Source organism: Camellia sinensis, chromosome 8 (genome assembly GCF_055761805.1).
Source record: "Camellia sinensis isolate YWXY chromosome 8, ASM5576180v1, whole genome shotgun sequence".
NCBI lineage: Eukaryota > Viridiplantae > Streptophyta > Magnoliopsida > Ericales > Theaceae > Camellia > Camellia sinensis.
Window position 1 is genome coordinate 25,933,601 of NC_138968.1, and position 72,089 is coordinate 26,005,689.

At 34.0% G+C, this 72,089-nt stretch overlaps 2 protein-coding genes across 6 annotated transcripts; one reads left to right on the plus strand and one right to left on the minus strand.

Annotated features, from left to right (window-relative positions):
* The first annotated feature begins 7,443 nt into the window (after positions 1-7,443).
* LOC114261753 (F-box protein At4g00755) lies at positions 7,444-14,602 on the plus strand. Of its 4 annotated transcripts, none has more exons than XM_082882363.1 (7): positions 7,455-7,733; positions 7,842-7,937; positions 8,841-9,028; positions 10,200-10,613; positions 10,713-10,891; positions 11,529-11,647; positions 14,183-14,602. In XM_082882363.1, exons 3-7 carry the CDS (start codon positions 8,902-8,904, stop codon positions 14,322-14,324), a joined length of 981 nt encoding a protein of 326 aa, XP_082738489.1. In that variant the 5' UTR covers positions 7,455-7,733; positions 7,842-7,937; positions 8,841-8,901; the 3' UTR covers positions 14,325-14,602. The 4 variants fall into 4 exon arrangements, with proteins under 4 accessions (XP_082738488.1, XP_082738489.1, XP_082738490.1 ...); XM_082882364.1 differs by having other exon boundaries at positions 7,491-7,733; positions 7,858-7,937; XM_082882365.1 differs by having other exon boundaries at positions 7,494-7,733; positions 7,913-7,937.
* Positions 14,603-17,721: 3,119 nt separating this feature from the next.
* On the minus strand, positions 17,722-25,692 carry SLK2 (SEUSS-like 2). Of its 2 annotated transcripts, XM_028202050.2 has the most exons (11): positions 25,582-25,665; positions 24,629-24,717; positions 23,710-24,512; positions 23,396-23,527; positions 22,469-22,517; positions 20,748-20,962; positions 20,590-20,658; positions 20,204-20,304; positions 19,675-19,768; positions 19,506-19,575; positions 17,722-18,926 (listed from the first exon to the last, which is right to left on the minus strand). In XM_028202050.2, the coding sequence occupies exons 3-11, from the start codon at positions 24,334-24,336 to the stop codon at positions 18,079-18,081; spliced, it is 2,205 nt and encodes a 734-aa protein (XP_028057851.1). In that variant the 5' UTR covers positions 24,337-24,512; positions 24,629-24,717; positions 25,582-25,665; the 3' UTR covers positions 17,722-18,078. The 2 variants fall into 2 exon arrangements, with proteins under 2 accessions (XP_028057851.1, XP_028057850.1); XM_028202049.2 differs by having other exon boundaries at positions 23,710-24,717; positions 25,582-25,692.
* Positions 25,693-72,089: the final 46,397 nt, after the last annotated feature.

Here is a 72,089-nt window from a genome sequence, read left to right on the forward strand (position 1 = left end):
ACTATCAAATAGGAAGGGCTCTGCTGGAGAGCTCTAATTAGAGCTGCTCAAAAGCAGCTCTAATGAGCTGTCACCCGTATAAAAAAAAAAAAAAAAAAAAGAAATAGAGAGAGAGATAAAAGACAATACAGGAGGGGGAAAAGAACAAATTAATGCCCTTTTAAAACTCTAATTTTAGAGGTCTCAATCGTTTCTGAATAGGAATTATCCTAACAAATGCTAATTGAGACAAGCTTTAGCATTTTTAAAACACAATTATGATTATAGGTGCAACCAACAGATATGATAGACAAAAAAAAAAAATAGTAATAATAGAAAAAGAGCTATAAAGTAGGAGTGCTTTTTTTATTAAAAAAAATAAAATAATTGACAGCTTTAATAAAATAGTTATAATGAGTTTTAATGAGAATAGATCCTCCTATAATGTGATGTTTTGATCTTATTTTTTTATTTTTATTCTCTGCAATATTATTAGAGTTCAATTAGAACTCCAAAATTAGAGAATGTATCATTACTTTTTTATATTTGAATATTTTTCTCACATTGATTTTTTAAGTTTATTTTATTCTATTTTATTTTTCTATTTTAACTTAAATTCACTACTAGAAAATTGACTTTTTGCGACTACTTTTTGGCGACTGCTTGTTTGGCTGTCGCAAAAGAAAAAAAAAAAAAACCTCCAATTTATATTTAACATATATTTCTCCTATTTCCTTTTATTTATTTGCTTTTGCCCTAGCTTGGCTCGCTCAACCTCTCTCTCGCTGTCGCTCTCGCTCACCGGTATGAATCTCCCTATCCCTCTTGATCTCAATCGATTGATCTCTCAATCTCAATCTCTCAATCTCTATACCTCTCTCGATCTCTCAATCTCTCTCAATCTCTCTTTGTATCTGCGTACACATTATTTACTCTCTCTGCAATTTGAGCGATTCGTCGCAGAGAAACCCTAACTCTGCCATGGAAAAGTTCTCTCGGAGCACTCAAATGCAACAGAGTAAGCTCACCTCTCATGCGTTTCATCTACCTCAAAATTCACCTACATTACGCGCGCGCGCACACACACAAAGACTATCTTTGAGCTTCATTGTGTACATAGTGTCCTTCTTTTGAAACTCACATTTGTGTCTATAAACATAGGAATATTAAATTTTATTGAAACTTTCATATAAACTTACATCTGTTGTCATTCTTTTGAACATTACCGAAATTGAGGAATAATTGAGGCTAAAACCCCTGTTCTCCAGCAAAGTCTCATGGCAACTCACATTCCTGTGAGTAATTACGAAAATTTCTGATTTTGTGTATCCCAGGGTGCACAGATGAGTGATAAACTCATCTGGCATGATATCATATACCAGTCCTGGATTGATGGCTCTCTCAGGGTTTACATGTCCAGCTCCAGTTGCGAAAACTCCTGCAGGTTTGTCTCCATCCATTATTGGCCTTCCTGAATGGTCTGTGATTTCCACTGCTGTCATGATTGCAGATTTAATAGCTGCCGAGTCGATGTTGGATGAGCTGAGTGGATCAGAGCAGCAATTCCACTGACATGTGGACAAGCCATGGAAGTTCCTGACATGACAGTGAAGTTCACCCTCCCAACCTGTGAGTTTTTCCTTTGATAACAATTTCATAGGGATTTTCAGATTTGTGGTTTGTGAACTTAAAATATTGGTTCCTGAAAATTACATCTTGTTTTGTACTGGTGTAGGTCTTTATGTTTACTCATCCAAAGTACTCAATTACAAGAAGCAATCAGCGGTAGATGAAGCTTCAGTTTGAGATGCCCAATGACACTGGATCAGCCTTGGTTCATGGTATGTGGTTGCCTAAGACTTGTCACTATTTTAAACACAAATAACTATGCCTAGCATGCTATATGGTTGAGAAAGTACAGGAGTCTACTCAAAATGAATGCCCAGGGTTAGCCATTCCACAGAAGGGACCTTGTCTTTATCGCTGCTGCTTGCAACTTCCAGAGTTTTCTCTTGTATCAGAAACCTTTAAGAGAAAGAAGGACGCAGAACAGTCTGCTGCAGAGATGGCGTTACTGAAGGTTTTGTTTTGTTTTATTCATGTTTTTGTTTTTTGTTTTTCTTGTGATTTTTTAATCATTTTTGTTTTTGTTTGCTTGATTTTTGACTTTGGCTGCATGTTGGCTGTGCACTGTTTAGGGCCATTGGGTTTCACTTATTTAACTTAAATTTTGAAATCATATGCTTAGTTGTACTCAAAATGAATGCCCAGGGTTAGCCTATTGTTGTTTGTCTCTCATGCCCATGGGAAATCACTAATTGACTAATCAAAAGAAAATTTTCTTATTTGTGTTTTTTTTTTTTTTCCTTCTTTTTCTTTTGTTGCAGCTAGGTATCAATGCTGCAACTGATGATACCACTGTACAGGATCCTTGGGATGAGTTGGTTCCGCGTCTCTCATATTTATTTTCAAATGAGGTAGGTTGCTTATATTGGAGTAAAGAATGACAAACTAGCTTCCATTTTACATAGTGAGAAGTTATCCTTCTTTGTTAATGTCTCGAAATCACTGTATTGTGTTATTTCATTTTATTTTTATAATTTATAAACACGTTGCCCTTCAGCTTTGTTACTATAATATAAACATTTTTTTTGTAGATAAACCTTATAAACATGTTTCCCTCCAAAAGAAGCCCTTATGTTTATGTTGTCGTTCTAATTTTTGTTTTGAATGATTCATGAAATCTAGTGTATTTGTTTTATCTTGTGGAAAGAGATCCACAAGCTTGATGTTATGGTGACATGTGGGGATAAAATAAGCAAATTATAGCTTATTTTAATTTGGGAGTTTGTGGCTGACTGTTTGGTGTAGCTTCTGCATATAACTTATCAGGCAGAGATATCTTAAATAAGCTGATTTTCCAAAAGCTGCGAGAGGAGTGCTTTTAGCTTATGCTTTCTGATTATCAGCTTTTAGCTTAAAATAATCTTCACCGAACACCCCCAATGTTCTTACAGACCCTCTTGTGGAATCTTAGCTTGATATTATAGTACATAGATAGCTATTCTGTTTTTTGAGATCTCATCTGGTATTAGTGGCTACATTTCTCTGCTAAATTTGAAGATGACATCATTGACTAGGCTAGGAGTCATTACAGTAACATCTTTCATCACATTTCCTATCCACCTGTCAATTTTGTTTTTGGTTGTTTGAGATGTGCAATGATTTTGCATCAAAAAAATCCTTATACTTATTTCTTGGTTGCTACACAGTTGATTATAGTTGGATTTTATGATACATGGATTGCTATTTTTGTCTCATCAAAGAGATATCCTCTTTTATAAGTGGCTGCACTGCTCTACTAAATTTGAGGATAACTTCATTGACTTAGGCTAGGAGTTACTACATTATTAATGGGTCAAATGAAGATAGGGATAATACAATGAAAGACATACTTGTTCTTTCTCGCTGACTACTAATTTTCATCACCCCATGTTTCTCAGAGAGTGTAATGTGTGATGGACATCTCTTTTTGAAAAAGTTAATCAATCAAATGTGCAACTCAGCCTTTCTTTTGTGTTCTTGCATGGGCGATGGACCATTTTTTACTGATGAAACAGTGCATTTCATTGTTTTGTTCTCCTGACTTCTTAGTTAACTTACGTGTTATGTGAATGGGAGAAGTTTTGAACAATTTATAATCCCCAAGCCCAATAATTCTCCATTGGTGCAACTTCTGCTTGTCAAAATTAGGTTTTATTACTTGACGACTTTGAGGAAAAGCTATTAGCTTGGCTTATGTGTAAGTCATCTAGTAGCTTAATCTTTTGTTTATATTCTTATGGAATCAGATTCTGTTGAAACTGAGCATATCATATAATGCATTTTTAGTTAATCTTGGTATATGTTAAGCACCTGTACTGCATCAATTTATTTGAACATTGAAAGATTGGATTGACAGTGCTTTTCTTTATTTTTGTGTCATTTGTGAAGTTCCTTAAATCTCTTCATCCCCTGAGTGGTCACTTTAGAGCAGCTTTGCAGAGAGAGGGTCAACTCAATGGTTTAGTTCCAATTTCTGTCCTTGCGTCTATGATACAAAGTTCAGTAGTTTATGTAAAAGCATAAATCCTAAGGTTGAGTCAAATCCACTGTTGATTATGTCACTTATGCTGAAGGCCGCTTCAAGATTATCTGGTTCTGTGTCTGCTTCTAAAGAACAGCTGTCGATGAAGAGGGAAAATCCATACCCTCCTGAGATTGTACAGTCTGTGGTTGACCAACAATCAAGCTTACTAGACTCTATTTTGATTAAAGTGGTGCAAATTTCGTACTCAGTTGAGAAGACTGTTGAACCCTTAACTCTTAATGTTGCTTCAAATGGCTATTACTTGGATATTATTGCTCAGGAGCTTGGTTTAACTGATGCTTCTAAGGTTTTGGTTTCTAGGTAATGTAAAGCATAAATTTTAGTATTATGTTTTATTGTGCAGATTCTCATTCTTGAATATCTTTTTATATGAATTTTCATGTTTCCTGAGTCTCATTCTTAATTCTTTTATTAGATGAATATCTAACTGCAGCACTCATTAAATGACAAAATGAAGTTGATCTAATATGGACTGTTCTATAGCAATTTTGATAGTATTTTAGAATACATTTAGACAAACTTGTGTTTACATAGTTACAAGTCATTGCCCACTTACACTTACCATAGGCAATTTACATCTTCATGACTCTTTGTGGAACCCATATTCTATGATTCTTATGCATGCTTTAGATTCTCCTATGATCAAATATGGTAGTTATCAATCCAAACTCTGCTATCCGAAAATGTGCTAGGGTTCAACTGATTAGAAATGGGAAGAAGATTGCAGCATTTGTCCCAATCGACAGTTGCTTAAACTACATTGAAGAGAATGTAAGTATTCTTCAAAAGCTTGGGATGATCATTTTGCAGTCATCCTTGGTGACTTAACCTTAAAACATTTCTTGTTGTAGGATGAGGTGTTGATTGCTGAATTTGGACGTAAGAGGCATGCTGTCGGAGATATTCCTGGTGTCAGATTCAAGGTCGTGAAGGTATCTGGTGTCTCCCTTCTGGCTCTCTTCAAGGAGAAGAAAGAGAAGCCAAGGTCTTAGTTTTGTGCGCGGAGATTGTCTATTTCGGTCTTTTGGTAGTTTTGTTGGAAGTATTGGAATGGTACTCTAGATTGTTTGAGCAGTGTTGTGGTATCTTGTAGTTGTGTTAGATCTAAGAAAGATTTCATCTGAAATTTAGATTGTTGTGTTAGGGTTTGTGTGGCCTCTTGTGTTTTCCTAATTTTGACATGCTAATAATGGTGTCTAAAAGAACTTTTTCTATTTCTAGTTGTAATAATTTTCACATATGACTTCAATTTTGAGACTCAAATGCAATGGCTTCAATAATTTACACACATTTTTTATTTTTTTATTTTTTATTATTTATTTATTTTTATTTTTTTGCGACGGTAACAAGATAGTCGCCAAAAAACATGTTAGCATTTTTTTTTGTTTTTTGCGACGGCAAAATTACAGTCGCCATAAGTAGTTTAGAAGGTCGCAAATCATTTGCGACCGTTGTTTGCCGTCGCAAAAAGTATTTGCCACCCCCACATTTGCGACCCCCATTTGCCGTCGCATGGGCCGTCGCAAAAGGTCTTTTGCGACTATATTTTTATTATTTGCGACGGCTTGTGACGGTCGCAAAAACCATTTTTTTTAGTAGTGAATGTTTTAAATTTTTTTCAATTTACTTTTAAAATTAAAAAAAAAAATCACATTAATCATTACATAACATTTAAAATATATTATTATATTGAAGTTAGAATTAATGTAAAATATATGTGAGTTATATACAAAATAAAATATTTTTTTTTGTTAATATATCATTTTCTATCTAATTTTATATACAAATTAGTTTTTAAAGTAAATTAAAAAAAAATTAAAACATAAAATGGTAAAGTAAGAAAAAAAGGTTAAAAATAATAATAAAAAATAAAAGAGTCAAACAGACAAAACATAATTTATCCAAAATAAAAATATGAAACAAAAATGCTTAAGACCCAGTGAAAGTCATGTGAGTCATGTACGGAGGCTTTTTATTGGTAAAAAAAAAATTATTATTATTATTATTATTATTATTTTTTTTATGATTTAAACGTATGGCACGCTGCCACCACTCCCAGTAGCAAAGTCCAATATGAAAACAAAACCCAACTCATTATGGAGGGACCACCCACCATTATCATTATTGATAAGCTTTACTCAATAAGAGAGGACACGTGTATGCTTCGCATGAACACAACACGATGGAAACTCACCATCCAGACGCAACCAATAAAAACTTGTTCTTGGAATTTCTTTGCTTCTTTTCTTTCACTTTCTTCAGGGGTCAATTTTTTTGTCTCTTTGCAGAGTAATTGAATTGGAGTGTACACAATCAAACAAATGAATACAATTATCCTCTTCTTTTCAATCAATAATACTCACAAATGTATTAAACAAATTTAATCTGCAAAACCCAAAACCAAAAAATCAAACAACTTTCAGATCTAATTTCTACTCAGAATTTGAAATTGCTTCACTGTCTTTCTCCTCGTTATCATCTCTGCTGTCTTCAGGTATTGCGTTAGATCTATCCATCTATATCTTGGTTTTGGTTGCCATGCTGATTTGTTTTTTCAATTAGGGGAAAAAATGTAATTTTTTTGAATTTAATTGTTTATAAGATGATTGGTATTAATTCATATGATTAAACGATTAGTTAGATCTCATATTTTTCTTGTGTGTACACTATACAACATAGATGAGAATGTTTTTAATACAATTGTTAAATTTTAAGGATGTAGAGCATCTCCAATGGTTGTTGTTATATTGAGGTTGTTATTGCTATAATTTGGCAATGAATAGTGTTATTTTGCCAAATTATAGCAATGGTGCTCCAATGGTCATTTGTTGTTTTTGGCAAATCTCAACCAACTTTCCCTCCAATTTTGTAAGTGTTGTTTGGATATAAGTTTTTTGTGATTTTATTTTTGTTTATTTTTTGTTTTTTGTGACATTTTTTACCTGTTTATTAAAAAAATTATATATTTATATTATTAACCACTAGACAAATATAAAAAATTAAAAAAAATGAAAAATTGGAAAAAAAAATTGAAACATATGTTTAAAAAAATAATTTCAATTGAAACATTCGACCGAATAAGAAATTGAAGCATCTGTTTAAAAAAAAAATATTATTCCCAACAGTTTTGCTTGAATCATCTGTTTAAAAAAAATCGAAACGTTATTTAATTACGTAATTTTTATACGATACCAGAATAAGAAATAATTTAATAATTTCAATTTTTTTATTACATTATTTAAAAAATAAACATTATTTAATTATATTATTTAATTTTTATACGTAAACATTATTTGTAAAAAATAATTTCAATTTTTTTTTTTTTAATGTTAAACAAACCAAACGAGCCCAGCGGCTCTTTATTACACCAAAAATAAACATTTATGTTTTGATCAAGACAGATTTTCATCTAGAACAGAGAGGAAACTTCAGAGACAGAGAGAGAGAGCTTCGGAGAGAGAGTCAGAGCTTCGGATCAGAGTGAAGATCTGGGTGAAGATCAGAGCTTCGGATAAACTTTGGCTTCGGATCAGATCGGATCAACTGCAGCTTCGGGTAAACTGTTTTCTCTCTTCAACCCTCTTCAGATCGACATCAAATCCAGGTATTTTTCTTTGGATTATTTCAGATTTTAATGGATTATTTGAGAAATTAATGGATTATTTGAGAAATTAATTTCAGATTATTTATGTTCATTCTTCTTCAATATTAGTTCATTCTTGTTCAAGATTATTTCAGAAATTAATGGATCATTCTTGTTCATTCTTGAGAAATTAATTTCAGATTATTAGCCCCCCATCAAATCCAGGTATTTTTGTTCATTCTTGTTCAATATTTTGAAAAATCTGAGAAAGAAAACAGTTTTGTTCATTCTTGTTCAATATTTGAGAAATCTGATTTGTTCATTCTTGTTCAATATTATTTGAGAAATCTGTTTTGTTCATTCTTGTTCAATTTTTGATGAATTATTTGAGAAATCTGTTTTGTTCATTTTTTGATGAATTATTATTTGAGAAATCTGTTTTGTTCATTCTTGTTCAATATTTTTATATAAAACTTCATGCATTCTGGAAAATCCCAACGGAAAGGGAAGGAGGGAAGGAGGGAAGGAGGGAAGAAAGAAAACAGTTTCATTTTTGGTGACTTGGCAGATTTGGCAGCTGCCAAAGTAGTTGCCAAGTTTGGCACTTGATTTGGCAGTTGCCAAATTTGGCAGCTACTATAGCATGCCATTGGAGAAGCAATTTTTGCTCAAGCTGCCATATTATGACTTTAGCAGCTGTTATAGCAATACATTGGAGATGCTCGCTTGGTTTTTTTTTTCCTTTCATTTTTTTGGAATTTTATATGTAATTTTCTTTAAATGTTTGATTTACTTATATTCATTTTATTGTGCTTTTGCAATGTTATTTGGTGTTTTTTTTATTTTTTTTATTTTAATCTTTTTGAAATTTTATGTTTGTCATTTTCTTTAGATGCTTAATTTAATATGGGTTATGCTAAAATGTGGAAATAATACCAGAAGAGTTAGAATTTCATTGTATTTTTCAGATATTTTCAAAATATTTTTAGCCATTTCTACATATTTTTTTACACACATCAATTGCTACTCATTGTCATTAGCATTTCCCGTTTAATATTCATTTTATTGTGCTTTTGCAGTATTAATAGTTTATTTATTTATATATATTTTTTGTTTTTGTTTTTTAAGGACGTAGAAGTCTTGGATCATCAACAATTTATTTGGTATAATTACAATAGTTTAGCTTGAAATGGAGGGTTGTGGAGATTTCCTACAGTGGCTTGGACCTGACACGTCTATGAATATTCTCATGTGTTTAAAGGACCCGTCAGATCTCATCCGTGTCTGTTCAGTTTCAAGTTCTTGGCGCCGGTTTGGTGAGCTCACATCTGCAAATTATAGGGCTTTGCTTCAATTTTCATTAAGCTAAAGCTTTGATTTCGCTATATATATTTTCCCCATATGTCATAGTTTTCTTTGGGCTTCATGCATTGTTGTATGAATTCTAATGTCAAAAATGTTTCCAATCCATACAATTGTGTGTTCCATTTCAAAATCTAGGTTTTAGGACACTTATGAATCCTGGTTTATAAGATTACTTTGGTCATGTGAACAATTACTCAATTGGATGGTTTTTTTTTTTTTTCATAATTTACTTGGGTGCTGTTCCTTTGAATGGATTGGCTTCTGTCCTATGCCTTATTTTTTTTGGTCTACAAATTTTTTTTTGAACTTCTTGTATTGTTAGTGATAAAAGTAAGTGGCCCTATTACAAATCACTTAGGTGGTGTTTGGTTCATTAGCATGATTTTCTGCAGAAGTGGAATAACTATTAATTGGCTTCCCAATAGAATGGTCATTCTCTTGAATTGTTGAATGGTGATTCTATTTGGAATGTACATTTCACAGGCCACCAAAACCGCCCATTCTACAGTGATCATTCCATTCCATTCCAGAATGGTTGCTTTGACGGAATGAGCATTCCATTCCAACCTTCATTCTACAGTGAACCAAACACTACCTCACTTTACATAACAAGTTCTTCCCTCTTTTACCTAGATAACTATTTTTTGATGATTGAGAAAGAGAGAAAATATAACAGAAGTTATTTTATCTGTTTTATTGATTGTTTCTGATATGGATTTAAATCTCAAGCATTGACTGCAACTTTGCAAGTAACCTCTTGAAGCAACTTTGTTTAAAGAATGTTTCCTGAAATATCACTGAGGTAGTGTTTCACTACAATGATTATGGGTAGGAATGGAATGGCTATTACTTGACTTCCCAATGGAATGGTGATTCTATTTGGAATGCATTTTTTATCTTTTCAACAAACCGACCATGGGAATCGGTTTTCCATTTCAGTCTTCATTCTCCTAAATCAAACACTACCTCACTTTTTAGTTACAGAACAAGTTCTTCCATTTTCTACCCAGATAACTGATTTTTTGTTGATTTGATAAAAAGAGAGAATACAACAGAAGTTTATTTTTTTATTTTTATCTGTTCTATTGATTGTTTCTGATTTGGGTTCAAAATCTCATGCAGTGATTGAAAATAGCCTCTCGAAGCAGCTTTGTCTAAGACTGTTTCCTGAAATATCAAGTTTTGCCCATGTTATTGAAGTGGAAAACACGATAGAACCCATAGTAGTCAAGCCTGACAAGTCTATGGAATGGGAATACTTGAAGAGGGATCATAGGGTCTATGCCTTTTTAGCTCGTGGTCTTACCTCTTTCGTGAGAAAAGATTGCCTTTCAGAGGCCATTTTTGCATCCAGCACTGATAATTATCCTGAAGAAAGCATTCAAAATACTCTGGAACCAAGTGATAGGGTTGAACAGAGAGCTTCATACTGGTCAAGCGAAGGTGAAAGTGATCCTACAGTTCCCGAGATATTAGACTATAAGTTGATTTCAAAGTTGTGTGTCATCACTGAAATCCATGTACAACCATTCCAAGGTTATTTTCGTAACTCCATTTACACTCGTGCTGTACTTGTTTTGTACACCGATTCATTTTATTTTATTTACTCACAAAAAAAGTATGTTTTCTTATCAGCATATTTTCAGTTCGGATTTCCTATATATTCAGCAAGGGCTGTGCGATTTCGAATGGGACGTCCCAGATCCTCAATGGAAATAGGAAGTGACTTCAGAGATGAGTTTGAAGCTGGTCGTGAGTCACCTGACTATGCATTCGAATGGACATATACCTCACCAGAATTTCCAATGGCTCAGGTAAGAGGGAGAGGTGGAGTCATTTTCTTTTCTTTGTAGGAAGGCAATGGTAGGAGGAAGGAAAAGTTGTGTGTAAATCTCTTGGGGTCAACAAAATTAATCACTAAAAAAATGGGCGAAAAGAAGGGGAAAAAATCTAGTGCATTTTTTACTTTCAAATCTTTGCTCTTCAATAACACCTGTATGTAAATACTTGGAATGATAATGATAAATGAACATAACTCCTCTCTGCTCAACACATCTAGCCGAGGAAAAGGTATGAATTTTTTTAGTCGGCGTGGCAAAAAAGATTTATCGTTATTTGTTTTTTGTCAAGCTGAGTAAAAACTATGAAGCTTCGAATATTTATCAATTTTTGTGGTATCGTATTCATTGCTGGATATGTTTTAAGTAAGGAAAAATTACAAAACATGTCTACCATTATGCAACTACGTCAAATTAAATGAATAGAAAAGATCACATGGAAAGCTTAAGATACAGTAACTGAAGCAAACTTAAATTACATCATCAAGATGCTATATTTGGAACAAGCTGAGGTCCTAATTAGGCCTCCTTTTTGATATTTCAAGCATTTTTGGTGAATTTTTGAATTATCTCAAAATCTAAAATGTTTAGATGATTTCTTCATGGATATTAGGAGAATTGCTTGCAAAAATTCAAGCTTCCAGAGCCTGTTCTTTGCATTGGTGGAATCCTGCAAGTAGAGCTTTTGGGCAGAGTACAGAGACAAGAATTGGATGGTTTATTTTATATATGGTTAGTTCCTTGCAGTTTTATCTACTATTTATTGGTACCGAGCGTGATTTCTTTTAATGGATTGAATTGTGATGCATTAGCATGCTAGATAAATTTTAGTGTTTGAATGTGTCCATACGATTGGAGCTACATCTAAAGAAGAGAGTCCAGGAACCTATAAAATTTATGATCTGAATGAACAGATCTGTGAGGGTACACCTTTAGGCTTGTCTAAAGAAGAATTTTTAGGTTAGACCGAAGTATGATGCATAGTAATTGTATACCCTTCAGATGAAACCCTTGTGTCACAGACCCATGCACCTCACAAGACGGTCATCCCAACACAAGGCTGCATGACCAAGATCGTTTCCACACAGTTGATAAGGTTGTGATGCACTTCAACTTGCTTTGATATTACTACAAGTCCAGACCTCTCAAAAGGGTCAACCCCTGAAAGACTACCCAACCCAGGGATCTTATCTGCAAGTGGCAACCCTTTCAAGAGACATGGGTCCATGACACTTGGCTACTAAAAGTTAATGGTTTGGACTATACTTCTTGGGTTCTAACATCATTGTTTTATTTGACTTCTTTCGCCTTCTTAAATTCTTTTTTTTTTTATATATATTTTATTTATTTTAGAGTCTTTGTTGCGTTATGGTTGCTGTAAGAGTAAGAAGGATAGTTGTTTGAACTCATTATCTTTATTTGTTCTCCTTATTCTTCGTAGGCTTATTGCCAAGAAGAATTGAAGACTGTTAAAGCAATTGGTTGCAAATTAGTTTCTCATATGAAGGAAAAAACTATCATGAGGTTGACCTCATATAACCATCTGAGCGCCCTATTTTTGGGCTCGATCTAGCATACAAATCTAGACATGTGCCATACCGTCATATTAGGCACTAACATGATCATCCTGTTGTCAAATTTTTTCATCAAAATTTGAACAAACAAGGTCAAATGGCATGATCACAGATTTTCATTGTTTTTCATTTGACCCATTTGTTTTATTTTATATTATATATATATGGACCGTTCGATCAGCTTGTGTTAGCCTAATCTTTTGGGTAGCGTTTGGTAACGTTTTCGTTTTTGGTTTATGTTTATAAAAATTTTATCAACTGGTTTTTGTTTATTTTTAAAAAATCATAAATTACAAACGCGTTTGGTTTGAATAAAATGTTTAAAAAAAATTAAAAACATAAACTAAAAAATATGTTTGTTTAGGCTTAAAATATTTATATTTATTTTTATTATTTATGACAATGAGATCACACACATTATAATTAAAAAAAAATTAATTAAAAAAATAATTGAAAAAAAAATTAATTGGAAAACAAATTAATTGAAAAAAAACTATTTGAGAAAAAATTATTTGAAAAAAAATGAAAAAAAAATAATTAAAAAAATATTTGAAAAAAAATTTAATTGGGAAAAAAAATATTTGAAAAAATAATTAATTGAAAAAAAATAACGAAAAAAAATTATTTGAAAAAAAAAATTAAAAATTGAAAACGTAAACTCAAAAATGAGTTTACGTTTTTTTCTCAAATTTATAAACTGAGACAATTATTTATAAATTAAAAAAATTATCAAATAAGTTTTTATGACAGTTTTTAAAATTTTTGTAAATATAAACTGAAAACGGAATGATTATCAAATACGCTTGTGTTTTGTTTTTATTTTTTGGTGGTAGAAAAATGCAACGTGTATAATTATTTTTGGCCTACGCAAACCAATTTAAAGTCAAGCTTGTAAAAAGCACTGTAAGGTTGACTTACTCTTATATGAGTTTTAGAAATTTATTGTTGTGCATAACTTCAATTTTTTGTGCATTTTATGTACTGTTAACTAACATATCTTCTCCTGTAGTTAGCTATAATCTAGACTAGGGAAAGGAAAGAATATGTGTAGGCTTCGCCCCTGCGTTTTCTGCCCTTTGAATCTAGGAATCTCAATGCACTCGTCTTCCACTCTCTCAAAACTTAAAAGGATCAAGTCTTGGCCCTCAGGTATATGGGTTTAGTGATTGCGTTTCAGTTGTGCTATGAACGCACAAGATTCACAAACTCAGGTGTGAGACAATGGGTCACATGTGGAGTCCATCATATGTGGGACTCACCCTTCGATTCATCTGTCAAAATCTTCTGTGCATTTAGGTTTACTCAATTTGATAGGTGACAACTTTTACTTCAAGTTCCTCTAAGGTTGTGAATTGTTGTTAAAGGGTGCTTGGGATTGGCTTTTTAAACAACTTTTTAACTTTTTTAAAAGCTAAAAATGCTAATGTATTTGGAAAATTGCTAAAAACATTACCTTTTTTGTATGTCAAACAATTGATGTGACATTTTACTTTTTTTAGCTGATGACAAATAAACTCTTTTTAGACGATGCCAATCGCCTTAGAATAAGCATAAATCAAAACAAAGGTCAAACTTTAGTATTTTTTGATCCCATGTAACTTGTCGGAATTATATTTTTTGATCCCATGTAACTTGTCGGAATTAGTAGTTAGATCAATTTATTGGTTATGTTGTTGATGTTGTGATTTTGCAGCATCTCACATGTTCAAGTTGTCGGACGACCACTCTCCTCGGGATTTGATGTCGATATTCATGGTCCCTCGGGAAGATGCACGTTGAAGTACTATCATGGGGCTGAGCATTGCCAGTCACCAACCAGAGCTCCTGAGGGGTAGGCAAGTGAACCCTCTAGTTTCCGGATGCCCGCTGCAAATGTGAGGCATTGGGAGCGAATGATTCTGAACACATTACTCGGGAGTGGAAGAGTGGTAATTGGCGATGATGACTATTCTGATGATGAGCTTTTTATTTGAACAGTTGGGTGGAACTCAATACTCTCTTTTTGGGGAACATTGGTCCCGTTTGGTGTAGCTGTTAAAACAGTTTATAGATTATAGCTTAACAAATTATAAATTATGACTTTAATCAGAAGTTGTTAATTTATTTGGTGTAACTGTTGGATTATAGATTTAAGTTGCTGAGTAGAGTTTGTTAAATAAGCTGTGAAATAATTTTTTTAATTAATTTTTATTTTTTATTTGTCTACATTTTTCATAAAAAAAAATAATAATAATTTATAGTCCATTTGAGTCTTTTTCTATTTTTAAAAAAATAAAAAATAAAAAAATTTAAGAGTATAACCATAAATTAACATGTTCACAGCAGAAGTTAATAATCAGAAGTAAGGGGTGAGTAGCTTTTCAGAATCAATTTTTTTGAGTTAAAGTAAGTTGTTTGAAATAAGTTTAACCAAACAGTCTAAAATGATTTTTTCAAAGCTAAAAGCCATAAGTTGGCTTTAAAAAGCTGAAACAAACACCCTCATTGCCTAGAGCGCTACTCATCTAGAAGTTTAACCTCTATGATTTGATTGACCCCCATTTCTTTATTTTTATTTTTTATTATTGGGGGTAATAATGTCTTACCAAACGTGCAAAAATTGAACTGTCTTGCAACCGGGAGCTTCTATTTGCACACTCCTTCCTCTTTGTGCACATCCTTCCTAGTTCACACACCTAAAAATAAAAAAATGAAATAAAATAAAACAAAAAAAAATTACTCAATACACACTTTAATTCCAGTTATATCCTCGTACACATAACTTTCCAACACTCCCAATCCACACACCTCACCAGCGTTGACGCAGCACCACCGTTATCACCTCACTTTCACTTCCAGTCGCCATACCCACCCCTTCCTTCACCCACCGACGACACTACCGTGACCCCACATCTCTCTCTTCCTCTCTCTCTCTCTCTCGCGAAAAGGGGGTTTCAGATGTTGATGGTCGAACCAATGTGTTTTGTTCAGATGTTGATGGTCGAACCAAATTCATTGGTTCGATGGTTGATTTCCGAATGGAGGCGATTCTTTCTATATTGGTAGTTCGAATGATAAAAAAATGAGTCTTCTTCTCAGATTTAGGATCCACGATACCTATTTCTCTCTCTCTCCACGGATTGAGGGTCGTGAAGGGGTGAGTTGCGGCGGCGGTGGTGTTGCATCATGAAGTAAGGGGTTATAGGAGTAGTGGGGGAGGGTGAGTGAGCGAAGAGCGACGAGATGTGGAGGGGTTTTGATTCAAGAAGAGGGGGGACTAAAGGGAGAGGTGACGGAGGGAGAGACTGTGTTAAGGAAGGGAACGACCGGTAGGGATGGCAATTTGAAACCGGCCCGACGGGGATCCCCGATCCCGACCCCGATTTAAGCGGTTTTTCGCCGAAAAATACCCCCAGCGGGGAGAAGACGGTATCTGAAAATCAATTCCCGATTTGTTTCAGGCCGGGGACGGTGATCAGTGTTTAAGCCCCGGCCCGGCCCGATCCCCAGCCCTATCCCCGAATTTTCCCGAAGTGAAATTACTTTTATACCCCATATATATATATATATATATACAAAACCAAACCGTATATTTAATAAACCAAATCTGTGTTTAACTCACTCTGATATATCTCTCACACTCACTCTCTATCTCTAACTCTAATATCTCTCTCTTTCTCACTCTCATCTCTCACTCTCTCATTTCAACTCTCTCTCTCTCTCTCGTTGTTCTCTCTGGCCCCGACCCCCCTCTCTCTCACCGACGGCGACGTCACCACCACCGCTGGCCCCGACCCCCCCTCTCTCTCACCGACGGCGACATCACCACCACCGCTGGTCTCTCTCACCGACGGCAACATCACCACCACCGCTGGTCTCTCTCACCGACGGCAACATCACCACCATCGCTGTCTCTCTGTTAGATATGTCTCTGTGTGTGTGTGTGTGTGTGATCTAATCTGTGATTACTATTTAGATCTGTAATTTTTTTTTGTAACTTTATATCTGTCTCTCGTTGTTCATTTAGATCTGTGATTATTATTTAGATCTGTAATTTTTTTTGTAAATTCAGATCTGTAAATTTAGATCTCTCTCGTTGTTCTCTCTGTAAATTTAGATTTGTAATTTTTTTTTAAAATTTAAATCTGTGATTTGTTGTTCTGGTGTTGAAGCTCGGGGAGTTTTTGGGGCCGGGGAAACCCGATCCCCGTTAGGGGGCGGGGGCGGGGGCGGTAGTGGGTTCCCCGTCGGGGATGGGGACAGGGGGAAGTTCTGCCATCGGGGATCGGGGACGAGGAGGGTGATCCCCGGCCCCGCCCCGCCCCGTTGCCATTCCTAACGACCGGAGGGAAAGGGACTGTGTTGGGTATTAGGATTAGGGTTAGGGTTAGTGTTTTGATTGAAGAAGAAAGGGATATTTTGGTAATTTTATTTTAAAATAAAAATATAATAAAAAAAATCATTATGTGTGTGAAAAGAAGCGAAGTGGTTTGTACAAATTGAAGCTTCCCTTGCAACCCCATATTTTTTTCCTTAATAAAAAATACTAAATAACATCCTCGTGAAGTGATTTCAGAAATATAACCAGCTTCCCCTCTAATTTGTTTGTCTGCAACAAATCGTCCAGATTCCCCTATCTGTTAGTTAATTGTCAATTGATCAAAACATAAATTGCAAATGTTATATGTAATAAAAAAAATTAGTAAAACCACTCATTATTTGGTGAGAAAAAAAGAAGGCGAAATTAAAACATTCATTATTTTAATCTCTCGTTCTATTTTTTTGAGAGGGACATAATATTTAAGTTTTTTAAAATATCTTTATTTTTGTTAGATTTATTTGTTGAAATTCAGAAGAAAAAAAAAAAAAAGAACAAAGAAAGAAAGAGCAAATTCTGAAAAACTAAACCAAACATAGCGCCACCTGATTTGTTCATTTGTAACAAATTCCCTAATCTGTCAGTCAATTGTTAGTTGACCAAAACAAAAATTGCAAATAGCAAGCATTTATTTGACTGCCCAAAAAATGAAACAACAAAGAAAACTAAAAGCGACCTCCAAGGTATATTACTTTTTCTCTGACAAAAAGCTGGCATTTCAAAAACTCTCGAAACTGTTGAACCACAGGAAGTTTACTTCCAGTTTTACCTTCCAGCAGAATCAATAAACGGTGCCCGAAACACAGCTTACCCAAAACAGAAACAGAAACATAAACAGAGTTTACAGCTTAATTGATTAGCTGAATCATAAGATCTGAACACCAAGGAATGAAAGATGTAAAATACCATACTTACGGCGAAACAGAAGTTGTTCGTAAGTTTTATATCCATTAGATTACACTTGCATGACTTTGGCGGCCGAAAACACCACAGGAAAAAAAAATAAAAAAGAAACGGAAAAAGAGAGAAAAACTGAACACCTACCGGAGTACAAGTGCTTGACATCACAACAAACTCCATAATTAAAAAAGATCAAATTGTAAAAGGGAAAAACAGAAAAAGATTTAAAAAAAAAAAACAAATGTTTGCTAATCCAGATAAACCCTGTACAAGAAGGATATATTCCGAGGCACTCACCAAATGAAAGTCGATTATCGGCCAATGCATGTGTCTCATGCCTTCCAGTCAAAACCCATATTATCATCGAGAACACTGTTAAAAAGCCCATTTACTGTGAACTCGTGGGCTATATCCTGCACCATTTCCTCTGACAAATGAAGATTTTGTGGCAAATCAGGAGGTTTCTGGTTGAACCCGTTGTTGCCACCGGCTGCAGAGGAGTCGCTGTTCGAAGCGGCTTTGAAACTGTTGCTTCTGCTCGGTGTAGGACCACCCATAGCACTTCCTGAGACTGCAGTGGCTGCTGAGGTGGCATTGCTTCCAAACCCTAATCCATTCCTCGTCACATTTCCATTACCATGCTGCCCTGAAAGAGACCCACTGTTGCTGTTCATATCATGAAGCAGTTGCTGGATCACGTGCTGCGGCTGGGGATGGCTCTGTTGCGGTAAGCCATTATTACCATTCAGTGACCGTTGCTGCTGAGAGAGTTGGGAATTTGAAAAGCCGCTAACTGGTAAATTCTGCATAGTTCCTGGAAGTAGAGAAGTGGCCCCTTGAAATGGTGAAGACGGGTTCTGGTTAGAGTTGTTTAAGGAAGATGAGGCTTCCTGTTGAAGTGAATTAGAGTTTGAATTCATCGAGTTCTGTCTCATCATGATGTTCTGGTAGTTAGTCAACGCCAAAGCAGCTTGTGCCGAGCCACTTAAAGCTCCCCGGCCAATTGTGTGATTGTTATTGCTCATCGGACTGTTTAGTCCAGGATGCAATGCTATTAACTTGTTCAGAGTGTTTCGATCAGTTGGCAGACCCTGAATAGTTGCTAGTTGCTCCATATCATGCATCTTTTGCATCTGGACCTTCGCAGCAGTAGCATGGCGAGGATAATTTTTCAAGCCCTCTGCAAATGAGTATTCATGTCAGATATCCAAGTAAAATGATGGTAACATAAATGAGGTAATTGGGTATTATGTTCACAAAAGAACTATCGGGTGTGCTTTGTGGCCATTATATTTGAATGCCAAAAAAAATTGAGGGGTAAAATGGAAATTTAACCCAGACATTATATAAATTGAGAATATCATTCCTAATTTCCCACAAATCTTTCCTCTTTTCTTCAAGAACAGGAATATTACAACCTTGGACCAATATTTAAAATTGTCATTTTCCATACAGATTTCCTAGTTGCTCCAAATACATGAATGACATTTAAAATTCCTATTCTTGGTCTTTCATCCCTGCAATTCAAATGGAGCCTAAGATAAAACAAATGAACTGTAGTATAATAAACTACACTTCAACACACGAGCCAGCACACATGCATGTGCACAGAAGAAGAAGAAGAAGAAGAAGAAGAAGAAGAAGAAGCTATGAGAATATAGATACCTAAAAAACATATAAATAAAAAATAAAAAATATATAAAAAAACCATTAAGAAATATAAATCTTCCAGCTAGCATAACAGCAATAAAGTAGTTACCAATTGGCCCAGCTTTGTGGTCTCGGCAGAAATCCATCAAATCCTTCATACTATTGACAACCTCAGATATCTGGTACAAGTCAGGGTGGACAAAAATAAAAAACCTAAAAACCAAACTAAAAAGAGGCCAATTTCCGATTGAAAAGCAGGTTGAGAAACAGAAACTTACCTGCAAGCACCGGACATATCTTTTTGAAAATCCCAAATCATTTAGTGACTGCAACTCCAATGTCCTCGCCAGCTGACGTCCAGCTGTCACAACCCTGATATAGGAAGCATTTCAATCACTCAAAATACAACCATCAAATGACATTTCATCCCTAACAAAGCCAATTATTCATTTTCCTTGCACTCTGAAGAAGAAGAAGAATTGGACTTTTACAGCATAAAGAACTAGTATTAATTTTAAAGTTGATAATTCATTCCCATGTAGCCAAAAAATACTTCTGTTTAGTGTCATTGGTAGTAAAAATACACTTACAATTAAAGCTAGCGACAGAACTTATTATGTCATACTTCTAGAGTTTCAATAAAACCACAGAAAAATAAATAATAACATGAAAGCTCCTAGAAGAATTCAAAGGCTTTGCTAATTATCAGTTCACAAGTTATCAGAACACAAGATTGAAAAATAGGAGTAGAGATTCTGAGGCGATAACATACAAAAAAACTACATGACATTTTGCTAATTAACTCACAGATTGCTGTTTGTCTGTAAATCCTGCTGAGAAATCCCATCAGGTCCACTTTCAGCAATTGTGCTTTGGCATTTCTGTGCAACCTGTAGCAGTTGATTCACCTGCAAAGTAAGTTTGTTTCATCAGTTGAAGTAAAAAATAAATAAATTACATCCCGTTATTTAGTCAATTAGCTAAAAAATCATTTGACTACAATTATTGAATCAATTTAATTAAATTAAATTATGGTTTGCACAAGAAAAGAAAAAAAAGAAAAAAGAGCTTCAAAAAGTGAACAATCGAGTAGAATGAAACTTTCAAGACAACTAAGTTCTGATAGATACACAACTAGTTTGAACCTGAAGGGCAACAAAATTTTAAGCAAGAGGTTGAATGCAAATTTGTACCTGTGGTGCGACCAACCTACGGGGAAGAAGTTCTTCATGGCGGCGTGCACAAAATTCCCAAGACAATATCTGAAAAGAGAGGGGTAGGGAAGTGCAAGCAGGTTATACATAGAATAAAAAGGCAACAATAGTTTCACATCACATAGTATTTTGTTAACCTTTAAATCGGGGGTGAATATAACACGAAGCTGACCCTCACGAACAACACGAAGTTGCTCATACACACTCTCTTGAACTGCTTTCCCATACTCCAACATCATTATTCCGGAAGGAAATCTACATTCACGTGGCAAGTCCAGGAATAGAAGCTCATCAATGACACCACTTCCAAATTTGATTTCATTAAGTCTAGGGAGTACTTCAAAAGTTGCCTCTGTCAACATCCACCGCCAAAAAAAGGAGGTAAAATGAGTTAGGTTCATATACTTAATATGATCAATAAAGGTTATAACAATTCAGTTACAAAACAAAATTAGTTATACCACAAAAAATGACATTAAATCAAAGCCCTAAGGCCTAAGCACCTCTTTTTGATTAATATGAAAACCTGACTCACATTCAGCTGATGTGTAACAACCCCACACAAATACATTATCTTACAATCTAAGCACACAATGGTTCATCATTACAAAAGGGAGATACATCAATGAAAAGCTCTTAATTTAAGTGGTTTTTATATACGTACAGGTATGTAATGATCGTAACATGTAATGATTGCAAGTAGTTTAAAGTATGAAATTAACTTAGTAACCAGATCATTAAGGTATTGTTCTTGAAGGCTGAAACCTTAACCAAGCACAACCAGGTGAAGAGCTGCTAAAAAATCAATACAACCAAACAAAGAAAATACTAATATAAACTTTTATAAAGATTTTAACATGATTATTAAGACACCAAGTAATTAGGCAACATCACCAAATCATAATTGAAATATGTGTTTCCTCTTCATAAGAAAATTTGGCAAGCAGTTGTTCATCATAAAATGAAAGGAGGTGTCATGACTAATGATCTCTTCCAAAGGAGAAGGCCTAATCACTTTCTTTGTCCTCAATGGTGCGTGATGTGCAAGAGGAATTTGGAATGGGCAGATCATTTATTTCTTCATTGTCCAGTGGCTCTTTTATTATGCCAGTGTCTATTTAGTCTGTGTGATAATCAGTGGGTTGCTCCAAGAGAGTGCACACACATGCTTCTTGTTAGGTTTGAAGGGTTTGGCGGCAATAAGAGAGCCAAAACATTGTTGTCTTGTATTGTTTTAAATATCTTTTGGTTTATTTGGCTGAAGAGAAATGCATGGATCTTTGATAGAAATGAGTCAGATTCAGAATCTTTATGGGATAAGGCGGATATTTGGCTTTGTTTTGGGCTTTTGTCTCCTCCTTTTAAAGTTACATTTTTCTTGATTTCTAGGGATTGGGCTGCTGCTTGCCATTTTTAGTGATCAGAATTTTCTCATTAAATCCTTTTTTTGTTTTGACTTCTTTCATCGTACGAGGACTCCTCGTCCCTCTCTTTTTTTCTTGCTTGTGCTTAATAAAATTCTTTGTTGCTGTCCAAAAAAAAATTTTTTTGGTGAGAGAGTAAAGAGTATCTACAACAAAAACATATACGGGCTTGTTCAGGTTGGTCCGAGTAACTCCAAGGTCTCAATGCAAGTAACGGTCATATATTAACTATTACTTATGCTCACAATTACTACTATTAAAATTCAAAATGAGCAAAACATCTTACTTTAGAAATGCAGCACAAGCAACTCAATATCTATGTCCAGATTTCCTTTAACAAAAACAACAATATGGAATCTAGAGTCGAAAGGAGATTTGAAAAACATCAAAACATACTATTCAACCCCCAACAAAAAAAAAAAAGATTCACTTACCGAATCCTCTTCCAGATTTTGAATTACAAATGTCACACTGCCAAGCATCCTGAACACGAAAGGACAAACACCTAAGAAATTTTGCTTGTGAGAAATGCCAACCTAGGTATGTGAAGAGAAAAATAAAGACTAACACTGAAGAATTGCACAATGACATGCATCATAAAATCAAAGCATAGGCATGTGCGTGCACAGGTATTATTTATGTGCAATTAGCAAATTTAATTAATAGCATTGAACCATATTGTTTTTAGCCACAATTACTAAGTAGGTATACTCAACTAGGCTCAACAAGCCTTTATCACAATTATTTGGGATCAGGCTGCATGGATCCATTTCCTTCAATTTATTCTAAGTCATATCCTCAGTTACATTGAAGTTAATCATGTCATTTCTCATCAACTTCATCACTTATTCTCCTTGGGCTTCCCATATTTCTTTTACCTCTCCACGTGAGTTAATTCACTTCTCCTTGCAAGTACATTATCTGCTCTATGATTCACATGTTCATACCATCTTAAATGATTTTCCATCATTTTATTTTCGATTGGTGTTACATCTAACTTCATCCTAATGTATTCATTTCTTATTTTATTTTTTCTTCTAACACTACTCATCCATCTCAATATTCTCATTTTAGTTACACTCATTTTCAAAGCAGGTCTTATAGCAATCCAAAAAAAAATTTCCCTTCAACTTAATAGGAATTCTACAATTAAGCAACACTCCTATTGCTCTCCTCCATTTTTTTCATCCCGTTCTAATTCTATAAAGCAAGAATGTGAAGCATAGATCCAAAGAAACTAACTATATAATGACAAGAATAACAATATTAATCAAATCATAAATGTGCATACATTTAGTCTTATCAACTGAAAGCCTAATTTATTATGCATGCAAATCATATATTGAAACAAAGAAACTAACCATGGTTGCCTGGGGGAAAACACCTAGTGAATGATGACCAACATTATCATATAATGACAAGCACCATCTTTTCTTTGCACGCGGGGAGTAGTACTCTGCGACAAACTTCCTCCAGTAGGCAATAGTATGGGTCTGTTAAATTAAATAGTGCCATGACAAAGTCATGCCAAAACATAGAGCTCAATCAAAATTATGTATCTAAATGAACAAAGATTGAGTATGTTTATAGCCAAACAAACAGGAAAATGTCTGAACAGATCCAAAGTGGAGAAAGAATAAATAAGCTAGATGTAGTCAACAAGAAATCAACTCACAGGGGGTCGTTGCCGCTGGTGATATAAATATTGCATTAGCCGACGAGAACATACACCATTATCATTGGGCCGCTTTATGGAAGACATAGGTTGCATACCCTGTTGTTGAAGTTGTTGTCTCAACTGCAGCTGCTGCTGCTGCTGTTGTTGTTGTTGCAGTATGTGGGCTCGCTGCACTGGTGGTATAGACTGCAGAAACTGTTGCTGCTGTTGCTGCTGTTGCCGCATTCTCTGCTGCTGAATTAAAGCTTGCAACTGAGGATTGTGGGTTTGTAATTGCATGGATTCCTGTCGCTGCAGTAGTTGTTGCAGAACCTGCTGTTGCATAATGTCTTCCTGCTTGATATCCAATCGGGGTTTTTTCTGCAGCTGGGCTATATTATTGGGATCCTGTATGCAAGAGCCAGGGACACGTGGGCCGGGGGGAAGTGAAACTTGGCCCATTCTTGACGTGGGCAACGATGTAGCACTGGAAGCCCCTTGCTGCTGCTGACTTTGTGGCACCTGTTGGGAGCTTGGGTCTTGATTGGAGCTCTGCTGCACTACAGAGGAGCCGTCCATAACTGAAGAGCCTGAAATGCTTATATTATTGGATGAAAACGACATGGGTGATGCAGGTAGGCGCATGTAAGATTCTGTATTAAAGCTGGCACTTCTCTGGAGATGGGGACCTCCTGAAAGCCCTGAGTTCGCATCAGTAACCAACGAACTTGCCCCCACACTTGGCCCTGAGCTCGCCACACTGTTCAAGACTGTATTACTCGCATCTCCAGAAACAGGCGCCAGATTTGAACGTCCAGCTCCTGGAATCGAATTTGATGAGTTTCCAAAAGATGAACTCAAGTGAGAATTTCCCACAGCCTGGGACTGCCCATCTCCTTGGAAAAATATGCCAGAACTAGAAGAAGAATGCACTAACCCTCCAGCCACCCGGGAAGGTGTCATAGATGGCACTGCAGCCTGGCGACCAAAATCTAAATAGCTCTCCAAGGTCGGCCCTTAGCAGCTCTATTACATTAAAATAAAAGGATTAAAAAATTATTCAATGGACACAGCAATTTAAGCTCAAGAAGACCCCTACAACTACACTTCAAATTCCTCAACATCGCAGTTCAATATAATAATTCACCCCTTCAAACCAGATAAAGAGTTACAACTACCAGAGGTAAGCCAATTATCTCAATAAAACAGAAATTTCAAAAGCTCTTCACTGAACTAAACATTTTTAAAAGTATTAATCCATTTAACTGTCGGAAATTTTGCAGGGATCTAAAATCAACTGGTAAGCATAGCAAACAGAAACTAATGAGTTAAAAACCAAACACGAAGAGCTCCAGATCAAAACACAACTCAAGCAATGCCAAAATCGGGAATAAAAACAAACCAGAAACCTTAAATCAGCGTATATTTATCAAAAACTATAAATCCCCAATTGTCTCTACAAAGCCCTAATTTTAGGATACATTAACACTCAGAAAAAGCAGAAGAAGCAAAATTTCTCTAAACTCAGGCGTCGTAATAGCTAACAAACGACTCAATCAACAAATAAATACCATGCAATTCTTCAATTAAACAAATCAAATTCCAAACTTTATCACCAAGATTGGGAATCTCGAAAGCGATCAAACTCAACAACTGTTCGAATCAAGTGCGTAATTACGAAAATCTACAACATACTCGTCATCAATTGAAGACTAAACAACAACTTAACTTCAAAGATCGAAGAATTATGAAATAGAAATTCAATACTCAAAAAAGTTGGGAGTTTCATAGTTCAAAAGCAATTGTACTGTATATATGTAACTATACACACTCATATATAAGCAAGAAAATTGAATCAATTAAAAAGAAAAGATAACAACTACTACGAACCTCTTAGAACTAGAAGCTGAAGAGAAATTTTTCTTGACGCGTTCTTCGGAGACGAATCACAGAGAGAGAGAGAAAGAGAAAAATAGAGAGAGTTGGATCGGCCTTTTATATATCTAGAGGGAATTGCAGAGGAGGTTCACCGGCTGAACCGGTGGCTAACCCTATTGGACCGACTATAGCCGGTGGCTTGAGGGACACGTCTCGCGAAATGATTGGAGTGAGAGATCGGTGCAAAGATCGCGCGGTGGCGACGCGATGTCGAGGGGTGAGGGGTTACGTGGCGAGTGTTTATTGGTGTGATTAGAAAAGGAAAGGTGGAGATGCGTACAGGGTAGGACTACATATGGAAAATTAGCTAATGACTATAGTCAACATTCGTATCCTTGCTCCATCCAATAAAATCTTCTACTTTCTCTTGTCTAGTTTATTTTTGTGTAAATTACACTAACCCCTTAAATATGGAGAAAATACATTTGATCCCTACAAGGTTGACATAATTATATGGATAAATTACACTGACCTCTCACAAATTTGACATAATTATATTAGATTTTCTTCAAGTTTTAATTTATAACACTTTTCTTCATTTTCATTATAAATTCGTCAGTTGTATGAATAAAAAAAATTATGTTATCATCTTTTTTTACATTGAAATAGATATTTTTATCTTATGTATTTGTATTTTTATATAATTTGTATTAGTTTTGGTTACTTTAACTTTTTAAGAAATGAAGTCAATGTAATTATATCAAAATTTTGAGACTTGCTATATTTTTTCTAAATTTTAAGGAAAGTCAGCGTAATTTACTTTTATTATATTGAATTATTTTTTAAGATTTCACACAACATTTTTCTACCAATATTTTGTTGTGTATGGACAGAAAAATTATATTATTATCTTTTATACATTGAATTATATATTTCACTTTGTTTATTTTTCTATTTACACATTTTTTGCATTAGTTTTTATCATTTTAATCTTATTAAAAGAGATATTAAAATAATTATGCTAATATTATGGGGTTTATTATATTTTTTATTGTTCTTATAATAGTTTAATTTACCCCCCCCCCACTAAATTAGACAAACAGTATGATATATATACTCACAAAAATATACAAACAGAATTAATCGAGATTTAACCAAGACATTTGGTCTGGTAGTTGTGTAACACTTTTTATGATGTAAGATCTTAAGTTCAACTTCTATAGAGAGGAATTTGATACTTTTTGTGGTAGTTTATCTCTCCCCTATTATGGAAGTTTATGTACTCAGGCTATGTTTGGCATAAGTGGTTTGGACTAAAATAGTTACACAAAAAAAAAAGGCTAAAAAGTAAATAAGAGAAAATATCAAATTCAAATCCTAATCATTTTATTTTTTCTCTTACAAAAATTAAAAAATTTAAAACATTTTAGAGCTTGTTAAGGTTAAACCAAGTTTGAACAACTAATTGTTCGTTCGACTCTGTTCAATAAGTCTAAAATTATATAAAATATTAAATTATTCGAGATCGGCTTGAAAAAAGCACGTTTGAGATCGGTTTGAAAGTAATGAACCAAACTTAAATAAATTTTAAAACCCATTAAAGTTATCAAACTAATTTTCGGCTCGCTCGATTCGTTTATCACCCCTATACCTGAATGGGTTAGGTTTTTCTCAAAAAATTAATTTCAAATTTTCAAAAAAATTAAAATAAAAAATGTGTTTTCATTTATTTCAAGACAAGTTTTCGCTTTCCCTTTTCTTCCCAATGACCCAACCACATTGTTAGGCCTTTGAGCTTGAAACTCTCAACTCAAATGTTTTAATTTTTTGAATTTATGAAATACATAAATACAAATGTCATTCAATCATTGGTTATTATATTTTAAATGTAATTAATAATTAATTATTTTATTCATATGGTAATAGTTATCAAATCACTTCAATTTCAAAAGAAATAAAGTTATATGCACCAATTGGTATAGCAATTAATGTACTAACAGATGATGTGACATAATTTTATTTACTTTAAATTTTTATAGTTTGTATAATAAGTGGGGTCTATAATTTTAAAATTGTAATATAGCATGTGTTGATATATTAGTTAATATAATAATTGGTGTGTAGCACCACTCTTTGGAAAATAAATTTTGAATTGTTATTAATTTCAAAACACATTTATTTTTTCTGATTTATTATCAATGTGGTAATGTTTGTATACACATGGATATACTACATTATGATATTTTTTGAATTCTTTATATTAAAAATATTTAGTTTTAATTTTTTTAGAAATAAATTCTTATCCAAAAGGCAACTTAAGAGGGAGGTGAATTAGGTTTTTACAAATAAAAATAATAATATTCTAATAAAAATTATGACTAGTACAATAGATAAATATAGTTAATGAAATAAAAATAATTAAAACAAGTGTTCTAACAACTATGTCAATTAATGATTTTAGCACAATAAAAATATAAAATATAGTTATGGCAATTTAAATAAAATAAAGAGATAAGGGAGAGAGAGGCAAACAAATTTATAGTAGTTCGGTTTCAACTCGGCCTACGTCCACTCCTCAAGTTTCACTTGAGATTTTCCACTATTCTCTACCTTCGTAGAGTGCTAGCAACTCTTTCACAGATGAAGCAATCATCCACGAATTTTACACAGACTTTATAAGTTCAAAAAAAAAACACTGAGAGTTCTACACTCTTACAGAATTGAAAAGAAAATGTTTTTGTTTTCACAAAAAGTTACAAGAATTATCTCTCAAAGATATATATAAAAATAAGACTTTGATTTTTCTGTAATCCTCACACAGGAAAGGTGGGTTTAAAGCTATACGACTTAATGTATAATTTCTGAGAGAGGATGTAAACAAAAATTGAAGAACACTTCTCAGAAAATTTTTCAGAAAATAGATGAGAGTGATTTTAGATCAAAGAATATTTTCTAGTTTTTGTAACTTGTTTGTAGTTGATGTCTCTTGTTCACATCGGAGGTTTTGGTATATATAATGAAACTTATAGCCGTTTATACCCGTTGTATTCATTTGAATATCTTCCACTTCATCATTACTAATTTGAATATCTTCCATTTGAATCTTTTGGCCTGCTGCTGTGCTGGGTTGTTTGAACTTTTGTTTTGGGCTGTCTGAACCTCTGGTTTGGGCATTATTTTTGGGTTGAAATGAACTCCTGATTTAAGCAAATATTAAATACATTCAAACAATATTTAGGATAAAAGTTTATGTGAGAAATAATGGGACAAAATAAATTTTGATTCTATTTTTCTCTTTCAAATAAATTAAAACATAATTACATAAATCATCAAAATAAATTTTGGATTCTATTTTTCTCTTTCAAATAAATTAAAACATAATTACATAAATCATCAAAATAAATCTTGAATTCTATTTTTCTCTTTCAAATAAATTAAAACATAATTACATAAATTATCAGAATAAATTTTGAATTCTATTTTTCTTTTTCAAATAAATTAAAATATAATTAAATAAATCATCAAAATAAATTTTGGATTATATTTTTCTCTTTCAAATAAATTAAAACATAATTAAATAAATAATTAAAATAAATAAGTCTAATAAAAAATATTATGCATAAACGTAGATAATGTTTTTAATTTTTTGAGTTTATAAAATATAAAAACACATATTTCATTTAATCATTGGTTTTTGCTATAAAAAATATTACGTATATTATGATAATTTTTTGCTAGCATTTAAACTTTTGCAAATTAATTTATAACCTCTTGTTATAAATTGAAGATATTCATGAAAAATTAACTTTTGATTGAAGCAAAATTCATAGCATAAATATTGAAACCTATGCATAAGTTTATTAACATGAAACTGTTCCTTTTTAAATTTTAAGAAGTTTCAAATTACCATGAAGTCAAATTAAATTCATTCACAAAAATTTAAAATAATGACTAGAATTATTTATTAAAATAATACCTTTATAATTAGTCTAGCTTCTACTACTTGAATCAACACCTGAGCTAAATACATTCACAAAAATTATTTATTTATGAAAATTGCAAAGAAACATGAAGTAATATACTATAAAATCAAAACTAAGAAATCTGGATTTCAACAAATATTATGATTGCTAGCCATGAGCTTACACCACTCAAAATAAATTTTAAACTAAATTTTTTACCCTCCCAAAAAATTTAATTCTTAAATGTTACACTAAAAATATGAGTTGTACCAAATTAATCATTATTCAATGATTATGTTACTCAATCCCAAGGTTGCTAAGTAAAATGACATTATATTAAAGTAATAGAATGATAATATTTGAAATTTAATTTCTTTGTTATGACAAGGTTTTAATTAATTTATTTTTTTCAATTATGAAAGGTTAAATTTTAGAATAAAAAGTTAAAACCCATGCATGCGCATATAAAAATTAAGAAATAAGTCTGTACACGAGTTTTAATTTAACAAATTTATTAAAAATGTACTTACAAATTAAAGTTAATTTTTATTAAATTCATTCATAAATTTAAATTTTATTTATAGCATAATATGATTTTACTATAAATAATGAAGAAACTAAATTTCAAATTTTTTTACTTTATTACTTTAATTTAATGTAATGTTATTTTATTTAACATAACTGTTTCAGTGTGATTGATGAGATAAACACATAGTTTTGGATTTGATTAATATTTCTAAATTTATCAATTTCATTAGTTAACATTATACCTAGCACATTCTTCAGGACAACTTCAACAGTTATACTATTTTACTTATAAGACGTCTACTTTTAATGGAAGCCAATCCAATGTATGGAATATATTTACCACATGATACATGCCATATTATTATTATATTGAGTTAAGCATATCATGTATGATATCACAAATAGACTTAACTAGGGTAAGTATAGTGATAATGAAAAAATATTCTATCAAAATTTAACTGTGAATACATATTCACTACATTTTTCGTATTAGGAATATTTTTCATAATTGAATAAATAAAAATTTTGAGTTGATTAGACTAGAATATATTTAATAAAAATAAATAAATAAAATTCAAGTAATCAATTAATAATGCTAATTTTTTATAATTTGTAATTAGCAGTACTTAATTTCTTTAATATTAAATAAAGAATGCAGTTTGGTTTCGATCGAATTGGTTTGCAATTTTTCGATTTTTCTGCTCAACCCTAAGTGTAACGTTGAAAAATAATAATAAATCACTTAATTTTAAAAAAAATAATTAAATTTATTATTTTATTCTATGCATAGCACAGGTTTACCACTAGTTATAATTATTACATTATGTAGTTCATATCTAGTGATCCTAAACAAGCATGGCATATGATAAGATTCTATTAATCCTCTCTTAATTCTGGGGATTCTAGACACAAAATATAATATATAATTTTGAATTGGTAATTCCAAAATTAATAATTTTGAGACTAAAGTTTAATGTAATCCAATCAAAGGGACAAACATGACCACAGAGTTCAAAAAAAAAAAAAAAAAAAACATGACCACAGAGTATGAGATTTAGAGCAACTCCAACCACACTCTCTACTTTTCACTAGCTAAAATATAAAAAAAGTACACTCTTTATTTTACCTAATTACTTTAGCTATTGTGTTCTCCAACCACGCTCTTTATTTTAGCTAATCATTTAAACTAGGACAAATTACACTAACAATCCCTGTAGTTTGGGACTCGTGTCACTTTGGTCCTTGACTTTTCAATTGTGATATATTTGACCCTGAATTTTGAATCTTGTTCCAAATAAGGAAAATTGAAGATACCATTGTTTAATTTCAAGGGCAAAATTCTCAATTTAATAAAATATAAACTAATTTGACAAAAATGTCAAAAAAATATTTTAAATTTTTTAAAAATTATTTTTATCCACCAATGATAAAATTATGTAAAATTGATAAAAATTAATAAAAATTACATGATTAATTTTTAAAAATTAATTTTACATGATCATCGTCCAAACATATAATAAAAATTAATTTGGTAAAAAAATAAATAAATGTCTAAAAGATTTATCAATTTTACATAATTTTATTTTTAGTAGGTAGAAATAATTTTTAAAAATTTAAAAATATTTGTTTGACATTTATTTTTGTCAAATTAGTTTATTTTTTTATCAAATTGACGATTTTGCCCTTGAAAAATCTAATGATATCATCTTCAATTGTCCTTATTTGGAACAAGATTCAAAATTTAGTGTCAAATGTGTCACAATTGAAAAATCAGGGATCAAAGTGACACAAATCCCAAATTATAGGGACTATTAGTGTAATTCACCCTTTAAACTAACTTAATTAATTTTTAAAATAAAAAATACTAATTGTTGATATTTTACTAATATAAATTTGCAATAATAATAAATTTGCCCATACAAACATACAAAACTTGTAGAATGAGGAGAAAAAAAAAATACAAAATACAAAATAAGTTATTCTGTAATTCATCAAACAGAATTGAAAGAACATATAAAATTGCTACATACACACACACACATATATATATAATATATATATAAAATCCCAAATCCAAGACATAAATATACAAAAATCTAAAATATATACATACATAATTGTTTGGAGAGCCTCTAGGGCTCTTCAATTGTAGCCACAAAAAAAATAGGATGGTAAAGTAGCTAACCCAATAGCTAGCCCATTGGAACTCAAAATTAGACTTACATTGACTAAAATGCCTAACAAGACTTGTTTAACTATCCCCTTGGAGATGCTCTTAGAGATTACCTTCTTTTCTATCTCTTCACGCTTGTCCATTTTTAGAGGACTATAGTTCCATATCTTTTTTTCCCGATGAAATATACAAGTAATTTCATTCAGATTGTCTCCATTATTTTTTATCTGGCATTAAAGATAGGGTTTAGGGTTCAAAATAATGATATTCTTTTTCTTTCTTTTTTTTCTTTTTCTTTTCTCCTTTTGGGATTAGTAGTACTCTACAATCTTTTTGACTATAATTAAATATGATAAAGTTGTGATGAATGTTTGATTTATTATTATTATTATTATATGTTGGTTAGAACCCAATAGTTGAATTGACTATTCCAGTTTTCGCAATTCAGAATGTGCAATGTGTGGATGCATAGAAAATTATTTAAAGTAATCTTAAATAATTGAGTAAATTAACAATTATAGCCATGTTACAAATATGAAATTAGGGAGAACCTTTTTTTACAATTATTTATATTCATATTCTCATTATTCTTTTTTAAATTTTTTTTGGTAAAGCAACATCGTTTTTTTTTCTTTTTTTTTGAACATGAGAAAATTTCCATTAAGATAAGCCAAACGACACTTCCAGAATGAGTCCATCCAACCAAAATAACTTACGCCATACAAAGTCAAAATTAACAAAGAAATACCCAGAAGAAAAACTATGGAAATATCCAGACACAAAGCTCGCACTGCAAAGCAGACGCTGATCATAAAAGTTTGACAATAGAGCAAGTCTAGCATAAAACATAGATTTCAACCACAGAGAGGGTAAGCCACAATCAAGCATCAATGAACTTATCACACAACCAAACACCAAACAAAATAAGAGAAAAAGAAACCCAGATCTCAATCCCTAGCCATGGCAGTGGAGAAATGGCAATGGTACTGGTGGATCTGGTGGAGATGAGTTTGAGGAGGGTGCCGATCTGGTAAATGATAGCAGATCTGGTGGCTATGGATTCGTAGAGGTAGCCAATCTGGTGAGTGATGGCAGATTTGGCGGCGATGTGGTGGTGGCGGTGGTGGCATTGGCGTGAGATGGGAGAGAAGGAAGATGGAGTGTCCAAAGAAAGCTCAGGTACGACAGAGGGCGAGATGGGAGACAGATCTAGATTCCACCAAAAGTGAAGTGTACCTCACAAAGGAGAGAGAAGATGGACAGACATAGCTTCCAGAGCTTATTGGAACCAAATGACAAAGAAAAAATAGTAAATTACAAATACACTTCCTGAGATTTGCTTAAAATACGAATTGTCCCTTATGGTTTGAAAAATTACAAATACTTTCTTGTCAGAATTTTTTATTTAATAGAATCAATTGAAAAAGTGAAATTTCTAATTGTTCACCTATACAATAATAAAATTATCTAAATTATTAATTGAAATAAAATTTTAACATTATTAAAAACTGTTAATTAACTTAATAATTTATTAATAAAATGACCTATTTGATATGAAATTAGAAATCTTAGGGGGCATAATATAATTTCTAGAACCACATGGATAATTTGTAATTTAAGTAAATCTCAGGAAGTGTGTTTGTAATTTATCCAAGAAAAAGGAAGGAAAAAAGGAGGTAAAAGGAGAAGGGAGGAGGCCAAAGCCCCCCTTTCCCAACCCAAGTGGCACTCGAGCAAACCCTAGAAGAAGAAGTTAGAGAGAGAAGCTCTCAAGTTTTAGAGAGAGAATTAATTGTCCACAGCAACTCCTACTCCTTTGTTTTTACACCCAAGCAACATGCCTAGTTTGATACAACTTTTTTATAAGTTAATAATCAGAAAATAAAAATTAAAAACATTTCTCTACAACTTGGTGATAATTAATTTTTTCAACGCATTTATACTATTTTTACCAGCTAAAAGTAGAAGTTGAACGAAAAATTTCAACACAAATTTCCAATAAATAATCCCAATAATAATGACTATTGTATCCCAATAATAAAAGAATTTGCTCCATTACACACTTACACACTCTCAATTGAGAGGTCATGTAATTAATCTTTACCAAAGATGCATGTTCATATTTTGTATTTTTTATACTTTGTCACGTATTGATATTTTGGTCATCGGTGGTAGGACTCATGTATGTGTAGTTGGATGTTTTATTATTATTTATTTCACAATTTAAATTGTTCAACAATTTAAACGATAAAAGTAAATAAAAAATAATTTTAAAATAATTTTTAAAAAGTCAAATCAAACATAATCATAAATTTGGTAGAAGTTGCCAAGATTCTCGTTTCCAGTATGGAGGGTCACGCTACAGAATGAGTTTTGGCATTTATGTGTGGAAAATGTTTAAAAAGTGTGAATTTTAAGAATATTTTTGTATACATTCCAATGTAACTTTTTTGGCATCATCGACGACTCTTTAGATGGTCTTTATGAATAAAATAATAATTTTTTAAAAAATATACATTTTAAATTTTTTTGATAAGATTATTAACCTATATCTCAAGGAATATATTCATTATGAATTGTCTTAAGGATGGCTTCTTCTAGGAGTTGATTTTTTGAAAACAATATTTTTACTTTTTTTAATGGGCAAATTACATATACACCCCTCCAGGTTTGACAAAATTACAGATACCCCCTGAGGTTTGAGAAATTACGAATTCCCCCTGAATGCTATATTTGCATAAGAAATTAGGGGGTAATTTGTTATGAAATATAAACCTCAGGGGGTAAATTGTTATGAAAATACAAACCTCAGGGGGCGGGATGTAATTTCCGAAACCTCAGGGGGGTATCTGTAATTTAACCAAACCTGGAGGGGTGTATATGTAATTTGCCCTTTTTGAATCTAGTATATTTTATTATTTAGTGAGTTTTTAAAAATTATGTCATTTTTTTACTTTTAAAATTTGTCTTGACTAAATGATTTTAAAATTTTAAAAAATATAATTTTTTTAAACAAAGTTGAAAAAAGGACTAAAAAATAAGACAATTTATGTAATTTTTTTGTGGGATAAATTTGATTTATTTTTTGTCTTTAGTTAATTGTTTTTATTTTTTTATTTTTGTTGAGACTGACCTAAATAATATATTTTTGGAAGAATATCAAAAAAATAGGGAGTAAGAAAAATAATTGCACAGTAATAAATGTATGAGTAATTTATGCATTTGATTGTGCAAATAAAATTTATACTCTTATCACTTTGCAAATATTTCTTACTACTTTTCTGAAATTTTCCCTAAATTTTTTTGATTAAACTTTAAAAAAATTAAAAAATTTAAAAAATTGGCTTTTTAACTACTCTCTTTTTAGAGCATCTCCAATGGAGTTGCCAAAGCCATAATTTGGCAAGAGTGAAAAAAATGGGTCTCCAATGGCCTATTATTCCTCCTGCTAAACATAACAGATGCCATTTATGTTGTCAAATTTAACAACAGAAATGGCATTTTCCCAATAAGGCCCGGGCCTGAGCCCACCGAGACCCTAGGCCTGGGCTTGGGTGGTCGTTTTGAAGCTCGGTTTGTGACCTACCCCATCGGCTTGCTCAAAATCCACTCAAAGCCTGTCCCGCGCCAACCAGCCCAAGGCCTAGTGTTATTTTTAGTGGAAAAGAATAAAATTTTGATAAAAAAATAAAATAAAATAATTTGTTCAGGCCTACCCAGGCCTAACCCAAGCCCGAGCTCGGCCCCAGGCCTAGGCTCGCCGGCCCGTGGCTCGGCCCGCTGACCTGTCCAAGGCTCAAATACCTCTTGGGTTTGGGCCTAGGCCTGATTTTCTGGCTTGTGAGCCGGCTTGAATTTTGGTGGGAGTCCATGTGGCTTGACATGGGTCGGTCCGAGCCTAGGCCCAGGTGGGCCGGACCGGATCAAATTTACACCCCTAGGTTAGAAACACTAAAAAAAAGGTTCTCTTTATTCTAGAAGAAAAGCAAAAACAAAAAAGAAAAACATGTATTTGGTGGAGCTGATTCAGCTAAACAATTTCTACCTGTGAAAATGTTTCAATGTGCAATTCACAACATATGCAATTTTATTATAAAATTATGAACGTTTTCACAAATTTACATAAGTGAAAATGTTTCAATGTGCAAATGTTTCAGCTAAACAATTTCTACCTGTGAAAATGTTTCAATGTGCAATTCACAACATATGCAATTTTATTATAAAATTATGTACGTTTTCACAAATTTACATAAGTGATATCACAAAACTGCGTAAGTTGAACACAAATTCGCGTAAGTTTGTAAAAACTTAAGAATCCTAATGAACCTAAAAAAAGGATAAAGGCCCAGCAAAAATTACTTGTTTTTCGAGATCTTGGCAGAATTGCCACATATGAAATTGAGCACAATTTTGTAAAGAAATAGGCCACTTGTTTCTCGAGAAGAGATGGGAAAAGACTTATGCAAATTTATGTTCAACTTATATATTTTTGTAAAATCACTTATGTAAGTTCGTGAATACTTATGTAATTTTATGATAGAGTTGTATACGATATGCAATGTACACCGATAAATTTTCCTTACTGGGATACAAATTGTTGGAAAAAATGATTTTTGGTGACTTTAATTTAATATTAAAGTGTGGTGACTTTAATTAAATATAAAAGTGGATTTTTGGTGACTTTAATTTAATATTAAAGTGTGGTGACTTTAATTAAATATAAAAGTGGGTCCCAACCTTTTATTGTGTTAGGTCCAAATGAGCCAAAAATCATTGGGTTTTGAATAAGAAATTGCCAAAAAATTACCTCATGATGTTAGATTCATGAATAGGATTTTAAAGAGTATTTAAATCCTTTTTCTTGGCTAAAGGGTGGAATCCTTTGGACATCCAAACTTTCATATTTTTGGAAAGAGACTATGGATGCTTGGTGTTTTAATGACCGGCCTTAAAGGCTGGAGGCTCTTCTTCTCTCCCTTTTACATGTATAAATTGAGACCCTCCTATTAAGTTTCAATATAAAAATTTTTTACTTCCATTTTACAAGTCAGTTTGCCAGAAAGTTCCTACATCGAGAGAGTGCTGCCACTGTTCTTGTTCGCTAAGCTAGACAGAAAGTGTTTCTGCTGTAGCTGGTTTTGACCGTCGTATCCTAAGAGACAGACGCCGGGATTTCTCAAGCACTCGACCCGTGAGGCGGCGAAATCTGTTTTAAGGAAACTGCTTCCGTGCAGGCTTCGATTTCGTCTCTTTACCCTTTTATTGTTTTGTGTATTTCTGTTAAAATTTAATTATAATTATCAGCATATGTTCTTGGTATATAATTTAATTTCTTCATAAATCTATTTATTTTATTTCACAATTTGAACAACAAGCTTAAAACAGATTTTATATATATTTTCTATGAAATTGATCGAATAGATTTATATAGACTATTAGGTTAGCTTTGTATAATGTTACTAAGAATTGTTGCGGAATTGCTCACTATTTCAATGATTGTAAATTATGCAATGGTACTCTCTAATTGCTTAGTTTAGTCAGAATTCTCTATCATAATTTGCATGAATTTTAAGGTTATAAATTATAATTTATGGATGTTGCAATTTTGACATGCTAATTCTATTCTAGTTTTAATTTGTTACATGCTTATTATTTTCTAGACTAGATTACATAATTTAATGTATTTTGGAGTTATAGAGGTTTTTTTTTTTTTTTTTTTTTTTTTTTTTTTTTTTTTATGAATTGTGTACATGATTAATGTGAATTATTTAATTGGGTGCATTAATCTAAATTATCTAATTGGGTGCATTAATGTGAATTATTTAATTAGATACATTAATCTAAATTATCTAATTGGGAGTATTAATCTAAATTATCTAATTGGGTACATTCATGTGAATTATTTAATTAGGTGCATTAATCTAAATTATCTAATTGGAAGCATTAATCTGAATTATTTAATTGGGTGCATTAACTTTGAATTTAACTTATTTATTTGGAGTTAATAGTTTAAATGTTTATTATGAATTAATTTCATTCATAACCCATGAGTATATAACTTTATTTTAAAGTTTTAATTTAATTGGCATTTTAATGCATTGGTTACTTATATAATTAAAAGTTGGCTAGATGGTTTCATTTAATTTATTAAATTTTTTAGATTATTTGTTTGTATTTTGTTGTGGTTTGCTACTAACTTTCGTTGTAGGGATATCAATGCGAAAACAAATATAAAACCAAATGAATAGTATTTGGGATGTAAAAACAAAAATGTTTGGACTACTAACTTTTGTGTTGAATAGGAATACCTAAGCGTGGAAAGTTTTTTGGACTAAATAGAATCCTTATGGATTGGCTATTTTATTTAAATGTTTGAAGAATGTTTGCTTGAGATGTAGTTGGTTTGTTTACCAATTTGTAGTAGCAAGTTTTATTTGCTTATATTGTTGTAGTAATCATTTTACATTGCTTGTAAAAATTTTGGACCTTGGTTTGTTTTAACCTAGTTCATCCCTAAGAAAATTTAATTCTTAAAATTGTTTATCACGGACTAGGAGTCAACATGCTCTTAAAAGTTTTGTCAAAAGGTTAACTGGGTTTTAAGTGGGACTGATGTGACCCCTCCAGTCTTCCTGAGAACTTTCTTGACCATGTTCGATTTTAGGTTTTGTGGTGAGACTAATTTTTGAATTAATTTTTCTTCTAAGGGATTTTTTAAGGGTTAAGTTTAATTTTTGGAAACACAGAAGTGATATTCTGGTGTAATTTTCAGAAAACGGCAACTATCACTGATGCTGCTGCTACTGCTAATGTTGGTGGGGATTTGAACACCGAGGCAACTGGATTACCAACCTTTACTACTGTGACCTCTGTGGTCAACCCTGGTGTTACTCCGGCTGTTCCGGGAGGACCGCTTAGTCACCATGAGCGCCCAGAAAAATTTGCTGGGAAAAATTTTAAGAGATGGCAGCAAAAGATGCTGTTTTACTTGACCACGCTTAACCTTGCCAAGGTTCTGAGCGAGGATCCTCCAACCGTGGCAGAGAATGAGCCTGACAGGCAGAAAGTCATGGCGCTTGACACATAGAAGCAGACATACTATCTTTGCCGGAACTATGTATTCAACAGCTTGGCAGACTCACTCTATAGTGTGTTTTGTTCCAAGAGCTCAGCAAAAGAATTATGGGAATCTCTGGACAAAAAGTACAGGACTGAGGTTGTCGGGGCAAAGAAATTTGTGGTTGGACGGTTCCTTGATTTTAAAATGGTAGATTCTAAAACTGTGATAAGCCAAGTCTAGGAGTTCCAAGTGATCTTGCATGATATTTATGCTGAGGGGATGCCTTTGAACGAGTCATTCCAAGTTGCTGTGATCATTGAGAAACTTCCCAATGGTTGGAAGAATTTCAAGAATTACTTGAAGCACAAGCACAAGGAAATGTTAGTTGAAGAGCTGGTTGTCCAACTCCGGATTGAGGAGGATAATAGAAAGAAAGGAGAGAGTACCTCCTCAGTAAAGGCCAATGTCGTTGAGCATGGAAAATCTTCTGGGATAAGCAAGAAGCCCCTTGTGAACAAGAGCTCTAAGCTGGGGCCAAGGGGTGGTGTTGCAAAGAAGTTGGCTTACAAGCCGCAGGAACTAGGTTATCGATTCTTTGGGAAGTGTTATAACTGTGGTAACGAGGGGCATCGGGCTAATGACTGCCGCAAGCAGAAGAAGCCATACAAGACCAAACCTTGTGCTCATATGGCAGACTTACAAGAGCACTCCCATGAGGAGGATGATATGCACTTGTCTGCTGTTGTCTCTGAGGCGAATCTGGTGGGTTCAAACCCAAGAGAATGGTGGATTGATACTGGGGCTACACGCCACATTTGCTTCGAACAGAAGCTGTTTACAACTTTCGAACCGGTTACAAACGGTGAGAAGTTGTTTATGGGAAACTCTGCTACCTCGATTGTTGAGGGGAAAGGAAATGTGGTCCTGAAGTTGACGTCAGGAAATGAGCTGACCTTGAACGAAGTCCTGTATGTTCCAGACATTTGTAAGAATCTTGTCTCAGGGTCTCTTCCCAGTAAACATGGTTTTCGCATGGTTTTTGAGTCCGACAAGGTCGTTCTTACCAAAAGCGGAATGTATGTGGGTAAGGGTTATATGTTGGGGGTATGTTTAAACTCAATGTTATAACTGTTATCCCAAAGATGAATAAAGGTGCATCTTCTTCTGTTTACATGCTTGAGTCTTCCAATTTGTGGCATAGTAGACTAGGACATGTGAACTTTGAATCTTTACGTAGATTAATCAAGTTAGATCACATACCATCTTTTAAGATTAATCCGAAACACAAGTGTGAAACTTGTGTTGAAGTAAAGTTGACAAGATCTTCGTTTCATTCTATTGAAAGAAGTTCAGAACCGTTGGATTTAGTGCATAGTGATGTGTGTGACTTAAAATTTATAAAATCACGTGGTGGCAATAAGTACTTCATCACTTTTGTTGATGATTGCACTAAGTATTGTTATGTCTTTTTGCTCAAAAGCAAAGATGAGGTGATTGACAAGTTTGTTTTTTATAAGAATGAAGTTGAGAATCAAGTAGGCCGCAAGATTAAGGCTTTAAGAAGTGATCGTGGTGGTGAGTATAAATATCTATTTATTGAGATTTGTGCTTAATCTGGGATTATCCACCAAACCACGACTTCTTATTCTCCTCAGTCTAATGGGATTGCTGAGCGGAAGAATAGGACGCTAAAGGAAATGATGAATGCAATGTTGATAAGTTCTGGATTGCCACGGAACTTGTAGGGGGAAGCAATTCTCTCTGCAAATTACATTCTGAATAAAGTACCCCGGAAGAAGGTGGACAAGACGCCGTATGAGTTATGGAAAGGCGTTAAGCCTTCGTATAAATTCTTACGAATGTGGGGGTGTCTTGCAAAAGTGGCGATTCCTACACCCAAACGGGTTAGGATAGGCCCGAAATCCGTGGATTGTATATTCAATGGTTATGCACATAATAGTAGTGCATATCAGTTTCTTGTACATAAGTCTGAAATCCCAGACATACACAGGAACACCATCTTGGAGTCAAGGAATGCATGTTTCTTTGAAGACATTTTTCCTTGCCGAACCCATGAAGGGGTTCCAAGGTCTTTGGAGCAATTTGATGAGCTTGCTAGTGAGGATGATCATGTTGATGATTCAGGTGATGATCAAATTAAGGTTTTAGATGAGCCCAGAAGGAGTAAAAGGGCTGGGATATCCAAATCTTTTGGTCCAAACTTCTTGACTTATATGGTTGAGAACGAACCTCAAACTTTCCACGAAGCTGTGACTTCTCCTGAGAGTCCTTTATGGAAAGAAGCGATCAAAAGTGAGATTGACTCCATCTTACAGAACCACACTTAGGAGTTGGTAGATTTACCTCCAAGTTGCAAGCCTTTAGGCTGTAAATGGATTTTAAAAAAAAGATGAAGGCCGATGGGTCAATTGACAAGTATAAGGCGAGGCTCGTTATCAAAGGGTACAGGCAACGAGAAGGCTTGGATTACTTTGATACGTACTCACTTGTAACTAGGATGACATCCATTCGCATAGTGATTGCGATAGCATCTTTGCGTAATCTTGAGATACACCAGATGGATGTAAAGACAGCTTTCTTAAATGGGGATTTGAATGAAGAAATCTACATGGAGCAACCTGAAGGGTTTTCAGCTCCAGGACAAAGCAAGAAAGTCTGTAAACTTGTCAAATCTTTGTATGGTTTGAAACAAACACCTAAACAATGGCATGAGAAGTTTGACAATGTAATGCTGTCAAATGGGTTTAGAATCAACGAATGTGACAAGTGTATTTATGTCAAAGACACTGACAGAGGTTATATCATTTTGTGTCTATATGTTGATGATATGCTCATTATAGGTAGTAACGATGAAATGATCAAAACTACCAAGAAGTTGTTAAACTCTAAGTTTGACATGAAGGATATGGCCATTGTAGATGTTATTCTGGGAATTAAGATTACCAGAATCTCTGGCGGAATTGTGCTATCTCAGTCTCATTATGTTGATAAGATACTTGAGAAGTTTAGTGGATCAGATACGAGTGTGTCATCGACACCTGTAGACTTAAGTCTACATTTTACCAAGAATAATAATGAAAGTGTCTCACAGTTAGAATATTCTCGAGTAATTAGAAATTTAATGTATCTGATGAGTTGTACTAGGCCGGATATAGCTTACTCGGTTAGTAGGCTTAGTAGATACACAAGTAATCCCGATGCTTCTCATTGGAAGGGCATTGTACGGGTGTTAAGGTATTTACGCTACACTCAGGATTATGGGCTGCATTATACTCGATATCCAACGGTGCTTGAAGGATATAGTGACGTGAATTGGATATCAGATATAAAGGACTCAAAGTCCACTAGTGGATATGTGTTCACTCTTGGTGGGGCAGCCGTGTCTTGAAAATCTTCCAAGCAAACGTGTATATTTAGATCAATGATGGAATCAGAGTTTATTGCTTTGGATAAAGCAACGGAAGAAGCAGAATGGCTTCGCCATTTCATTGAAGATATTCCACGTTGGTCTAAACTTGTGCCAGCTATTTGTATTCATTGTGATTGTCAATCTGCAATTGGTAGGGCACAGAGTAATATGTATAATGGAAAGTCTAGACATATCCGTCGTAGACATAATTCCATACGACAACTACTCTCGAATGGAGTTGTCTCTTTAAACTTTGTAAAGTTTAAGGACAACATTGCGGATCCACTAACCAAAGGGTTAAGTCGAGTGTTAGTCGAAACGTCGTCAAAAGGAATGGGGTTAACGCCTTTGGAAGTTACCAGAATAGAAACCCAACCTAGTTGACTGGAGATCCCAAGATCTAGGTTTAATGGGACAACCTAATTGCGTGTAACGGTGGTATGTCACTGAAGAGGTTAAACTTCCAGTCATTCCTTCTATCAGTGATACTTGCAAGTGTAGAGGTTAAGCTGAGCTTTTAATGACTCTAGTGTGTTAAGCTGTTGAGCTGAGTATTGCAGGATACTCAAGTAGAGTCACCTATGTGAGTGTGAAGTGGGGCCGCTTCTAGAAGAATTGGGCAGGCCAAGATTATTTGAAACCACTCGTTGAACCAGGCTAGTGTCCAGGGCCACACAAGGCACACCAGTGAGAGCAGAATTGTGGTAGGAGTAATTCCCGTGTGAGATCTATTGTCTCAGTTTACATAAACGGCAGAGCAGTTCAAGATGTCTTATTCACTGATCAGCCAGTAAACTCGATAGGTTTTCACTAGGAGAGGTTCAAAGCCAAAAGCTACCTCCTCTGATGTCGGGGTTAGTTTGTTGTACTCTCTTTTCGAGTCATTATTGTTGAACGATGTCCGTTTGTTGAGTCTTTCGGTCAATTTTTATTCATGTGAGGGATTGTTGGAAAAAATAATTTTTGGTGACTTTAATTTAATATTAAAGTGTGGTGACTTTAATTAAATATAAAAGTGGATTTTTGGTGACTTTAATTAAATATAAAAGTGGGTCCCAACCTTTTATTGTGTTAGGTCCAAGTGAGCCAAAAACCATTGGGTTTTGAATAAGAAATTGCCAAGAAATTGTCTCATGATGTTAGATTCATGAATAGGATTTTAAAGAGTATTTAAATCCTTTTCTTGGCTAAATGGTGTGAATCGTTTGGGCATCCAAACTTTCATATTTTTGGAAAGGGGCTATGAATGCTTGGAGTTTTAATGACCGGCCTTAAAGGCTGGAGGCTCTTCTTCTCTCCCCTTTACATGTATAAATTGAGACCCTCCTATCAAGTTTCAATATAGAAATTTTTTACTTCCATTTTACAAGTCAGTTTGCCAGAAAGTTCCTACATTGAGAGAGTGCTGCCACTGTTCTTGTTCGCTAAGCTAGACAGAAAGTGCTTCTGTCATAGCTGGTTTTGATCGTCGTATCCTGGAAGACAGACGCCGGGATTCCTCAAGCACTCGACCCGTGAAGCGGCGAAATCTATTTTAAGGAAATTGCTTCTGTGCAGGCTTCGGTTTCGCCTCTTTACCCTTTTGTTGTTTTGTGTATTTCTGTTGAAATTTAATTTTAATTATCAGCATATGTTCTTGGTATATAATTTGATTTCTTCATAAATCTATTTATTTTATTTCACAATTTGAACAACACAAAACACATAATATAAGAAACAAGAGCAATAAAAAATGTTATTTCAATAGGACATTTTCAAAATAATTGTACTATATTTGAGAATAAAAATGTTAAAGATCCACAATTTTACACCTATAAGTTTACTTACAATGACGTGGCATGTAGTTGCCTTATATAATTGAGTATATAACAATTAAAAATTGACATTGTGAGTCAAATTTGAAACCTTTTTTAGGGGTGTCAAATATTTTTCAGTTTTAGCTGCACTGGCAAGACTTTCACCTCACACACATGATAGGACTTCCAACCTACATGAAAATGAGATTATTTTACTATTGTCTAATTTATTTGTAATTCTCCCATTACCTAATTGTCTTCTAACCAAAATTAGTAATTCATGTCATGTTTTGTAGATAAAAAGTTGCAAATGAATCAAATTATTTATGAATTACTTGAGTTTAACTTGCAGTTAATATTTTCATCAAAAACAAGTTTGGGATCAATTTAAAAACCATTTTTTACTAAATAAGTTAAAAAACAAAGGGTTGAGTTTATCTCATATTCAAATTTGAATTTGAGGCATTCCATTTTGACAAGTTTATTTTGTAAGGTTTCCATGTATATCATTTATAAAAAAAATTAGATTGATTTAATAATGGTTACCTTTTCATTTAACTCACAGTTAATATTTTCATCAAAATCAAGTTTAGGATCAATTTAAAAATTGTTTTTAACTAAAAGAGTTAATAAAACAAAGGGTTGTGTGTGAGTCGAGTAATTTTTCTAAACAAATGGCAAACAAGACGCCTAAACTCATCCATCATATAGCCCAAACCCAATCAAGCCAGTTGGATTTGCCGAGAACTGAATATCGAACAACATGTTCGCTGATCGAACAATATGCCGAATAAGAGATGCCGGTAGAAACAATCGATACCTATGCCGAGGGCTAAAATGGATCCAAAATGTCCCTTTTCGAAGGTGTTGTAGGAAACTAAATCTTGACATTTAAGTAATGATAACAAATAGGTCAAATTACGTAACAAATATCTACACCAAATGAATATATAAAGGAGGTGAGTTGAAGAAGGAAAGTATGCACTGTGAATCCATTAAACTTTCTCTCTCGAAGATTACACACCCCTTCTCATATACGAACTAATTTATCCGCCGGAGTGCTAATTCCCGAACCTTTGAGTGTTTCTTGTTTCAGGCATCAAAGCGATGATTAAGCGGAGGACTGTTTGTAACGAAGGAATATTCTAGAACCACTCCTCATAGGTTGAGTTTTTCTCATATTCAAATTTGAACTTAAGAGAATTTGAAAAGCGTTCCATTTCGAAAAGTTTATTTAGTCAGGTCCCTGTGCATATCATGTATAAAAAAATTAGATTGATTTGATAATGGTAACCTTTTCATTTTATCTTATTTGTTTCTAAAAAAATTAATTATTTTATATTTAAAAATATATTTATCATTCATTTTTTTTTAGAGACATTGATTTTTTTGAGAGATCAAAAATAGAGATTTTTGTTTTCAGATTCGGATTTGAAAAAATAAAAATAAAAGTTTCATATCGAATTGGTAGAGTAAGACAAGTATGATTGTTTGAGTTTTTTTTTTTTTTTTTTTTTTTTTTTTCTTTAAAAAAATGTGTAGAAAAATAAAGAGAATAATGTGAGAAATTGTATATATTTTTTAGTTTTTTAATTTTTTAGGCTTGTTTTGAGAAGTAGATTAAAAGTTAAGTTTTTGATTTTTTTTTAAAAAAAATGTACAAAAATATAGAAAGGAGATATGACCCAAAAAAAAAAAAAAAAAAACCAACAAAATGACAACTTTGGTTTTCTTATTTTTTAATTTTTAAATTTTTTTAACTTTTTAACTTTTTAAAATCACGTCACTTTTTTATTTTTTTTTAAAAAATAAAAATAAAAATTTTAACTTTTAACTACTTTCTAAAACAATCCTATGCTTCCAAAACTACCCTAAGGCTCTCCCCCAATTAGCCTATATCATTGTCATCATTTTAACTACTTTCTAAAACAATCCCATGCTTCCAAAACTACCCTTAGGCTCTGCCCTAATTAGCCTATATCATTGTCATCATTAATTGCATACACAAAATCCTAACTGTCCTGTTTGACTTTGATGCTGCTCCATGCAGAATTTATGTTGACTCCAAGCCTCCAATTTAGCCCCGTTTCTGTATTGAATTTCTCTCATTTACATTTGTTTATTTTTATACTAGTGTCACCCATGCGATGCACTGATTTTTAAAAAATTAATAATTATTAAAAAAAAAATTATTACTTATTTATATTTCTTAATATTTTTATTTAATTTGTGTATGTAAATCTTACTTTACATTATTAAAAATATTTAATATTTTATATTATTGAAAATTTTAAAAAACTATCATACATTAGTAAATCATTACATATATAATAACTAATTTATCTAAGAATTACTTCAGACAACCAAAAATAGAGTAATAAAGGCATATTATAATTAATCAAAATGACTAATATATTAAATTTAAGTAACACTAATTTTGCTTAATCAATAGTAGATATTACTTTAATCATCTCTTATAATATAATAAATTAAAATAAAATTAATTTTAATTCCCACTATATTTAGTTAGTAGTTAAAATTTTTACATGCTATTTGTTTTTTCGTTATATTGATTCATTAAACACAAATAGGTTTGGAATGATTATAAAAAATTTTTAAAAAAAATGTTTGAAAATGCATTATACTTGAATTGACAAACATAAAGAATATAAATATTTAAATTATTCAAAAAAAAAATTAACATTTTAAATATGAGATATCTTCCATTTGCTCAAACTCTGAATCTAAATAAATAAATAAATAATTTAAACAAAGAAGAAATTTGTGGTTTAGTTCTCAAAGGAAATGAGTTACTAAAAATAAATTTAATCATGAATTATTTCAATACGATAATCAACAATAAAAAATCAACTGATGAATACATTTAAAGTATAACCCATATCCAATAAATTTTGATGTGTTCTTCATTTTCAATCTAACATCTACACAAAAAAAAAAAAAAATTAAACACAACTAATCAATAAAGTGGGAGAGTTACAAATTGGTAATTGCAGTACTTTTATAAATATTAAAAGAGAATAAAATCTCAATTAAATGACACATTATTAACAAAAAGAAAGAAATAAGGAAAAATACAGATTGTAACAAAAAAAAATTTAAAAATAATAATCACTATGCTTGGTTATCATTTTTCAAAAACACTTTTCAGAAAATTCTACTTTCTTATTTTTCGTGTTTTTTTTGTTTTTACTGAATTTTTTTAATATTTTGAGCAATTTTTTTAATTTTTAGAAATACCTAACATAAATATACCTAAAAAGTAAAAAAAAAATTGAAAAAAACCTTTTAAAAATTCACTAAATACCAAAAATATAAAAAAAAGAAATACGAGAATTCAGTACATTTTTTATATTTTTATGTATTTATTAATTTTTAAAAATATTTTTTCACAAATTTTTTACTTTTTAGATACATCTAAGTAAGGTGCATCTAAAAAAGTAAAAAAAAATGCTTAAAATTTTAAAAATATTCACTAAAAACAAAAAAACACGAAAATCAAAAAACTCAGTTTTCAAAAAACTGAATTCAAAAAACTCAAACCAAACACACTGAATAATATTCATCAATATTAACTCACTTTCTTACAAATGTAAAAACTCATGCAAATACACATTTCAAATGTAAAGCAAAAATTTAAGATTTTTAGGTATCGAAAAGGGATCAGAAATGGCTCACCGTTGATTGTTTTTTCCCCCCAATTTTCTATTCATGGTTTCTTTTGCAGGAACTTGTTTTTATATTAAAAAAATTATGCTTAAACAAAAGATATATATGGAATTCTATCATGTTTAAAATTTGTATGGATAAATAATTGATGATTTTAAAAGATAAAATATTAAGTTCCACTTAAAGATAAACTTTAAAAAGATTAAGTTGAAATATATAGAAATTCTATAACAAACTAACAAAAGATAAATATAGATTGTTAAAAAAATTATCTTCTTTTTGGGATATTTATATCCCAATCTTATTCTTTTTTTTATTTAAATATTTTGTTATCTTTTATTTGAATTTTCATTAAATAGTTATATTTTTATTTTTGTATATTTTTTCATCTATATTTATTTGTTATTCATATATACATAATTACCTTTTTATTTTAAAAATCATTTGACTCGTAATATTTTTTTATTTAATTTTTTTTAATTGTTCATATATAAATAGTTAACTTTTTATTTTTATAATTAACTGACTCGTAATATTTTTTATGATAAAATATTAAGTTCCACTTAAAGATAAATTTTAAAAAGATTAAGTTGAAATATATAGAAATTCTATAACAAACTAACAAAAGATTAATATAGATCGTTAAAAAAATTATCATCTTTTTGAGATATTTATATCCCAATCTTATTTTTTTTTTTATTTAAATATTTTGTTATCTTTTATTTGAATTTTCATTAAATAGTTATATTTTTATTTTTGTATATTTTTTCATCTATATTTATTTGTTATTCATATATACATAATTACCTTTTTATTTTAAAAATCATTTGACTCGTAATATTTTTTTATTTAAATTTTTTTAATTGTTCATATATAAATAGTTAACTTTTTATTTTTATAATTAATTGACTTGTAATATTTTTTATTTAGTTATTTTTTTTATCTTTTATTTGACTCTTTATATTATTTTGTAGTTGAAATTTGAATAGTTATCTTTTTATTTTATTTATTTTATATTTTTATCTCTACCTCTTTGTTGTTCATATTTAAATATTTATCATTTTATTTAAATATATATAATCCTTTTGGCTTTTTGAGATTTAGATAATTGACAAATGATTAAAAATTAGGAAAAGGAGGAGGAGAGACTTGAGAAGTAACACGTAGGAGAGAGAATCCATAAGAATTTAGTATTAAGTGTTTGGAGAGTTCTCATACTCTACTACATTTATTTGTTTATATTTGTTTATATATATAGTATAGATAGATAGTATAGATAGATAGATTACTATAAAAATGTGTGAATCCAGATTAAAATAAACAAATAAATAAGCTTTCGTTTGCCATATTAGTTTTAGAAATTAAAAGGTTAAAATAATTAAAAAAATAAAATAAATTAAAAATTAATAAGACAAAACATCACATATAATCATAAGCATTTCTAGTTTTTAAAAAATTATAATCATTTTATTTTTTCTTTTGCAAAAGTTAAAAAAATTAAAAAGTCCAATCCAAATGAAATTTTTTAATCCCAAACTAAAATAACAAAGAAATCAAAAAGTCAACCCACGTCTCAATAGAAACCTAAGTTAATCTAAAGTCTCCCCAATCTTCAAATATTTCAAAAAGAAAAAAAACAGAAAAGTTCATACCTAAGTGTTGCTAGAGATCGCAATGGGGTAGCTCGAGTACTGTGGTCTGTAATGGGTTAGCTCTAATGCAAAATTATTAAGGGTTTGTTTGGAATGTGAGTTGATTTTTTAGCTTTTTAGTTATTTTATCCTAGGGTTAAAAAATCTCACTTGGAATAAGTTTTTTAGTTTTTTTGACTTTCATGAGAAAAAATAAAATGATTATGGTTTGGATGTGACATTTTGTCTTATTAGGCTAAAAAAAACTTATTTTGTCTTTTTGTGACTATTTTAGCCAAAAAGCCCCGTTTAGCTTATGCCAAACGAGAGCTGAATAATCATAAAATATTATGTAATATTATTTATGTTAATTTTTTATTTAATCAAAATAGAGAATTTTATTTTTAAAACGTGTATTAACCCCTGTTGGCTGTATAATTTATAAAAGCCAATCGTAGAGTGACATGTGGCACGTAAAGGGCAATGGGGGGAATTAATACAAGTCTCCAATCAAAGATGGACATGCGGCAGTTCGTATTGGTAGTATTGGATCTGCGTAGCACCAGAACAGTCGAGAGATACAAGATGATGTGGCCTAACGGTTACTCATAAATTTAAATTCAAAATCAAGAGGGAAGCCTATTTGCAAAGAGTGGCGTAATGGGACTGACTGTGAGAGAACATGTTCAGCAATCATAGGAGGACTATTCAACGGTTGGAAGCCCACTTTAACGGTTATCATTGAAGAGTATAGATAGCAGAGAAGGCCTCAGAATAAAAGACACAGACTCAGATCCAGAAACTAGTTTATTTACTTTATATTTATTTCTAGTTTTACATTTCTAGTTCTTTATATTTCTAGCACTTCAATTTTTGTATTGCACTTCATTTCCTAGGAGTAATTTTTCAGTAGTTTGTTACTGTGAACCTCGTCGAGGCTGAGTCATTGTAACTTCATTGTAAGTTTTCATTTGCTTAACGAAATTCGATTTCTGAATTATATTTACTTATTACTATTCATAATTTTCTCCTAAACAAGCCACCAGTAAAAGTCTTCTTCATTGAGACTGAAAAAACTTCAACACAATCGCTTGATAATTGGTTGGCAATTATATATTCTGTAAGGACTAATTGATCCTTGCTGGCATGCTTAAATTTACATTATTAACCTTCGAAAGCTAAAAAGCCAACATATAATTTTGGCATGCCCAGTGGGACCCTAAAATGCCTAGACGTAGGAAACAAGGAGAAAATGAACGCCTGGAAGAAGGTGTGGAGGGAGAGGTAGAAGTACTTGATCTAGAGGATAATGTGATAACACATCCTACGGAAGCATCTATCTTATCAGAACCTATGGTCGAACAGACCAGCAACTCGGAACATGCACCACATGTTCAAAATATTGGGCGAGGCCATGGAATTAGACCATCCACTGTTCCGTCTACCCAGCCAATGAATCCGTGAGGAGGCTTGGTAAATGCCATGGGACAGTAGTTAATGCATATAATAGAAAGATGGGAAACATCCTTTATAGATCGAATGCATTCCCATCAATGAATTATCACAAGGCATATGGAGAAAAATTCAAATATTATTTAGCAAAAATTGGCTAGAGATAAACAGCCGATGCAAATTAATGGACATACTAATGGTCAGACTAGTAATCAAAATTATGAAAGACCATCACATGTACCTCAATCATGGTATGAGCCTCCTTTGAGGCCTTTGGTAAATAAAAATATCTCATTACCTAACATCGAAGCCATACAAATTGGTGGATCTAGGCCAACACAAGAAAATAACATGAGAATATTTCCAAATCCCATGTTCAAAACCATGCCTGGCATAAGGGGTTTACTAACCCTTTATTCGAATTCACACCCGAGGGGTTGGAAGGGTTTCCTATGGCTGGGAGAGCAACAATACTTGTTCCTCCTCTTACAGTACCTTTCGCAGGATAGGCCCAGAGAGGTTAACCATACTTCTAACAGAAACCAATACCACAGGGACAACTAGTCCTAAATATACCTCCCTATGGACCAAAAGGACCTCAAGCACATGGGATTCCACCAAACCCTGTGTTTGTTCCTCTAGTAGTAGTCCAACAAGCACAGAATATGGTTTATAGGGACCAAATTGCTAATATTGTTAGAGAAATGTGTGGACCTATGGCTCGGGGGGTTCAGACTCCTATATATAGAAAGCCATATCTAGAATGGGTGGATAAGGTGCATGGATACCCAAGGGGGTTTAAAATACCAGACTTTGCTCTCTTTTATGAAAATGGAAACCAGTCAACAATAAAACACATTACCAGGTTCACCGGCCAATGTGGTGAATGTACTAATAATGATTACATGAGTTGAGACTTTTTCTAAATTCTTTAACTGGGGCAGCCTTTGTATGGTCTATTAACCTTACACCTGGCTTTATCCAAACTTGTTAGCAAATAGAGGAGGCATTTCATGCCCAATTCTTGCAAATAGAGCCTGAAGTTTCCATGGCAGATTTGGCAAGGTTGAGCCACAGGCCTGATGAGAAGGCTGTTCAACTTATTGCCAGATTCAAAAGAGCACAAAACAAGTGTAGGGTCATTCTACCAGAGCCTAAATTTGTGAGATTGGCTCAAAATGGTTTAAAGTTTAGGCTTCGAAATAAGTTCGACTCAACTGAGTTTCGAGACTTAGTGGAATTAAGGTGTCTAGATATGAATCTTTACTTGAGGAAGAACAGGATCGAAGTAATGCATCATATAAGACTTATTATAGGGACCTTAATTATGAAATTGATGCAACAGAAATCGTAGGGAAAGAGACTATGACCTGTGAGGCGTTAATTTAGAAGGACAATACAATAGATCAGCAGTTCAAAAAGAAAGACCTTCATAGGAAGTATTCTTTTGATTTAACAAAAGCAGATGGCATTTTTGATCATTTGCTTGCAGCAAATTTCCTAAAATTACCAAAGGGAGTTAAGATCCCTACCCTAGAAGAACTTAAAGGGAAAATGTACTGTAAATGGCACAATTCTTGGTCTCATTCAACTAAAAACTATATTATTTTTTGGGACAGGATCCAAGAATAGATTCGAATTGTGAGGTTGAAGTTTCCAACCAAAGCAGAGAAAGTTATGGGGATTGACACCAACCCGTTCGCAGAGATTGGTGAGGCTATAGCTAATGTTGGCGTGCCAAATTTCCAAAACTTATCCTTGAAGAAATTAAAGAAAATTAATGTGCAGATGCATGTTGCCAGCTAGACTACTTTCAAGAAGGATACCAGAAGTTCACCAGCAAATGGATAGAGCTTTGTGGACCAGAAGAATGACTCTAGTGGGGAAGCACTAGATGATGACTCTCTTGAGGCAGCTGTCATGCAAATGATGTGTCTCAAATGCAGGTTAAGTTACAAATGGCTGTAAGGGTTCCCAATTGATAGGAAGCAGCATTACAAGGATGGACAGAGATGTTCTCAGCCAACCAATACCTACAACAAGAGGCCATACCCAATTGGTCCCAGACAGCAGCCATTCTTAGCTGGGCCAACAGCCACTAGAATGCAATCCAAGGGTAAGAGACCTCTGCATGAGTTCAGACCACACAATTACTACAGGATAAAAGGCAATTATCTTAAGAAAATGCCTGAATTAGGCTCAAGTCAGGGAATCAGAGCCAGTAATTGGCCTCCAAAGTCAACTTTGAATAAGATGCGAGGTAATTACCCTGAAAAAAAGCCTGAATTAGGCTCGAAACAGGGTGCTAAAGCTAGTGATTGACCTCAACAGTTAGCTTTGAAGGTGGCTTCAAAGACTGGGAAAGCAAGTTCAGTAACTGAACTAGCGAGTTCATGGGTACCTAGGATGCCAGACTGGTTTGTCATGCAGAACAAGCCTAAGGAAACACCTGCACAGAGAAATGTCTTTGGAGACAAGGGTAGAATGATTAAACCTCATTTGATGGCTCCAAATAATTGGGTATTACCCAAGCACCCAAAAACAAAGGAACTAGATATGGTTCCAGTAATCTCTAGGTCTCAAAGGAAGAAGATCCAGTAAAGGTACACCCAGTACCAAAAGGATCTGAAGGAAAGTGGAGAGAGTTCTTCATTGGCCCAGTCAAAAGGCCAGACAAAGGAAAAAAAAGGTCCAAAATTGGTTCCTCAGAATGAAAGAAGTGTCAGTAGAGAGCAGTTGGTTAAGGTTCACACTAAACTAAAAGCCAAGGAAAGACCCAACTTAGCAGGTCTTGAAAAGGCTTTTATGGAAAGTGACAGTGAGACAGAAAGAGAAGTTAAACTAGGCCAAAGGAAAGAAATGGTTAAAAATGAGATGTTTGAAGCCTTCATAGCTGAACAAACCTTTTTGGTTAAAAAGCCAATAGGAGCAGACCACAAGCGAGTTGATTCGAAGGAAGTTACCAGTACTGAGGTACCAGAGTGCAGCATGGAAGATGTTTCCGAAATAATTGAACAAGTTAGTTTGGAAAAGAAACTAGTGCAGCTAGTAGTTCAGTTTGGCTCATTTCCTCCAGTGTCAGTAAACATGGTATATATATTGCCATAGGAGTTCTAGGCTGAAGATGGAAACCCAGAAGGTCAGGAAGATGACCCTGTTCCAGTTTCTAGTGAAGATTCACAAGTTAGCATGATTCAAGATGAGTCTCAAGTGGCGACACAATGGAAGCTGAAGATGAAAGTAATGAGGTGAGTATTAATCTCTCGTATCCCTTCGAGTACCTTACAACATCTATAATGCAGTACGTTAAGCCCTTGTATATCAAGGCTTATTTCGATGGGATACAAATGAACAGGGTATTAGTGGATAATGGGGCAGCAGTGAACCTGCTTCTGAAGTCCTCTTTGAAGAAATTGGGAAAAAGAAACCCCAGATTAATCCCAACCAGCACAACCATTGCTGGCTTCGCTGGGGATAAACAGATGGCTCAGGGCATCCTGCCCATCAACTTGAGTGTGGGAACCAGAGATTGCATGACAGCATTCTTTGTTATAGATAATAATGCCAAGTATAATGCTTTACTTAGTAGGGATTGGATCCACACCAATTAATGTGTGTCTTCTTCTTTACATCAGAAAATAATGACGGCCCTATGCAATGGAGAGATAGAGGAGATCAACGCAGACCCTCAACCCTTTATCGCTTGTGCTGACTTTGCAGAGGCCAAATTATATACTGAAGGAGTGACACCACTCAGTATATTGAGAAAACCTGATAGAATAGCCGAAGTGACGGCTGATTAGGAAGTAGCACACCTGAAGCACTTAGCGCAGGAGAGTGCTGATGAAAAGTTTGTCACCAAGGAAGATAATGATGCCTGGTTGTAGGCAAGAAGATGAGACCCAAGAAGCCAGACCCTTGGTCTTAGTTAAGTTTTCAGCATTGGACATAAAGTCAATAGTCCAGAAGGTTCAGAAATAAGAAAGGGAAACCATGGTGGTTGGCTGTAATCAGGAGCAACAAAAAGCCAGGCCTTTGGCCCTTGATAAGTACTGTGCATTGGACATCGAAACAAAAGTCCAGGAAATACAGGAAGAAGAAGCCTTATGGACAAATTTTGTTTATGAGGAAGAAGGCAAAGATGTTAAACCAGAGAAGAGCAAAACGAAGAAGTTGCTTCGAAGGCAGAAGAAGTCAAAGGAGAAGCATTAGTAAGTGCTCAAGTACAAGACCCCTTGGAAGAAGTCAATTTAGGGGAAGGTTCTGCACAGAAACCCACTTAAATCAGTGTTTGGTTTAGTTTTCTTGACATGAACTAGTTGTTGGTAGTTCTGAAAAAATATAAGGATTGTTTTGTGTGGTTTTATAATAAACTACCAGGATTGGATAGGTCATTAGTGGAACATATGCTCCCTATGAAGCCTAACTTCAAACCACACAAACAGAAACCAAAACGAATGAGTCCTGAAGTGGTTCAGAAAGTGAAGGAGGAAATTCTTAGACTCCTTAAAGCAAGCTTCATTAGAACAACCAGGTATGTTGAATGGTTGTCAAACATTGTGCCTGTGGTTAAAAAGAATGGCAAGATGATTGGATGCATTGATTTTAGAAATCTGAATTTGGCAGCTCCAAACGATGAATATCCCATGTCTATAGTGGATCTATTGGTAGATAGTTCAGTAGGGCACATGATTTTGTCAATGATGGATGGACATTCTGGTTACAACTAGATTTGCATTGCAGAGGAGGATGTCCACAAGACAACATTCAGGTGTCCTAGGAATATTGGCATCTTCGAATGGGTAAAAATGCCATTTGGTCTAAAGAATACTCAGGTAACCTATCAGAGGGCAATGAATACTATCTTTCATGATCTTATTAGAGGATACCTAGAGTGTTACATTAATGATATTGTTGTAAAGTCCCAGTTTATGGAGGAACACTTGGTTTACTTGGTAGCAGCTTTCGAAAGAATGAGAAAGTTCAAATTAAAGCTTAATCCTTTTAAATGTGCTTTTGGTATATCCACTGTAAACTTCTTGGGGTATGTTGTATACAAGAAGGGAATATAGATTGATAGAATAAAGCCAAAGCCATCATTGAGGCCAGACCTCCATCAAGTAAGAAAGAAGTACAAAAGTTTCTTGGTCAGGTTAATTTTCTTCGAAGATTTATTTCTAACATTGCAGGGAAAATTAAAGTATTTTCTTCTTCGTTAAAATTGAAAGATGAAGAGAAGTTTATGTGGACAGCAAAGCATCAAGCTGTTTTTAAAGGAATTAAAGCCTACTTTGCCAAGCCTCCAGTGTTGATGCCGTCAATGAGCGACAAGCCCTTGAAGTTATACATTGCTGCAGTAGAAGATTTATTAAGAGTTTTCCTAGCCCAAGACAATGAAGAAGGCAAGGAGCAAGTAATTTATTACCATAGTAGGTTTTTAAATTCTTGTGAATGTAAATACTTAGCTGTAAAAAACTGTGTCTTGATTTGTACTTTGCAGCAATGAAATTAAGATATTATCTTTTGCCTACTATTGTCTTGGTAATTGCAACCACGGACTTGGTTAAGTACATGTTATCTAGACCTATGTTGAGAGGAAGAATTGGCAAATGGATATTAGCTTTATCATAATTTTATCTAGAATATGTTCCCCAAAAGGCAGTAAAAGGACAAGTTTTGGCTAACTTCTTGGCAGATCATCTACGCTAAACAGAAAGCCAAGAGATATCTTGGTATGGTCAATGTTGAGCCATGGAAGATGTGGTTTGATGCATCAAAGACCAATGGTCTGATTGGAATTAGTGTTGTAATTAAGTCACCACAGGGGGTCAAAACCACACATGGTTTCAGGATTGATGAAACCACTTGTTCCAATAATCAAGCTGAATATGAAGCTTTAATAATGAGACTGGAAATGCTTATTGGATTACAAGCTCATGCAGTTGATATATTTGGAGATTCTCAATTGGTGGTCAACCAAGTGAAGGAAATTTTCAAATGTCAAAATGCAAGCATGTTACCATATTATATTGTTGCATCACATTTACTTTTTCAGTTTCAGATAGCAAACGTGACTTACATCCCAAGGTTCATGAATAACAAAGCCAATGACGTAGCTCAGAAGGCTTTGAATTTCAGAAGGAGGTATGACACTCAATTGAACAGAAGTCAAGCAATATATCAAAAATTAATACCACATTTACCTAAAAGGGATGTTGTGTTGGATGTCAATCATAATGACTTACAAGATCAAGATTGAAGGCATCCAATCATGCAGTACTTAATTGGCCCATCTTCGAAGGCCAGTAGGAAGATTGAATTACAGTCTATGCAACACATAGTGTAAGGTATTGCTCTTTACAAAAGGGGAGCAGATGAGTTATTATTGGAATGTCTAGGGCCGAATGAGGCATTGACAGCCATGACTGAAGTACATGAAGGCATTTGTGGTGCCCATCAGCTTGGTGTGAAGATAAGACGGTTGTTTCGAAGGCATTTCTATTATTGGCCAACCATCCTTAAAGATTGTATAGAGTATGCTACAGGCATGCCAAAAGCATGGTATGATAAGACGTGTACCAATAACTGATTTGCATGTAGTTGTGAAACCTTGGCCATTTAGAGGTTGGGCTATGGATATGATAGGAAAAATACATCCACCCTCTTTGAAGCACCATTGTTTCATCCTTCATTAAGTGGATCGAAGCTAAATCATATAAGGCTGTGGATCAAACTGAAGTTATTGGATTTATTAAAGATCTGATTCACAGGTTTGGCATTCCACAGACCATAACTATAGATAATGAGACTGTATTTGATAGAAAGATGTAAAATCTTTCATATCAGAATTTAGAATTAGTCTTATTAATTCCACTCATTAGTATACACAAGCAAATGGTTAGGCATAGTCATCTAACAGGACCTTGAAAAAAAGAATACAGAGAGTTGTGGAAGACAATCCTAGGGATTGGCATAACTTGTTGTTGGATGTATTGTGGGCTAATAGGACTTCTCCAAGATCAAGTACAAGAGTCATTCCTTATGCCTAAATATATGAGCATGATGCAGTGTTGCTTGTGGAGATTAACATTAAGTTCTTGAGGGTGAAATACCAGGACCAGTTAACTTCTGAACAATACCATTAGAGCAAGTTCTTGGAATTAAAGAATATATATGCAGCTAGAATTCTGGCATTAAATAATATTCTGTTCCAAAAGACAAAGGCAGCCAAAAGCTATAATAAGAAGGTTAAGCATATTAGCTTTGATGAAGGTGATTTGGTGTGAAAAATAATATTTTTAATAGGAATTAAAAGCCATAAATTTGGTAAGCGGTCACGTAATTGGGAAGGACCATATCAAGTCCATAGAGTTTTGCCTGGGGGAGCATACCATCTGAGAAATCTAAATGGTTATGTATATCCCAAGAAAATCAATGGCAGGTATTTGAAGCCTTATTATTAAACTCTGTGGGAAACACAAGAAGTTTGAGAAATGCTAAACAAAAAAAGCATGAAAATACTGAAACAATAAATAAGGACTTATTTCATAAAGAGTTAAGTACATGTAGCCATAGATTGCCCCAAAAGTTAGTACAATGCTTCAGTTGTTCCATTATAATTGATTCTCTACTCCTAACGGATGGGAGCAACTGAATGGCTGTAGCCATGTCTTGCCTACGGTCAGCTAGCCTTTGATTGGTAATTTGCAGCTTTATAGCAGTTCGATCCAATGCTAGATTAACTGCTGCTAACCCCTCTTCTAATTGGGCCTTTTTCTCCAAGAGTTGGATTCGAAGCTGAGAAGCAAAGGAATGTTGTCCCTTCAATTCAGATACCTCAGTATGTATATGGGAAACAAATTCTTTATCTTTCAATAGCTTCTCTTGTGGAGTTTTAGCAATGTGACAGATGTTGACATAGAAATCTATGGTAGCTGCTGCCTAGGATAAGTGGCTTGAAATAGCCATATTGGATTGCTCGATGACTTTGCAGCATTAGAGGAAACCATTCTTAAGTATGGGTTTTTGTAAGGCTTCGAATGAGATCCTTGAAAATAATGTCAGCAATTTCAAACAGGTGCCTAAATCCAATGGAGGCAAAGAAACTCTGCTGATGGTTGGAGAGCTCTCAAAAATTTTCAAAAGGGAGTCAATAAGGGCCAATGGCTCAGCTTCGCTGCTAGCTGCTGGAGTGGTTGAAGGTGTGTCAAAAAGGCTAGCTAGCCGGGCTTAAAAAATGTCTATCTTTTCCACTGACATTGAAGGTGCAGAAAGGTCTGGAAGAGATGGCTGCATGGGGATTGGAAAAGGGGTTGAAGTGTCCTTGGCAGTGTCTATAGTCTTGGCCACAAGCAGGTCAAGGGAAGAGGGACTGGAGCTGGATGGTGGCGGTGGACAAGAAATTGGTAAGTTACCAGTATCTTCTCTAGGAGCACCAGCTATCATTGATGAGGTGACAACTGGGGCCTTCTAAGGTGATGAAGGAGTAGCCAAGACTATAGGGGGAAGTAAATTGGGTTGAGGTAAAGGTTAGATGAGGTAGATATGGAGTCAAGCCCGGGCATAAAAAAGTAGGGATGCATTGTCTCAAAAAAGGTATGAAAAGTGTAAAGTTAGAAAGTGGAAGTACTGTCTAGATTGGCTCTACACTTAAGGGCACTTCAGTGTTGATCTTCTTCCTTCTTTTTGAGGCTGCCTCTAATGGCCTTTCAACTTCAGACAAGACAGAAGAAGCCATTGTCGAAGGAGGAGGAGGTAGAGTACTTATTGCTACAAGACAGAAAATAAGAAGCAATGGTAAGTTTTATTGCCGAAAACTTGGGAAAGGAAATTACTAGAGAAACTAAAGGAAATTACCAGCCTTGGAAGTGGTGCTGGTAATGGTTGGAGAACTGTGAAGAGCATAATGTTCGGCAGTTTGTTGCCTCCTTGCAGCTTCTCTTTGAAGTGTATTAGCAGCAGCAGCTTCATTCCGTAATATTTGTTACCGCCTCATTTTCTCAGATTTCTGGAAAACCACCAGTTCCTTGGATTGCTTCCCCTCTACTACCTTGGCGGCTGCCTGATGAGTAGGGTCATCAATGAAATTAGAGGGAGAGATTGTTATTTTCTTCTTCCTCTTAAGTAGTGTTTCTTGTTCCTTTTCTATAGAAACTTCAGGTACTTCCTCTTTTTCAGGATCAAACACAAGTTTCCTTTTATTCAGTTGCTATTATTGCTTGTCTTTAAGAATGCTTAGGGTTTGAGCCCTCTGAGGAGAGTCTACTTGTGAAGCTCTTGTATAAAAAAGAAGTTATAAGTAGATGAGCAAGACATTATAAAAAGAGGAGAAAGGAAAGATGGAAGTGCATGCCTTTCTTCAAAGCAGCCTTGTTGACTCTAGGAGGAGAAGGAGAGGCAGCAAGAGCAGTCTTTGTGGCGGTAGAAGTAGGAGTTGGGATAGTAAGAGTAGTAGAAGAAGTGATGAGCCCAATCCTCATAGGCTTGGCTTGAGAAGGCAAGTCTAGTCCCACTAATAGATCTTGAGGGGGAATGGCCAAGTGTACTTCCATATTCGCTGTCCACTAGTTCTGGTACTACTTCAGTGCAGTGCCTTGTGGAATGAAGGGAGTGAATTGAAATTCGATCAAGTCTTGAATAAATTTGGAGGTTGCCCCCTCCAGCTTGATTCTTTGCACTCTCGACTCTCTAGTGGCAAGGTTGGGGTTAGTTTGGTTGCAGAGAGGGATAGGGATCCCCTGAGTAAACCCTAATTGCCTAGCAAATTTAGCAGGGCAGTAGGCTTTTGCTATGTATTTGTAAGCTCGAGGGTGTAAAGTGCTAATAAGAGCTCCCTTGGAGTTAAGATAGAAGCCCACATGTCCTTGTGCTGAGGTTGGGAACAGTTTCTATCAACCAAGAAAGTCCTCAACCAGGCTGGGCTAACATTGGCTTCGAAGGGACAAAAGAAGGTTTGAGAAGAAGGGGAAGCTGAGAGTTGGTGGAAGAAAGTAAAGTAATAAGCAAAAGCGGAAGAGTAAAGTGAAACTCTGGCATATTTTACTCCCTAAGAAGTAGGGTCTGATAACAAAAATCTCAGGCACCTAGAGTGTAAAGTAGTGAAATAAGCAAAGTGCCAAAGTTACAATATCTAGAGTGACCCCCCTTGGTTGGCATCCAAAGGTTTTTCACAAAAGTGGGAGCAGACTCTATACACATGGCCTAAAACGTATGGAGCTAAGGCTATTTTCTTCCCTAAAACAAGGGCTTTAGCAAAGGAAGCAAACTCAGGCATAATCCTCTAAGAAGACGTACAGAACAAAAATTTGCAAAGCCAATATAGAAGAAAAAAGAAGAACTCTTTGTTTGACACAGGGCCCTCTCTTGGGTTTTCAGAATGTGCAAAATCACTAAAGGAAGAATTCAAAAGAGGAATGGAAAAAGGCATATTAAAGTTAGGATAATCAGGACCAAAATGGGTGCCAATGGGGGATAACCTTAAGAGACGACATATTATAAGAATGGTAGGGGCCATCATGCCACATCGAAATTGGAAAAATTGAAAGATGGATTCCAAAAACAGAGTATAGCAGGTATGAGGAAAGGGTCTCCAGGGATAGAAAACCTGGCTAGTCGAAGGGTATCAAGGAGGCAGAGTTCTTGAAAGTCCAACGTTCTAGAGCGGGATAACTCGATCATACCATTCTTTCTATTCAGGTTTTATTGTGGGCTAGTAGCGGTGGGGTCGGTTCAACCTCCAGCTCCCCTAGTCAAGGCCACCATCGTAGAGTAGGCAATGGTCCTCCAGATGAGGGTATACGGTAGGGAGCTGAGCAGGGGCCTCCCTGAAAATAGGTCCAAGCACATACTCTCCTTAAGCATGGTGACAAGGAATGAAGATGCGTCCATTAACCGCACATCGTTCACTAGCTTTATATTTCTCACATTCTTCATTGATGAGTCTCCTCAAAGTCACAAAGGGGCTTACACGCTCAACAACTGGCACTTTTAGAGATGGAGAAGCCATTATCGAGGAGTTGAAAGAGGAAGGTGGATGAAGAGTGGAAAGTTGCAGGCAAGAGCAGTAGGGGTGAGAAGGGAAATTTTGGGCAAGTGAATAGGCAAAGCACAAAAGAAGAGGGTTTTTAACCTTTCTGTCCAAAAGATTACCAATTCAACCAAACAGGTCAGTTAGACCTGAAATAAACCATTTGATGGTTTTGACTTATGTGGAATTAAAATGCTAATTTCATAACATAAGGGATTTTAAAACCACATCATAGAGAGTTTTTTTCAGGAGTAAAGTTGTGGGAGGGAAGTATATTTTTAAATGCTTAACTTGGCTTCGAAAACCTATAGTTGGCTTTTGTAGCTTGACTTTTTGCGCTCCTTTCGAAAGACGAATAAGCCCTACAATATCGGACTCCTGCAGTTCTGAATTTGATCTCATAAGTGCAATGTGAAATAGATAAACACCAAAGAGTCCAAATCTGGCAAATCTTTTGGAAAATCGATTTTGAATCAAATTGCCAAAAATGGATTGCTTTGTCAGATACAGAGTCGTCACCTAAATATTTTTGAGAAATTTAGGAAACCCATGACTCGTGCTAAAGGCCACGTGTCTGTCATCACCAAGATTGTCTTGGCTTGGGAACTTAAGTGCGAGAGGGGAAGGTCATGAATTGAGCACTCCCGCTGGCCTAATCAAAGATCTGTCTCTACTAATCATGATGTGAATCTTATTTACATTATATGCTCTTATTCAAGTTATTAGACTAACATTACTATGGGATGTGCGCAAACAAGTATAGACTAATTTGCAAGAATTGGAGTATTTGATTTTATGTTTGTTTGTAAAAAAGTTTGTGAATGTGCCACTTGAAAAAGTGATTGCATATAAACATTACTCAAATTATTCCAATTCAAGCAACTAGCCTTCATTCACAGGCATTCAAAACAGTTTATTACTTAAGCAGTTAGTCTCATAGCAAGCATGCTAGACATGGAAACAATCACATGCATGCAATATGCTAAAGCATAAAAATGCTCACCTAGTACTCCAAGACAAGCCAAAAGATAAGAGTTAAAAAACATGCATGTCCCTAACTAATACAACATGACTAATGCAATTAATAGGCTTGGCTACTAATTATGTCATGTAAGTCAATTTGATAGTATGCAGTCTAAGCACGTATTCAAAGAAGTATTTAAACGACAATGCAGGTTAGAATGATGCGCCGAGCCCAATGCATGCAAGACAAGTGGATGCAAACATGGATTATGTTAAAAAAAACATGATGCTCTAATCTAACCATCGTAAATGGTTAAATAAAAGGAAGAAAGACGTAGGGTTGGAAGACATACACATTATTACAATTGTTTTCTCTCGCGCAGGAGGGTCCGAATAAACTAACTAGCTAAACTAATTACTACAAATTAACTAACTATTATAAACTGAATGAAGCTAACTATTCTAGCTAGTTATTACAACATCACAATCTAACTAATTAATTAATTATAAAATTCTAATTAGCTAATTAATTAATTATAACATGAAGTAACTAAATTAACTACTTTAATTACTCCTCCTCGTCGAGAAACGAGGAATGCTCATGCATGCATGGACTTTTTGCTTGAAAAAGCAACTGTTTCTTCTGCCAGATGCCTCTGTTGCACAACAGAACACTTGCACTGATTTCCATCCTAGAACCAACTCTGTTATGTTTCAACAAGTCACTGTTGGATTTTGCAAAGGTGGCCGATAGGCTAGAAGTGGTGGCCTGCCGGTCACAAATGATGGCTTGCCATCCACAGGAGGTGGTCTACCGACCACTGATACTTGGTTCTTCTCACTGTAACAGAGAGCAAATAGAGCAAGAGCAGGGTATTCTCAAGGGTTGTTTGCTCAACTTACCACTCCTTATCATCAAACAGCTTAAAGGAGTGGTAAACTTGATTCACAAACCATTAATCGATGCAATTTCATTGCATGATGGCCTATGAACCAAAGTGTGCAAGTTCAATAAATACAACAAATAAAGACTCTCAAACCCCCTCCCTATCATGGATTGATCAAGGGAAGTGGTTGACATTGATTTTTGAACCGTTTATATTACTAGCAAGTATGAAACGATTCAAGACTCAATGGTTCAATTAACGTCCGATTGAACCCAAACCAAGTTATTATCTTGCATCATTTTAGTCCAAGTCTTATTATTCCATTTTAATTACCTTTTTATTCTTTAATTCATTAAGTCCAAAGGTGAGCTTTAAGTCCTCTAATGGAAAGAAGCACCAAACCAAGTGTTGTTTTGGCATGAGAGAAGCTTTATACCGTTTGTAATGAACCCCCAAAGGGATTAAACCATTAAGCACAAGGCCTCAATCTCATGCTTTAAACAAGCAACTGGTTTGAACCAATCTTTCAAAGTAAATGAAAAGCCAAGAAAGGAGGGATGTTGCAGAGGTGATTAAGAGTGATCACAAGTATGGAAAGCCATAAATAAACACTATCAACTTAAATAGGATGGTGGCTAAGGCCTAAACTATCAAACCTATGAGGACTATTACACTATAAGCATGCAATACAAAGCTCAAATATAATGAACACTAAAAAATAGTCTTCAAACAAGTCTAAAATAATCCTAAAACATGCTAGAATTAAGCTAACAAAAGCTAGAATAATAAGCTAAAACATAAAGCATGCTAGGCTAGTAAACAAACACAAGGAGGGGAGGCTACCCCCTTCATTTTTGAGACTTCAAAACAACATTTTAGCCACTGAAAAAGTTCTGAAAATCAGTGTAAAAAATCTCAAAAAGAGATGGTGTAAAGATGGGAAACACAAGGGTAAAGGCTAGAAGAACAAGGTGGAAAGAAGGGTAAACCACCCCTCCACCCTTTGAGGCCTTAGACCACAAGTCTCAACCCAAAAATACAGAGTTTATACATCCCCAAAACAATAGAAAAATAGTAGGAAAACTAGCAACTAAAGCAAAGCAACAAGCAAAGCCTTATACCTCTTGAAAAGAAGACCAATTCTAGGCAACAAATCAAGGCTTACACGCCCTCAAAAGTTCAAACTAGGCTCAAAGGTATCTCGGCTCAAAGATGGTAAGGTTTGGTTTAGAGTGTATAGGCAAAAGCTTGCAAAAAGCTAAGAAATTGCAAGAGAGAGAGAGAGAGAATTTTTGCTCTAAAAATTCCAACCTTGAAAATGGAAGGGGAGGCCTATATATAGAAAACCATGCAACTCCCTCAGAAATATCAATACATACAAGTGTAAGAAGGTGCAGGCATTTGTGCCAACAACTGGCACAACTGGCAAAAAAATATCTGCAAAACACACTTGTGGTCAGCAGGCCACTAATGCTGGACGACAGCCAAAATCTATGGTTGGCAGCCAATAGTAATGGCCGGTAGGCCAGAAGAGGTTGCAGGCTTGAAAAACTCTAGTTTTGGTGCAAAAATAAGGCAACAGGTGTGTAGGGTTTGAAAGGCTCAAAACTGTAGCGTTCCGCTGAGGATTTCTAAGCAATTAATAAGCATACACACATTCATCATTGGGTGTGCAAGTGGTGATGTCCAAGTCGTAACGACGATTAAAAATGGAGTGTCTACAAAAGCCAATTTTTTCCCAAGATCTTTGAAGCTTATGCATCAAAAAAGAAAAATAGTTAAGGCTTGTTCTTTTCGAAGGTTCTATAAGCATACTCCTAAACCATCTTTATATGGTAATGTCCTTCGAAAGAATCTTTAGAATGTCTATCTTGTTTAAAGTTGTGGATTTCGAAAGTAAGCACTACAAAACCAATACTTGGCCAAGTAGTGAAAGAACCCAAAAGGACTCACTCTTTGAGAGTAAGCAATGTAATTTCTAAGGAAAAATTCCATACTTCGAAGCACGTGAATTGTATTTCAAAGCAAAAATGGTTAATTCGAAGCTATTAGTTATACAGATTATGTTAACCATGTAATTGGAAAGTAAAAGTTAGGACAAAGATTGTCTTTTTTAAGAGAAAATTCCACACTTTGAAAATATTTAAGTTAGGCTTCAGAGCAAAATTGGTTGATTCGAAGTTTTTGTGAACACAGTAAGGAGCAAGGTCATGACAACCATACAATCAAGCATACAATTGGAACATAAAACTAGATCATGCCAAATAGGGGATGAAAACCTTTAGTTTTATTGATATATACGTAATTACATTAGAAAAGCCTTCTTGGCTATGAATTCGATTTCATAATAATAGGGAAGAGAAAAAGTAACAAGTTCATTAAATTTAACCCAGCAGTGTTCAATGAACTTATATTCTTTCTTTATTCTATTTTCTATCCTGTCAAAGCTAGGTTGTTACAGCTAGTATGCTCTTATTTGGTGAAAAAGCTGTTTAACTTTCACCTTGAACTCTGTCTCTTTCAAGCCTTGTTCCATTTCATCCATATTTAAATTATCCCAGTACGCCGAATCCTTATTCTTGAAGTCATCATATTCTTGAATAAGGTTCTCTACTTTGTACTAAGTTTGAATTCGATTGGCTGTGATTTCTTCCAAAGAGTCACTGGTAGCCAAAGAAATTTTGTACCAATGAAGAAGGAGTGGAAGTTGATCCAAAAAAGCTTGAAGCTCTACCTGGGCAATGGGATTGAGAACATGACCCCGAGTCATAACATCACAAGCCTATTAGAAGTTCTTGAGAGGAATCTCATCTCCAAGAACATTGAAAGACAAGTGAAAGAAGGCAGCAAGCAAAAGTTGAGCTTTGTATCGCTCAAATGTAGTTGGAAGAATTGGAGGTTGGTAGGAAAGAAAAAACTGATTCTCGAAAAGTGTAAGTTTCAATTCCTCCATCTAATGAGGATCTTGAGGGAGAGGAGGTGCAAAGGGATCCATCTCGAAGGAAGAGGGGAACTGGGGGTTATTCACGCATTCGAGCCAGTTAGAAGAGCAAAGTTTTGCCTTCTTAGCCAAGAATGACTATCCCTGTGCTTCGTTTGGATGAGGAGTTTTTCGCACTATCTTTGCTGGCATGCAAGACGTGTACTACGTCACAAGCAAGTTGTTCTCCAGACTGCGTTGGTGATCAATGGGTACATAGGGGTAAACCACTGAGCTCCGAGCAGAAGAAGGAATAGAAATGGGATCATCGAATGTAACAAATCGATGATGAATCCGCTTCCTTAATTGGGGTTTATCAAGTTTTGACCAACTTTCCCAACCAGTGGACTGGGAGGAAGAAGAAATGGCTTTGTCCCATGCGGAGAGTGGTGGGGCAGAAGAGGAGCTTCCAAGGTCTATTCCTACAAATGCTTGGTCCAAAGATTTGTAGTTGGCAAATTCTTGGTCTAAAGATTGGTAATTTGCAAAAGCTTCCATGACTTGTATAAATGAAGGCGGATAGGTGTAGCCAATAAATACATTGAGGTTCTTTCGAGGCTTGCAATCATCTTCCAAAGACTCCTCGTATGCTCGATTAATGTAAGAGAAAGTGCGATTGACCATTAGGGATGTATTAGTCTTTTCATTTACTTAAAGAATGGTAGTGCAAAGTACCAGGATTTAATGAAGTTCACTGCTTTATTATTTAAAAAATAGTTGTACGTCCAGAATATACAGAGTCCATGCATGTCCTAGAACGTAGATAGAATGCACAAGTCCACTAATATCACCAAGTATTGGGTATATTAGTGCGGGGGGTAATGTTGGCTGTATAATTTGTAAAAGCCAATCGTAGAGTGATACGTGGCACGTAAAGGGCAATGGGGGAATTAATGCAAGTCTCCAATCAAAGACGGACACGTAGCAGTTCGTATTGGTAGTATCGGATCTGCGTAGCACCGGAACAGTCGAGAGATACAAGATGATGTGGCCTAACGGTTACTCATACATTTAAATTCAAAATCATAAGGGAAGCCTATTTGTAAAGAGTGGTGTAGTGAGACTGACTGTAAGAGAACATGTTCAGCAATCATGGGAGGACTATTCGACGGTTGGAAGTCCACTTCGACTGTTATCATTGAAGAGTATAAATAGCAGAGAAGGCCTCAGAATGAAAGACCCAAACTTAGATCCAGAAACCAGTTTATTTACTTTATATTTATTTCTAGTTTTACATTTCCAGTTCTTTATATTTCCAGTACTTCAATTCTTGTATTGTATTTCTTTTCCTAGGAATAATTTTTTAGTAGTTTGTTGCTGTGAACCTCATCGAGACTGGGTCATTGTAACTTCATCGTAAGTTTTCATTTGCTTAACGAAATTTGATTTCTGAATTATATTTACTTGTTACTATTCATAATTTTCTCCTAAACAAGCCACCAGTAAAAGTCTTCTTCATTTAAGCTGAAAGAACTTCAACACAGTCACTTGATAATTGGTTGGCAATTATAAATTCTGTAAGGACTAATTGATCCTTGCTGGCATGCTTAAATTAATATTATTAACCTTCGAAAGCCAAAAAAGCCAACAACCTTGCTCAAAATTGAAACCTCACTATTTTAAACTAATGAAAAGTTGTTATTTTATTTATATATTTTGAAAGTGTGTGAAGTTTTTTTTTTTTTGAACGGAGTTATGTTTTCTTGATGTACACTCTTTGTAGGGTGAAATCATATGTATCTTGTTATATATATATATATATATATATTTTGGGTACATATTACGTATTTTCTTATCAAATATTATATAATTTTTTAGTAAAGTTACGATAATTTTTTGGGTACATATTACGTATTTTCTTATCAAATATTATATAATTTTTAGTAAAGTTACGATAATTTATTGGTTCAGAAAGAAAGTTACACATTTTTGTGAATTATAAATTATCATAAATTTATCAAAAATTATATAATATATAATACAAAAATACGTAACAAAATACCTATGATACAAAACTTACAAATATGAATGGCAACGGGGCGGGCCGGGGCCGGGGACCACACTCCCCGTCCCCGATCCTCGATAGTGCGAAATTTCTCGTCCCCGATCCCCGATGGGGACCCCATCGCCCACTCCACCCCCGACCCCGCCAAATCTCCAAATTACAGACATATTTTTTTTTTTCAATTTTTTTTAAACATTCTATTAACACAATCTGTAGAAAATCTGTACATCCCATAGTAGATCAATAACAGATCAGTAACAGATCAGTAAAATTAAATCCCATAGCATAAAATCCCATACAGATCAGTAATAGATCAATAACAGATACAAATCAAAATAAATAAATAAATAAATTTAGAGAAAAATAAATAAACTTTGATATATGTCTGTAGCGGTGAGGGAGGGTGATCGGCGGTGAGGTACGAGCAGTGGTGAAGGAGGATGATCGGCGGTGAGGTACGACCAGCAGCGACGGAAGATCTGCGGTGACGGGGGAGCGGCAACGGCAGAGAGAAAGAGAGAGCAACAGTGAGGGAGGATGATCGACGGTGAGCAACGAGCAGCGGTGAGGGAGGATTGGCGGTGACGGGATCGCGTCAGCCATCGTTCGTTGTGTGAAAGAGAGAGAGAGGGGGAGGCGAAACCCTAACCTCTTGGTAACGGCGGAGAGAGAGAGAGAAAGAGAGAGAGAGAGAGAGAGAGAGAGAGAGAGAGAGAGAAAGAGAGAGAGAACAACGTGTTTTGTTTTTGAGAGTGAGAGCAGATAGTTTCAACCAAACCCTATATGCGCACATATATATAATGTAAGGGGTAAAATAGTAATTTCACATCGGGGTTTATACGGGGTGGGGATCGGGATCGGGGTTGGGATCGGGTCGGGTCCGGGACTGAAACATGTATCCCCGTCCCCGGCCCGAGCATCACTGAGGATACATTTTTTAATACCATCCCCGGCCCGTCAGGGGTATTTTTCGGAGAATAACCGTTCAATTCGGAATTGGGGGGTCGGGTCCCCTTCAGCTCGGGTTCCAATTGCCATCTCTACTTACAAAGGATTTCGAGATTGTATTATATGGTCAAGAACCCTTGTTGATTAATTAAGTTGATATTCATGTAGCAGTGTTTTTGGTTTTTAATAATATGACCATCTCTTTTTACTATGGGTCTATCTTAAGGGTTTTAGGGTTTTTTTTTTATATATTTTTTTATTTTCTTTAAGGGTGTGACAAATACATGGACCATTTAAATTATAGGGTGAATTATAAATACGCCTTTTGAGATTTGTTTAAAATACGAGTTATCTCCTGTGGTTTAGAAAATTACAAATAAGTCCCTGTCAGAATATTTTATTTAACAGAATTAATTGAAAAAGTAAAATTTCTAATTGTTCACTTATACAATAATAAAATTATCTGAATTATTAATTGAAATAAAATTTTAATATTATTAAAAATTGTTAATTAACTTGATGATTTATTAATAAAAGGACATATTTGTTATGAAATTAAAAACTTTAGGGAGCATAATGTAATTTTTAGAAGTACAAGGAATAATTTATAATTTAAATAAATCTCAAGGGTATATTTGTAATTTATCTTAAATTATATCACCTCTCTTACTTTAGCAAACAATAGATATAGACTTCTCTTATGAATTTATTGGAGAAGTAAGTTGATTTTTTAATTTTTTTAACTATTTAATTTTAGGGGTTGTTTGGGATGTCTTAAATAAGTGTACTTTTTGTGAAATATGAATTAGATTTGAGTTGGGTTTGAAGTGATATATTAAAGAGATGATGTGACCTAAATAAGTTGATATAACTTAAATAAAATAGTGACTTTTTAATTTTTTATTTTTTTTAAACATATCAAACTAAGCTTAAAATTAAAAAATCTCTTTTAGGATAATTTTTTTGAATAACCCAAATCCAACCTAACATTTCTTCCCAAAGAGTGCTACGTTGTCTTAGAGCATTTCTAATGGTGCTATGTTGTCTTAGAGCATTTCTAATGGTGCTCTCAATGAGCCCATTAGCCCAGACCCTAGGCAGTTAGCTAATAATTTTTTGTTTTTGTACCTTCAATGGGTTTGCATATGTTGCTAACTTGTTTGCTTTATGTGGCGAGCATTCTAGGGTTGGTTTGGGATGCTCTAAAAAAAGTGTATTTTTTGATTTATTGGCTTATACGGGTTGAGTTTGGGTTGGGTTTGATGTGATGTGTTAGAGACGTGATGTGATTTAAATAAGTTGATGTAACTTAAATAGGATAGTGACTTTTTGACTTTTTGTATTATTTAGGTCATGCCAAACTAGGCCATCAGCAAAGTACGGGAGTGAATGAAGTGAGAGAAAGTGAATGAAGTGTGTGGTCTGCAGCTGGCAGACTTTTGGCAAGAGAGGTACACCAAGAAGAGAGAGAGGGTAATTCTAAATTTTTTTTTAGATATTTACGTGTAAATTTTAATAAATTAATTTATTATTTAATAAATCTTATGAAGAAAAATTATCATAAGAAAAGGTTATTAATTGTAAATTTTAACAATAATTTATAAAAATCATCACTAAAAAAAATCACTAATTATTAATTTTTAGCGACATATAAAAAGTTGTCACAAAAAAATTATTTTTGGCAATAATTTTATTAAGACTTATTTTTAATAGGACTTGATGGAAATTAAATCTAACTATTAAGATCTATTGGTAGTTTACTCAAATTTTTCTTCTCATTTTTTTTTTTTTGGATTTTTTCCATATATATATATATATATATCATTTAACACATATTTTAATTATACTATTTAAATATACACTTATTTTTTAAATTAACAGACACTCAAAATCTTGATAAATACCTTGACACTCATCTCCTTCACAACTGTGTCAACACAGCTCAATTCCAATTCATCATTGAAAAAATTGCACAAAAAATTCTTTTGTTGG

Bases quoted from the DNA above. Each gene is read 5' to 3' on its own strand.
- LOC114261753 (XM_082882362.1), top strand. From the start codon at position 8,902: ATGGAGGGTTGTGGAGATTTCCTACAGTGGCTTGGACCTGACACGTCT. The intron at 10,892-11,528 runs GTAAGAGGGAGA...CATGGATATTAG, and splicing joins CAGAATTTCCAATGGCTCAG to GAGAATTGCTTGCAAAAATT. The intron at 11,648-14,182 runs GTTAGTTCCTTG...GTGATTTTGCAG, and splicing joins GATGGTTTATTTTATATATG to CATCTCACATGTTCAAGTTG.
- SLK2 (XM_028202049.2), bottom strand. From the start codon at position 24,654: ATGACACCTTCCCGGGTGGCTGGAGGGTTAGTGCATTCTTCTTCTAGT. The intron at 20,659-20,747 runs GTTAACAAAATA...CTCTCTTTTCAG, and splicing joins TATTCACCCCCGATTTAAAG to ATATTGTCTTGGGAATTTTG. The intron at 20,305-20,589 runs GTACAAATTTGC...CTTACTTTGCAG, and splicing joins GTAGGTTGGTCGCACCACAG to GTGAATCAACTGCTACAGGT.